We start from the raw sequence: 67,655 nt of genomic DNA, 5'->3' as shown, positions 1-67,655 counted from the left end.
TTTTCTAGTTGACGATCTTAGTCGGTACACGAAACTTTTGTTGAGTACTAATTTACATACAAACCCAAATCTTTTATAGATCTACGATAATAAAGTGGCGTTATTATGTGTATAACAAATAATAGCTTTGTTAAAAATATAACCACTTAACACATTTTTGCAAATAAAAGATGAAAAATTCCGAACCACTAACATTTATTTAAAAAAAAATGTTTCGAAACCAAACATTTTAGCACTTTAAGAAGTAACAAAATTTCTAAAGTTGTGTTTGTTGTTGATTATTACAAATGTAATAATAAATAATTTCGCCTAAAGTTAAATATAAATAATAATATTATAGGTACGAGTATACTGCATGCCTCCATGGAGGCCGAGTTTTTTTTGTGAATATATCGATTATTTTTTATTTTCTTTTATATAACCTTGCCCTGATAATACGAACACAAATAAAAATATATATAGTAATTGAGATTAATTGTTCGGAAGTTAGCATGTACACCGTTTTATTTATATAGATTAGATATCGTACATTAAAATATTACATATTAAAGTTTAAATGTTAATAAAATCATGATCCTTTTATTATATATATAAATTTGATGATGTGGATCAATAACATGATGCTGATTATGATTATGCTTATTATTAAAATAATTAATTCGTTTAATTAATGAACATGTAGGTAGATTACCTATAATTGAAGACATCAGAGACATTAATGACTAAATTGTATTAGTTGTAATATTGATGTGTTTTTATATAAACATTAAAGTTATATATATTGTTTTATTCTTTGTTTTTATTATGTTATACATACAATACAGTACTATGGCAATGTCAAATACAAATCTTTGTAATTTGCTGCTAGTTTATTAAATTTAAAATTTATTATTATCTATTAATTATAATTTACACTATCGTTAAATTGGTTATTGATTAAGCCTTTGTTTTTTATATTTTCACTCTTTAGTGATTATTATGTTTTAATATATTGTATTTGTAAATATAATTACTTTTCAAATATCTGTTTCTTTTTACCTCGAAACAAATACTCATTATTCAACAGAATATTGGTCTATCGTACTGATTAGACGGATCTGTCTGTCACTATTTATTTATATTATTTTTTTTCAATACAAATATTAGTTAAAAATATAATCTAAATTCAAATGAGGTATTGTAAATATCAATAATGAGCAAGGATATTGTTCCATAGAAACAGTAATTCTGATTTTCAACTTACAGTTACAATATTTTTTAATTTTTTTAAAAATTGTTGATGGATAATTCTCGTATATTACATATATATCTCGTATTCAGTAAATGTAATAGAAGGAAGAGGTAAGTGGTCTTTTTTCTGCAAAGTAAATTGAAAATTTTCAGAATAAACGTTATAATAATGTATCTCTAATATGTAATGAGTATTCATTTATTGCACGCCTCCAAGGAGGCTTTACTCTCACAAAATGAGAAATACGGGAAGCGCGCACTTCTAAGCCTCTATATTTTTATATTTATTCATTAATATGATACAAATGAAACACTTATAGAGAATACACATCAAACCACAAATTAAATATCATTTGAAATCTTTTTGAATACTATTATAGTAAAAGGAATCAATTTAATAAATATTATGTTGGACGTCAACATTTTGGATGTACAGCAAAATAATGCGAGAACCACTTGACGAATTAAGCTATTTATTTTTTTATTATTTTAGGAAACTATTACTTAAGAAGAATATTGAATATGACTGAAATTTTTCTCAATTTTTTTTACAATATATATTTTTATTTCCAGGTAAAAATAAATATCATGTGATGTGAATGAATTGAGCGATGATTATCTGCGAGAATGAAATCAACTACTCGAACTTACAAGGCGCTGCTAAGTATAAGCTGCGTTCCTAGTATAAAAAAATATCATGTGATGTGAATGAATTGAGTGATGATTATCTGCGAGAATGAAGAAGCTGCAAACAATAGTATTTAAAGGAGAGCGTGGAGGTGTTCCAAATATTATTATATATATATACCGATATCTTCTTATCTACACTATAACTATGTCTTAGATCTAGACATATATTGTATCATAGAGTGCATTTTTATTAAAGCTCAACTCAGGTGGTGGCTACCTGTGATAATGAGACATTTAACGCTTGGAACTTTTCCAAATTACAGTTGGGTAGCACAATAAGGCAATCAACACCTGTAAGGGGTATCGTTTACAGGTTCTTAAAACAAAGCGTCTTATCATAGCTAACCGCTCCAAACTTCACATTGTGAGTCTCTGACAAGCAAGTAAGTTCTATAAACTAGATATTCCATGTCTCTATCATGATTTCTCAAGCGAAACGTCATACGAACGTAAAATGTTCGGCTTACAGACTTAAAATACACGCTGATGAATTTTTTTAATTTCTTACTGCCATATACCGTGTACAAGTACCATTTTTTCTTTTAATTTTTTTTCTGTAACCAGATTTTAATTTCATCGCATTATCTTGATATAAATTCTATCTGAGGTAACAGATTCTCTATGGCAGTTACGTGAGTAATTAGGCAGGATTGCCACACAGGTAAGTTTATAGAGGTAGGTATTTTACGGGAGTTGGAACTATTATATTTATTGAATTTCTTTAATAAACGTACTTCACCCATAAATATGATCATCCATAGGCTAATAATACCAACTGAGGTATTTAACTGAGATAGGACACAACAGAAAACTTCCTGCTCAGAATATGGAGCAGCCCGACTGGGGTAATAATAATAATAAATACTCTTTATTGTACACCACAAAGAAACATTACAAAAAAAAGTTATACATGCAGAGAAAGATGTACGAAGGTGGTCTTATCGCTAAGAGCGATTTCTTCCACACAACCTTTGGGCATAGGACATAGCATAGAAAAAGCAAAGTGGTAGGGAAGTGTACAAACAGTTGATAAAGAATTTGCATATAGTTAACAAGCAATATGATATTACAAGAAGTTAATATACATACATATACACATACATATATACACGCACATACATACACTTACATACATACATACATACACATATATATAGGGGTAGTAGTACTTCTCGACCTTACAGAAGATCACAGCTAAATAACACTGTTTTCAAGTAATGTGATGATTGTTACAAACCGTGGAGAATTAAATGTTTTGGAATATGGCTTTTGTTTTGACTCTAAGTTCAGATGTAATAAACGTGGTAAAATACGTGTAACTTAATCGTTATCGTGACCATAAAACCAGGTGTGGGTAATTCGTGACGTGGTTTTAGGTTAAGGTTTAACACAAATAGTTTATTTTCACTATAATGTATATAATTGCCTTTTAGATTCAGGCAAAGTTTGGATGTGTCTAACCAGTGCGATAAAAACAGTTACATATATTTTCACCAGGATTAAAATCTTATTAAAATTGGTATTTTTTCTACCCAACAAACGAGAATATCTTATTATTATCATGAATATTAATTTATAAATAAATAATAAATAAATATCTATGTTGTATGGTTACGGCAGGAAAGAATACAGCCCTCTCTTTCCATGGGTGTCGTAAGAGGCGACTAATGGATAACGCAGTTCCACTATCACCTTGAAACTTAAAAAGCCAACCGATGGCGGGATAACTATCCAACTGCTGACTTTGAAATACACAAGCAGTAGCGTCTTCGGTGCGACAAAGCCAGCTCTGCGGACTCTGCGGTCACCAACCCGCCTGCCCAGGGTGACTTTGGGCAATACAATCCACATGGGTTCACATCACTTTAGCGCGAACTTGTGGAGATTTGGATTGGTTGGAGGATGATGATGAATAATAATGAATCTTTGTAACATTTACACATAGTCGTCTGCTCATAAGATAAGCCACTTATTCCTTGTGTTATAAGTAACAGCCGGCTGATATACCTATTTTTTTTATAAATATTCATAGAATACATATATAAATACAAATATTATACCCAGACTCAGTCAGGAATCGAACCTACAACTCGCGGAGCAGAAAGCAGAGCTATGCTACAAACTGCGCCAACGGGCTAGTCAAATAATTTTATGATAATAATTTTCCGTTTGTTGTTTTTGAAGAGTAATGTAATAACATACAATACTCTATTGAATAACCTATTTACAGTAGCTAAACATGACAAACATTTGTATGGGCCTTACAGATGTTTGCCGTGGTCTGGGTGTTTGTGCATTCTTTGTTGGTCTCCCCACCATGCCTCGGAGAGCACGCTAAGCCGTCGGTCCTGGTTATTATCATGTACACCTGATAGCGATCGTTACTCACATACATCCGCCAACCCGCATTGGAGCAGCGTGGTGGATTAAGCTCTGATCCTTCGCCTACATGGGGAAAGAGGCCCAGCTGTGGGATATTACAGGCTGAAGTGAATAACCTATTTAACAGATGTGTGAGAATGAAATTCTATTAAGAGTAAAATGAACACTTAAACCACAAGATATTTAACCTACGAGGCAAACCGCATTATTCGCAAATATTTTCCAATCATTTATTTTAACCACAGAAAGGTGATTATAATAACCTTGTGACGAATTCTATTATTACATTAATGTAATATTGACATCCTTATCTATCTACATGTAAATATACAAAAAATTAATATATATTATTTATTGTTTCATAATCATGAAAACAAGAGTAAATAAATATTCATACAAAAATTCACAACCTACTGGATGTGGAATGTCTTTTTTGTCTTTGAAAACTTCAAAAGTTTTCGCACTAAATTATTATCACTATATTTCTATGAATGGCTGTAATCTCTCATTCACCGAACAACCTCCTTCGTGTCTTCTCCATCCTATGTGACATTGGCGAAATCATCTGTATTATCTTGGCACTAGTGAAAGCCATTAATTCTAAATTCTTTTCTAGTCTATTTTATTTCTCCGATTACATTTCTTTATTAAATTAACAATAGAACATAATTCCGATAATCTCAGAATTAGGTAAATATAAATTACAAGACTCCGCTTCAACGGTTGGTTTAGTCTAGGTATCCATCCATAAATGCATTTCAAATTTTAAATAAAACTGAGCATATGGTACCTAGACGATGGAACCATAGGAGGCAAAATAGACGATGTTGTTGAAGATTTAAATAAAATTAAAAACGAGTTTGTGAGTGATGTGATTTTTTGATGTAATTTTTTTTTCCTAGATCATCAATCAAGTCTAAAAATTAATTTGGCAACGGAATTATTCAATAAAACTGTACCTAACAAAAAATACTTCAAAAGTACGCTTTGTCTCCGGGTGTTAATATTATATAGTGACAACAATCAAAAGCCCAATGAAACAAATGTGTATTTGCGTTTGTTTTTTCGGCTTGAAGGATCCTTCCGTGTTCGCTGAGCTCTCTCTAATTGTAATTCAATAACTGTTTGACAAAATTCTTCTAAGCAGTATATAATTTCATGCGCGGAAGCCGTTGTTACCTTGGCACCGATAATACAGATCGTATGACAGGTAAACCTAATACAACATTTTGATACTTCGGACATTAGTATTTTTTATATATAAAATCGTCAAGTCACTCACTCATCACGTAACTTTAAAAACTGCTTAACGTTATAATCACAAAATTTGTGACTGGGATGTGAAGAACGGATTTTTCGATAGGGTCGGATTAAAGGTGTCTAAGGGCTCTTACAAGTTTCTATGAAAATCCTTCATTTTTAATACTAAAAGCTTCAAATTTGGCAGGGAGATAGTTAATTGTTAGTAAACTTCCACTATGAACTAATTTTACGACAGACTGCATTCAAGAGGTAGATTCTTCCGTAAGATTTTATAAAAGTTCTTAATTATTATTTTTTTATTGATAAAAACTTGAAATTAGATACAGAAGTAGTTTATAGTTAATAGACCATCGCTAAGAATGGATTTCAAAAAAAAATATACATTTATGGGAGTGAATAGGGGTTAAAACTTTGTATGGCCTGCTAACTAAAAATGAGTAAATATTTAATTCAGCGTTTTGATACTCAAGTATGAGTGTGTAAATCAGTATCGTTGTAAATGAATAATAAACAAATAACTAATAAATAAATAAATTCTTTATTAATATTCGTATATTATTGTACAGTCAAGTAAATTATCTGTAATGAAAGCCAAGACCATAAATCACAAAAAATTTAGGTAATAAAATTGGAGGTGAGACTTATTATTGCAAAGATAGGTAAGAGGTTTTGTGTATCCAGTTCAAAAATCTGATATTTCTGTGAACCCCACTCTTGTACTTGTTAACGGGCAAAATTTAAGAATAATAAATATTCGTAAATTGATAGACATACAAATATTTAAGTATATGTATGTATATCTTGTACGAGCTTAAAAAAGTCCTATTAAAAGATCAAGCGAGAGCGTATTAGATTATGGATAGGTATTAATTAAGGCGGCATTCCACATGTTTCAACAAACTTACATTTTAAAGTAATAAAAGGCTAATTTATTGTTATTCCGAAGCGATTAAATAATTTATTTTTTATGAATTAATACAATCTTAAGAATTTTTTGAAAACTAACTTCCCCTTTTGTCGGTATTCTTGAAATTTTCACGTTCCAATAATACAGAATGTCTATGATTTTATTGTCTATATTAACGAAACGAATAGCTGTCAGTGTCGGTCAATCCTAGCAAATCTAGACAACTTTAGAACTGCTGGTCTGAAGTTAATTATCGTAAAAAGAAAAAACGCACGCCGTATAGTAATAAATATTTTACGTCATAATATATATAGCCTTAATTTTAATGAATTTTACATAGTTCTTCTTAATCGTGCGACGCATCATCGTCTCTCAACAACTGCTCTGGTCTAGTAGTGCGAGTATTCGCCTAAAACACCGACGGTTTGGATGTCTGTTCTTGTGGTCACATCATCATCATCATCATCATCGTGTTGTCCTTGTCCCTACCGTGCCCCGGAGAGCACGTTAAGCCGTTGGTCGCGATTGTTATCATAAATACCTGATGGCGACATATACGCCAACCTGCAGTGGAGTAACGTGGTGGATTAAGCTCCAATCCTTGTCCTATAAAAAGAAAGAGGCCTATGCTCAGCATTAGGATGTTATAGGCTGAATCGTTATGTTTTCTCACGCGTAAATGATGTGTAAAACAATGTAAAAATATAATAAGCTTCACATCAGCTCGTCAGCATAGAAAGCTTGGCGTTGAGGACGTAGATACAAATAAAACGGCTAGTGTTAACATTAAAACAAAGGTAAGAAACTAGCTAAGATATCCTATTTTTTTAAACACCAAAAACCAAAAAGCATATTCAATATCGAAAATAACGTAGAAGTCACGTCAGGTACCTACTGGTTAGTAGAAAGCTGCTGCACTGCGGGTTTACGGCTAGGTATATTCCCTATTGATTAGACTTAGCGTGCTCCAAAAGGTACGGGAAAAATATGTACCGAGTAAATTTTGTGTAAAGATAATTATACCTTTAATTTTATATATTTGTTTTAAATAAAAGGTTGAAAGTTAAGCTTATCACTTTCCAGATGATTTTACAAAACCTTGATGCGACCTTAACAAACGAACTTGTGTTATCACTCAATTTAACTTTACTTTCGTAAGAGGTTTATAGGACTCGGTATTGTTACTTTTCGTTATACAAATGAACCATAGCGTTTCTCTTTCTGTAAGTACTCCATCTCTGTCGGACGTCGCCTCGGCAATCGCTTGCTGCGTCTCGTCGCCGCAGAACTGATACGCGCTCGCGGTAAAATGCTTCATTCTAAACTCCATTCAAACTGTATCCGTTAATTGTATTTTTCGTTCTGTTGGTGTTTTGGAAAATGTATAAGATAATTGGGGATTATGATGCGGAAACGTCTGCGAGACCCCAGTCGAGTGGCTCCAGCTCACGCTCAGTACATTTTGCGGATGATAATCAAGTAAGAATTTTCGAAATCTAAGTAGTAAGGAATCGCTTCCGTTTTTTTAAATTATTGTTAGAAGTAATTTTAGTAACGTTTATTTTTCTAAATTTTTATCTTATGAAATAATTACTTGAAAATTATATTTCGCATGTAGAATGAATCCAGGCAAAGAATGGTTTCATTTTAAAAGGGACAGCGAATGAGTAATTTCAAAGTATTTTGATTATAAAATCGATAAGAAGAAAAAAAAGAAAGCATTTTGATAAAAATATTTCACAGTTATCGTAACGATATTAATTAAGGTTTGTGATTATTTTTAAAGTATTTGTAATAAATAATAAATTTAAAATCAATTATCATTTAGAAACAATTTGAACCAAAATTATTTATGTGAATATTTAACACGTGATTTAAGTGTTCTGAAAACATACAAAGTAGGGGAAAACCGGGCAAGATGGGGTAGTTAAGGTTTAAAGCTCCAGAAATCGTAGGGGTTCATGGTTTCATAATCATATTTATTCTTAATCAGGCTTATAGTTATCAATCTTACATATTAAATTTAAATCAGGAACACAGCACCATAGAATTGTTAATAATATAACAAAATGTAAAATATGACATATCACCCCATCATGCCCGATAGGTCGGGTAAGATGGGGTGGGCCTAATGGGCAAGATGGGGTATAGCCATTCTCTCGACTATTCAGGAGTGCAGAACTCGCAAATGAATGTTGCTTCGGCATCATTATCATCCACTCCTGCGCAGCCATAATGTAACCATTTACCACAAGAAGAATAAGCAATCCAACCTTTCTTGGAGTCGAAATATAATCCTGTAGAATGTAGGCATGGAGTGTTTTCTGTTTCAACATCACTCTTTTCAGAAGACGACTGTTTAATACGTTTCTTTGAATTATATTTCTTTGTGGCTTTAGTCTTGAAATAGGTTTTGTTTCTCTTCCTTTTTCTGTTTTCGCTCCTTTTTTCTCTGTCTGATTTCCTTGTTTGCTTTTTTAACTTTTCTGTCACATTTTTTTAAAATAAATTCTTCTAACTTAACTCTTAACAACTTCTGTTTATAGGGTAAAGAGGTTATGATAGTAGTTTTACCGTGTTTTTTCGTAACTTTTAATGTCTTTTTGGTCACTGGAAGAGGCAATAGTTGCTTTGGGCTGGCTAATGCACTAAATTAGGCCAATAAGAAAATCTAGGGGAAGGACACAAATTTAAATATGTGTTAATTTCAGTTGTACTAGTTGTCACAACTGTTGAAGTAGCAGGATCTGTAACAACAACTGCAGTGCTCATTGCTGTTTTTGTAAGAGGTGCTGCCACAGTATCTACAGTTAAAAAAACCCGATTTCTATGTCTAGTAAATAATCCATCAAGCTCATCCTCTTCTTCTTTTTGCGAAAATACTGGTACCCAAAGGTACCTTTACATTCTTTTTTAGCCTTTTTTACCTTTCATTCCAATGTAGTTTGTGGGACTAAGAAAAATTTTTCAGCCAACATATATCCCATTTCTCGCTTCAAAACAACTTCTATCGCCTTATTCAGTGCTTCCCTTGACCGTTTTCCTCTTCCTGAGTTTCTTTTATAAACATATATGACTTTTTTTAAATATAAACCATCCTAAAACAATATATAAAAAAATATAAATAATCAAAATCGTGTCAGGCAATATGGAGTATCAGATACCCCATCTTGCCCGTTGATTCGTTTCAAAATTAATATTCAAACAAAAAAAAATTGAATAATGTTTCATAACAAAACAAGTTATTACCTGTTACTGCAATGTACTGTAGATAGGGTTAACCGAGGTGCCGCTTAAAATTCACCAAATACAAGTTTCATGCACTACGAAACGTACATATAAGAAATTTTAATACGAACAAACGAAATCTACTTTTCGACGATAACTAAAACAAATGAATAGCCGCCATGTTAGTACTCGTGTGACTAAGAGCTGTCGTGGCGGCCAGTAGCGAGATGGCAGAGCGAATGAGATTGATCAATTTAAATCACCTGAAAAGCCTGATGCCCCGTCTTGCCCACCACCCCGTCTTGCCCGGTGTTCCCCTACTTAATAGATTAAAGTTTTAGTATCAAATAATTGTTATTTTAACAATATAATCTTGTTAAAAATTGAGGCTAAGCAGCTAAAACATGTTATACTGGATCTCCAATTGTCATGTCTTAAATTCAAAGTGATTGGTCAGTCATCTGTCCGTATTGCCCATCTTTAATTTTTTTACATTTATAACATTCGTGGGACAAACTTTACACACAAATTTTACAATGTAAAATGTAAATATTACATAACTGTTAAAAAACTAAAGATATAATAGATATATTGAAAGTAATATTAATTAACAGTAGCAATTTTTATCTAATTATGATCTACGTTTTGATTTCGATATACAATTTATACGTAGATTTATGTATTTACTAATTGCCTGGACAGACTTCGTTCTGTCAAAAGTTAATAGTATTTTTTTTTTTTGTATTAAAACCTTCCGTGGGCCTTAAGGAACATACAAAAAAATAAATTAGCCGAATTGGTCGAGCCATTCTCGAGTTATGCGTTTAGCAACATTCGTTTTTATTTATATCTATATAGATTATTTTGAAGAATCAGAAGTTTCCAGTGTGTAGAACTGTATTGAAATTATCGAATCATCCAACGTTCTTTATTTGAACTGGCACCGCTACTTTTCATTAACTTTTTAAATGCTAAAGTATGGTGGTATAAGCGGCTAGGTATTAAGCTAATATATAGTCGATCGTAGGTTTTCATGTTTAGTTCAAGGCGATATTAATTCTATCGATTGATGACAAGGCGATTCTTTCGACAGTAGTTTCGCGTTCGCGTAGACTCGATCAGTAGTGAGAAAGATCTGAAAGGTTAGATAAGTCCCGAGCGACACACGCGATTTTACATATTTCGGGGGATTACTTTTCAATTCGCTCTCCCTTTTATTTATTTATTTTTATTTCATTTTGTTCAAATGTTTAATCGTTACTAAAATCCTTTTTTTTCATCCACTAAAGATCAAATACATTTTTTAAGCTTGTAGTGGAAATGACACTTGATTGCAATGCAGTTTTTGAAGTAAAACTTCTTTACGCATACTTCACTTGGGGAGTAAGCAGGTAAACGTGACGAGATCGTTACGAAAGTGTGATCAGTGGAGGCGAACGGAGCAATAGAAAGAGGTGCGAGCACACATTTTCTTTCTCTCTTTCTCTCATAGCCAGCTAAGTTTCGTATATCTAAGACACAGTGCAGGCCTATATATTGCTAAATAAGTTTTACTTCAGTCGTGTGGTCTAAAGCACGTTCGGTTTTTAACCGACTTCCAAAAAAGGAGGAGGTTCTCAATTCGACTGTATTTTTTTTTTTTAATTATGTATGTTACATCAGAACTTTTGACCGGGTAGACCGATTTCGACAAATTTTGCTTTAATCGAAAGGTGGTGTGTGCCAATTGGTCCCATTTAAATTTATTTGAGATCTAACAACTACTTTTCGAGTTATATCTAATAATGCGTTTTTACTTGACGCTTTTTTCGTCGACCTACGTTGTATTATACCGCATAACTTTCTACTGGATGTACCGATTTTGATAATTCTTTTTTTGTTAGAAAGGGGATATCTCTAGTTTGGTACCGTGATAAGGAAACCAGGATCTGATAATGAGATCCCAGAGAAATCGAAGGAAACTCTTGAAAATCCGTAATAACTTTTTACTGGGTGTACCGATTTTGATAATTTTTAATTTAATCGAAAGCTGATGTTTATCATTTGGTCACATATAAATTTTATCGAGATGTGATAACTACTTTTTGAGTAATCTTTGATAACGCGTAGTTGCTTGACTATTTTTTCGTCGATCTACGTTGTATTACTTGTCGATGTAATTGAAGTCGGTTTTTTTTTTCGTTTGCGAGCAAACACTATTATTTATTTTTTCAAGTAATAATTTCTTAATTAAATTGAATTAATTGATTTTAGTTTAAATGGGAGTAATTGATTTACTAAAATTATGTTTTATGAGAAGTTATACTTCATTGGCTAGGTAACTTCACGTTGGTAACTTCTTCTTCGTTGACTAGCTAACTTCATGGTGTCGGTTTTGTGTGACAGTGGGCGTCCGCATCGTAAAAATGTACTCTTAATATTTTTTCCTAATGCGCCAAAAGATGTATAACTTCAAAAATACAATTGTCCTTTGTCCTTGTCACTGTCACGTCACCAAACTTTTCGTGACTGCGCGCACTTGCGGTGACAGTAACGAAATTTTCTTGCATTCGATAAGATGGATCTCGAGGAGACGGTTGTCTGTGCACTCGTTTTTAGAAATAGAAAAAAATGTAAGGATAAAAAGTATTGGATTCACCCACTTTGGAGTGATAGGCTGATAAGTGGAAAGTTCTGCACCATGTTTGCTAACCTACGTACATATCCAGGCAATTTTTTTCGATATTTCCGAATGAGTGTCACAAGCTTTGATGAATTATTACTTTTGTTGAAGCCTACTATTACTTACAAAAACACAAGGATGAGATTATCCATTATGACTAAACGCAAAGGAGTGGGGCGAAGTGACATTTAGTTGCTACTGCGCGCACGGTAATACAAATCAATACAAATCTATGGACATGGTGACAGTTGCGTCACCGGCATGTTGCCGTCCTCTGCGGACAAAAAGTCACCGAATTGTCACGTATCCAAATGCGCGCACCTTCAATAGGGATGATGGACGCGGTGACAGTGACGCAACAGTCACGGTGACAAAAATCACTAGTGCGCGCTATTTCTAAGCGTGTACAAAACTAAAAAACAACACATATCTTGACAAAAATAATGTAGGTATTGTGGTGGGTTGATGATAAAATTATACTTATTGTTAATTGATAATAAAGATTTTTTTTTATGCTGCTTTATTTAACACACTGGGAATCAGTGTAACATTAGATATGTTGTGAAATCGATATAAAACACTATTAAAACTCATTTAATTTTTTAAGGGCTTTTATACCTTGACTTTACAAAAAATTTAGTTTTATACAAAAAAAAAATTGAAAGAAAACGTCTTTACGAACGATTGACTTGGGGAGTAAGCTGATGAATGCGTGAAAAGAGCGTTACAAAAAGTGTGATCAGGCGAGGCGAACGGAAGTTGAGAGGGAGATATAAGTTAGTGAAGACAGCAAGAGAGTGTTACGTTTCGTAAGTTTTACTTTAGGCGTGTGGTCTAAACCACACTCGTTTTTTATGCTTGTCAATTGATTTTCAAATTTGTAACTAATTTGTAGCACTTTCGTGACTTGTAGCATCTACGTCTTTTCTATTCATTTTAATTGGCTTGTGCTAAAGACAAATGTTAAATATGACAATTCTTGTGTTTCGTAACCACTTCGTAGCATTTCCTTAGCTTGTAACGTATTTATTTAAATACGTCCTTTCTAATTACTTTTGCCTAGCATTGCTTTAAAGATAGGTCCCATAACGGACAGATAGACAATGGAGTCGAAGATGATTTAGACATCGTTTTTCTTTTAGCACTAATAAAAATGTTTTAATATCGGCTTATTTAAACAAAAATCAATTAAAAATACGACACATTTTTTATTGGCAGGAACAAGACACGGACGACAGAGACTTTGTAGATAGTGGTATATCACAAGTTAAATATGACGAGCCACCGTTTGCCGAGGTGGAGGAACTGCTGGGAACCTCACCCTCACCGCGGCCTTGCACCCTCGTTTGGCGAGATCTCGCTGTTCACGTCAAACTCAAAGACGGGAAGTTAAAGCGTTTGGTCAACAATGGTGAGTCGATTTTTGTATTTTTTGTGACGTGTACCGTCCAGAGTACCATAATCCTTGGTGGGTTTCGTATATCAGGCCTTAAATAATTTGACATAAAGTATTTAATTCATATTTAAGTCTGATCACATTTTTATATACTTATAAAATTACTGTTCTAATTGCGCCTTATTGTAGGAGGAAGCTTTCCTATACCCGAATAAAATGTTGGATACCTAATATTAGTTTCCCCTGCTTTTTTACTAAATTCTTTCTTTTTATTATTCTATCCTGGATATAAAATGTTGGTGGTTTTTATCAGAACGTTTGCGGTAAGGTATATAAGGAATATATAAGGAAATACTATTGCTTCTACTAAATTAAATAAATTTAATTATAAATACATAGTGACAATTAGCGATAAGACCGCTTTTAAACTTTTTTTAAATTACAATATTGCGATTTTATTTCATGTGATTCTGAATGTGCAATGAAGTTTTAAATAAAGAAATTATAATTTATATAAACAGGTTATAAAAAACGTACTCTTTAAAACATACTTAATTAAAATTAATAATCTAAATGATTTCCGTAACATTTTGTAAAAAACGAACTAACGATAAAACAGCAATAAATTTCCTAATATTTGTCAATGGTTGAGATTGACGGATATAAGTTTTCGAGCTTTTCGACGGCTTTTCCAGTCTCAGTAGAGAGAACTACAAAAAAGAATAGCCGGATCAAATATGTTATTATAAGTACTTCACTCTGCTTCAAGTATAATTGGGAGTCACGTCACGTCAGACGAATGGATTTGATTACTAGAGCATAGGTCGGTGACAATATATTTTTGAAATAAATTATTTTAGATAACGTATGTCAGCTTGTCATAAAAGAATAAACCTTTGATTCAAATAAAAAGGTGTAGTCCTTAAGTAAAGTGTTTAAGTTTTGTCAATTGATTGATTTCTTGATAAGTTTTAACGGCTTTCAATTGTATCAGTGGGGCAAGGTTGATTCCGCCAATGTTACGTAGGGTGAGAAATTCAATGTTTTGAATGAATTTTTTAAAATATTCGTTTTTGTATATATAATCCTTATTATATTAGTTTACAAATAATATTTAAATATAAAACTTTGTGCTGTGTGGCTACGGCACTAAAGAATTTAGCCACCCCCTCTCTTCTCGTGTCGTAGGAGGCGACTAAGGGATAACAAGGTTCCACAACCACCTTGGAACTTAAGAAGCCGACCGATGGCGGGATAACCATCCAACTGCTGGCTTTGAAATACACAGGCCGAAGACGGGCAGCAGCGTCTTCGGTGCGACAAAGCCAGTACTGCGGTCACCAACCCGCCTGCCCAGCGTGGTGACTATGGGCAAAGCACATGAGTTCACGTTATTTTTGGCGTAAACTTGTGGAGGCCTATGTCCAGCAGTGGACTGTATAGGCTGTAATGATAAAACTTTAGTCTACAAAACATTTAATAAACTGTTGTTTGGAATATATCTTTATTTACTACATTACATAATCGTACTTTTGTCAACCTGTTGCTATGATGATATCAGCGTCCGAATCCCGCTATCGACATGTGTACGAATAACTTTATTGTTTCTTACTTATATGTTAATAATTAAAGTATAAATAACTATTTAGATACATAATTATACATTATATAACGTAGTATATATTTAAACAATTGCATTACAATTAAAATAAAATACACACAACAGCCTTTATATTATTCCGAGGGAAAATTATTTCAAAATATTGAAATTTTTTACCGAAAAAGTGTAAAAAATTAACATCTTTTACAAAACCTATAACTCTCTAGTCTGTCTTCCTAACGTATTTACAGTCTCATACATAGCAAATTGTGTAAACTTTTTCTTAAACGTGAAATTTTCACTTACTTTAACCACACCGGCACACGAAAATAAAAAAGTGGTTTGTACACGAGATGCCGCTTATCTACGGACATGTACATGACAATTTTTTTTACTATTTTTTGTTATTTCATCGATTTTATGCAATTTTTTGAGTGTTTAAGGAAATATGGGACGAATACATTTCAGATTCGTACTAAGCAGATCAAATTACAGTCTTTGATCTGGGTCTACAAATTTTTTTTCATTTTTGTGATTTTTGCAATTTTCAAGGGTTTTTTACAATTTTCTCAGATTAAAAACGGCTTGTGGTCTAAGTACACTTTAGATTAGTATTCAACGGATCGAAATACACAAAAATTATGCTTGCTTCAGATCCACAATATTTTATTACGTTTTTGCAATTTACTCGATGTTGGAGGGTTTACGGCCCAAACTAACTTAAAATTCATGTGTACATACCACTTCTTTCTTTTTGTGTGCCGGTGTTTTTATTATATTTTAGAATCATCGCAAGATAAATAAGAATCGTTGATATAAGTATAGTGTTTCACTTTTATGTAACTTATCCCTAGGTGTTTCTGATTCCTATTTAAATATAATTACAATAACGCTAATTTTTCTAATAGGCAATAATTAAAACGGATAAGTAGGCGTGCAAGCGTAGCTATAAATCAAGTGCTCATAAATATTTTATTTTTTCACTGTTTAAATATTATTATTTATAATTTTTGTAGACCAAATTTTAAATTAAACATTACCAATTTTCAATTTTCGCTTTGAGTACAACCTCAGATACAAATTTCGAGTGAGTGATCCGGTTATGGTGATTTTTTATTACTTAGAATGTATATGTGGGCGCGAGATGGTAAACGTTTTTAAGAAGGCACTTTAGGCGTTTGAAAAATTATAGATTACATCTTTTATGTTTTTGAGAACAATATTGGTATTTGTTCGCAAACGAAAAAAAAAGCGACTTCGATTACAATCGACAAGTAAAATAATTAAATACGCATAATAATGGATAACTCAAATAGACCAAGTTAGGTCTCGATCAAGTTTAAGTGGGACCACAATACAAACACCAGCGCAATTATTAAAATCGGTACACCTAGTAAAAGTGGAATTGCGAACCTCCTCATTTTTTTAAGTCGGTTAAAAATACAGACGTGTTCACTATATATTTTAACTAATAAAAATAATTCCTTGACATTTTTGACTTTTTGTGAAGACTGCTTTATTACTCTTCAACGTATCTGATGGCGGGAAAGTAGACCGGCCTTCATCGGTTCACTTAGTAGCTACGGATCACCCATTAAAAATATAAAGCTTTTGCTTTTTTGGACACGTGCAAATTATTGTTTTCATTTGCGTTGAAAAACGTATTATCTATTCAAATTAACTTCAATATAATTAAAGCGGAACTTCGAGTCGAAATCTATATTCCAAAGAGGCGAAGACGATTATACTTACAGGCCCTAATCAGTATACGCTTTTTTTATTATGTCCACTGTCAAGTGAGCTATTTATTGTATATATCTAAATAAACTTTTTTTTATATACAACTAGGTCGGCAAAAAAGCGTACGGCTGATGAGATGCTTGCAACACCGACCTGGCCGACATTATCCTCAGTCCCCCCCCCCCCCCAGGAGCTTTAGTCACCTTACTCACCACAGGAACACAATACTGCTTGAAAGCACTATTGTTTAGCTGTGTATCATTTTTCTCACATTCTTCTCTTCACATTCTTTTGTAAGGTAAAACTTCCCTCTTCTAAAACATCCTCAGTACTTCCCCAGTCGGGCTGCTCCACATTTTTAGCAAGATATTTGCTATTGTGCCCTACCTCAGTTAAATTTTTAGCAATGGGTTACCAGGATTGGAGGTGTAAGCGTAACATGTACCAACTCGGTGTCCATATTCAATTCGTCACAATATTTACAAGATTAGAACATGAAATGAAAAAAATATCAGGGTGATGGGAACAATTAGAACAACTGACTGTTGCGTTAGCAGTCGAGATTTGCACGCTCGTGACAAATATTTGTATAGACCAAAAATATGTCGATCGGGTTTTTAGTGTATGGATTTCCGTATTACAATACAAGATTTTATCCTACATGTATGCAAATGTAAAGCACTTGTATCAAATTTAAATCCGACGTTAAAAACAGGTTTTATGAGATGAATTAATTAATGCTAATCTACTCGTAATCTAACATTTAAGATTTAATACAAGTCGATGACTTGACGAATCATTTCTTATTGAATCGTTAATAATTTATTATTTTTATTCGTGTGCGATGATTTTACCAAATCTTTTATGAATAAAAATGAATCACTAAAATGTAGGTACTATAGGTAGTAGGTAAGCAGGCAGATAGGTATTGTGATCTTGTCCGGATAGGTTTATATGGAAACAAATTGAAAAAATTAAAATTATAAAATTTAAAAAAAACTTTTATTTAAATGTGCTAAGGAATAAAATAAACTTTTTCTTTAAAACTTTTACTATCACATATACCTAACAAAAAAGCTTGTTGCGAGACTGAAGTGGGTACTCATATTTACTTAGTTTGAAAATTTAGAAAATTAACAATCAGATCAAGTTGCGACAAGTTTTCACAATATTTATAGATAGTTATAATTATGTCGACACTAAAAGTTACATATTAGATATTAATATAAGTCTCTTTCCCCATGTAGAAGGATCAGAACTTAATTTACTACGTTGCTCCAATGCGGCTTGGCGAATATATTTCCTACTATGGGTAATGATCGCTATCCTGTGTACATGATAACAACCGGTACCGACGGCTTATAGTGCTCTCCGAGGCACGGTCGGGAGACCCACAAGGACTGCACAAATACCCAAAACTACGGCAAACATCTCTATGGTCAATACAAATATTTGTCATGTGCGGGGTTCAAACCCGCAACCGCCATACTCATACAACACTGTAATTGTGTTTTGATTATTATTGTCGTCAGCTTATTAAGCATTATGTATGTATGTATGTATGTATGTATGTATGTATGTATGTTTTTTATTTGTATGGTATATATATATAAATTATGTGCTCATGTTTATACTAAGCCACTAACGTTACTTTATATTTCCTCCCTCTTTTCTTCTTTATCTGAATTTTACTAATACTCGATTTTGCACACCTACAAACGTCTGCTCTTGTACGTTTAAGTTTGGCTGGTAAGAGTGCTTTTAGCATTAATCCCGCCTTTTGTACAATTCTTTAATGTATTGTGCAAGAAAGTATTAATAAATAAATAAATAAATACATATATATATATATATATATATATATATATATATATATATATATATATATATATATATATATTTTTTTTTTTTTTTTTAATTAAACAGATAATTACAACAACTCTTTATATAACAACTATTTATTGCTTTAAAATGAAGAACAAGTATTTTGCAAATGTCAAAAAAACTGGTACAACACAATTCGTCTAGCTCCAAAAATTCGCAATTTTAATTAATTTTACGTATGCAATGTAAATGAATTTGCTTTTGTAGATAACAAAATAAAATTCATTATTCTTTTCTTCTTCCTTATCACACTTCGTGACTAACTCCAAGGATCTTCTTACTCTGGAATTTGATAAATGTTCTAAAAGTTATGTATATTACAAATTGACGACACGTTAGTGTAACGGTCACAGCACTGGCTGATGCGCTGGCGGTCGCAGTTCGATCTCCACTCACGACAGACATTTGTAATGGCCATATAGATATTTTTCGTGGTCTGGGCATATGTGCTTGTGTATTTTGTGTTTCCGGACCCCCGACAAAGGAGAAAATCCTACTGGGGGCTGTTGAGTATGAAGCGTTTATTTATTTATTTAATATTAAATTTTGTTTGCAGTCAGCGGTATCGCGAAACCTGGTACACTAGTCGCCCTCATGGGTCCAAGGTAAGAAAATAATATTTTATAGGAAATTAGTTTTATAGTAATTTAATAATGAATTAAAAAGTTAAAATTGAGAAATCGGATTTTTTTTATTCATAAAAAAGATTGACATTTATTAATGAAAAGTTGTAAAACTGGAATGAACATAATGAAAAAAAAAACATAATGATGAGTGATTAAAAATTAATACGTTATTTCCTTATAGTATATAAGGAAAAATAATCAACAAGAAAAACTGTACACTTTGCGTATCATTGTCTGTTTCTATACAGATAGATGCTGTGTGGTTACGGCATCAAAGAATATAGCCATCCCCTCTCTTCCCGTGGGGGTCGTAAGAGGTGACTAAGGGATAACACAGTTCCACTACTACCTTGGAACTTAAAAATCCTACCGATGCTGGGATAACCATCCAACTGCTGGCTTTAAAATACACAGGCCGAAGACGGGCAGCAGCGTCTTTGGTGCGACAAAGCCAGCCCTGCGGTCACCAACCCGCATGCCCAGCGTGGTGACTATGGATAAAACACATGAGTTTGAGCACACACGCCATTTTTGGCGTGAACTTGTAGAGGCCTATGTCCAGCAGTGGACTGCGAAAGGTTGCTGTGATGAGGATGATGTGTGATGATACAGATAGACTCGTCATTAGTAGGGACCATCCATAAATTATGTCACACGAAAATTTCAATTTTTTGACACCTCCTCCATCCTAGTCATTACATTCACGATCCCCTTACCCATTGACGTCCCATATTTTACAACCTTACAACTAGAAATGATTGTAGAATTATTATTTTATTTATATCTAAATTACTGTTTAATAAAATCAACATCAACAAAGAGACCACTGCTAATCAAGCTAAAATAAATAACTGTGAAGGAACTTAAAATGTTAAAAGCCTATAGCATATTATAATGTTTAAAGCTATGGAATATATTTGCATATAAAACGTATAATTATGTCTCGCTAGATGGATTCTTAAGACATTATTTGCATTCGATCAAAATTTAAAAAATAAGGCTTCATTCAGTCTTATGTCAAAATCAAATATTACATCTTCTTTTTAATAAAACTATTTATGTAATTGACGATTTTGAAGATACAGTATGAAAATAATTAGTAAATTTTCCATAGTATTGTCAAGAAAAATCTTAATTCGAAACTAGGTGAAAGTGTCCACTTCTTCTCCACATCTTTAATTGAATCAATATATTTCGTTTGAGAAGGTTACATGGAAGTAAACCTTAAATAAAGGCCGTTATTTTTAAAGATACAAATAAATAAAATATATTCTATTGCATATCGAAAATCGTATTTTTATAACAGTGACTATAGCTGTACCTCGCGATTTTAACTGCGTTAATTTTAGGTAAAAATAAATCAATTCAAACAAACAAACAAACTCTTCAGTTTTATAAATTATAATATTAGTATAGATGTACATTTTTATAACCATTACAAACAATAAAATAGAAAAACGAGGAATTAACAAAATAAATAATAATCTGTTAATTTGGTAAGCATTATTATGTTAACTTGTAACATTACAATTTAAAAACATAAACGTTTATTTCATACTTTTTATACTTTTAATCGGTTTTTAATTAACATAATTATATTAACTAACGTTTGACCGAATCATTATGAATGGAATAAGTTTCACAATATTTGGTAACATATATTGTACAACTAAATTTAACATGTTTCTTAATAGATTTCAACACACGATGGTATGTTGAATAATAATACATTGCTGTGAATAAAACAATGATATTTACTTATATAAATATAATGAAGCAATAAGATGATTCTTGTTTTAGGCGAGTTTTTTTTTTAACAGGATAAGATAAGGAAAAAGGTTTGTATGGAATTCTTTCGAACTACTAGAAAAGGAATATTTTACTATCTCATCTCTTAATAGAAACGAGTACCTAATTAAATATCTCCTTTAATTTTTAATGCTTTTAAAAATTACGTTCGTTTTTGAAAGCTAGTAGGAGATTTTTTGATGGTTTTAAATCTAAAAGTATTCAAATTTATATTTCATTTTAGCTTGTTTGTTTATTCTGTTTTATATGAAGGCTCGATATAATTTTACAAACACAGCCATGTATAACAGCTATATTTGTATATAAAAAACATAAATTATTTTTTCAAGTCGTTTAACTTCCGCCCGCGGTTATCACCGCGTTGATTAGGTACACAATTTTGACCGTTCCTTTTTCTAATACCAAATTATAAGCTTATAGCCTAAGTCACTTAGTAGATACGTAGATTTTATTGTCGCGAGAATATTCAAAATCAATTCAGTAGTTTTTTGAGTTTATTATTCATCGGTAAGTGTTATATACATGCTAGTCGATGGTTAAATATTGTCTACAGTTTATAGTTTGTGGTATGACATTAATCTAGAGACTTCGGTAGAATCACAGAGAGAGCACCCACTGACTGTCGGATTAAGCTTGTACCTAATGTAAGTTTAATTAGACTAATAAATCTCGTGAAGACACTAAGGATGTTTAATTAATAAACACATAACATGGCGCTGCGAAATTAAAAACAAAAACAGGTTCGTGAAATAAAATAATAATTGTATACTGGTTCTATTGAGTTATACGACGTACAAGATAAGTACAAAATGGCGGAGTCTGCACAAAGAGAAATAATAAAATCAAGTGGAATAAAGGGATTAAAAACCTCTACAGGCTTAAAAAACCTGTCCATGGAAGAATATAAAAAATTTCTGCAGCGATTTGAAATATATAGATTAGCGTCAGGTGCTAATAGTGAATCCAGTCAGGTCCAGACGGCATTATTATTACAATGCATGGGTGAGGAAGCTCAAGACATACATGCTACTTTTGACTTTGCTAAACATGAGGCCTACAATCATGAAAAAGTGATAAGTAAATTCAACGAGTATTTTATCCCGAGAAAAAACGAAAGTGTTAATTCACATTTGTTTTTTACAAGAAACCAGAAAGAAGTTGAAACTTTTGATAGTTTTTATACTGACATAAAAAAGTTAAGCACAGAATGTGAATTTGGAAATCTTTTGGATAGAATGTTAAAAGACAGAATAGTAACAGGAATTTTAGATAAAAGATTAAAAGATAGACTACTAAGAGAAAGTGACCTGACATTGAGTAAAGCGATCCAGATATGTAAAGCAGCAGAACTAGCAGAGGAACAAATCAAGAAAATTTCAAACGAACCAGGGACGAGTGCAGTACAGAGTGTAAGAAAGAAGAATGGAAAAGGAACAGTGTCGGAAAGGGAAACAAGAAACCCAACAGATAAGAGAAGACATACCAGAATAGACCGAGATTCAAGACACAGACCAGAACAGAGAAATACAGAAGATAGATATCCAGAGAAGAATAAGAAACAAGAAGGACAGCGAGCTGAGACGAAGTTTAACTGTTCGAGATGTGGATTTCATCACAGTGAAAGAAGATGCCCAGCATATGGAAAGAAGTGTATGAAATGCGGGAAGATGAACCACTTTGCGCGAAAATGCAGAGCAAGAGACACTGTAAAAGCTATTCAAGAAAGCGAGTCCAACGATAGTCATATGTATATAATTGTTATTAGTAATGTTAATTTAGAAAGAAACTGGTATGAGTATATATACTTCACCGAATTGAAAAGAAATTTACAATTCAAGATGCTTTAGATTCAGGTGCTCAATGCAATGTAATATCCGCAAATGATTGTTACAGGTTAGGTATAAGTAAATTTTAAAAATCTAATTGTAAATTGACTAGTTATAGTAATGAGAAAATAGAAACTTTGGGAAAGATTAAATTATCAGTAAAAATAAATGACCAGATTCAGAAAATAGAATTCCAGGTTTGTAAAGGTAATTATATACCTATTTTAGGTTTGCCTACTTTAATAAAATTTTAATTAATTCAGACAAATAATGAGAATATTAGCAATGTTCAGACAGAAAACTTAGAACTATTAGAGAAATATAAAGATGTTTTCAAGGGGATAGGTGAAATAAAAGATTATAAATATGATATTCAGTTAAAAGAAGGTTGGCAAGGAAAAATTGAAAGAAATAGGCATATACCGTTTAAATTGAAAGATAAATTAAAGGAAGAATTAGTGTTAGAAACAGCAAAAGATGAGGAATTAATGGCAGTAAATAATGTAAAAGGGAAGGATGTTATATACATGCTAGTCGATGGTTAAATATTGTCTACAGTTTATAGTGACATTAATCTAGAAACTTCGGTAGAATCACAGAGAGAGCACCCACTGACTGTCGGATTAAACTTGTACCTAATGTAAGTTTAATTAAACTAATAAATCTCGTGAAGACACTAAGGATGTTTGATTAATAAACACATAGCAGTAAGTATTATCAAATTAAGTCGTATGCAATAAGAATGAAGTTTTTGTTTGTGTTTGCAACGTATAAAAACGTTTTATAAACGTTAAATCGAAATTACGATAATGAGGTCAAAAAGTTGATGATGGGATACGTTTACTTTAGTTGCAGTGGCTCTTTAAGTTTGCTGTGTGATTATTAATTTATCAATGACGCTCGTCGCCTCGTAAAATTATTATTTTTAAACTAACAGTTACATTTTCAATTCTCGAGGAGTTATCTATTTTAAAAATTTTTTAGCAGTGCTAAAAAAAAATTAAATGAGATAACTCCACGCCTTATTGCCTCCACTGGTGACAAGAGGGCTGGTGCATTTTTTGCTCAGAGAATCGGCATAGCGATTCAACGGGGAAATGCTGCCAGCATTCTTGGCACAATTCCACGCGGACGTGATTTATACCAAAACTACCTGTAAATATTTAGTTCTTAAGTTGTGAATTGTAAATATGTATAATGTTTAATAAACTATTGTTATTTATTCTCTAGATATTTCATCCAATTTATATCTGTGTAAATAGTTTACACTGAAACTAAAACTGTATATTTTTATTTTCGCCGATCTATCATCTCTCTTTATCTAAACCGCGTTAAAATCGTAACTGTTAAATGGGTTTGTATGAAAATTGCCATAATTTGACTTCAAATTTTTAGCTAGAGGAAGATAATCAAAATATGTAATCACAAATTAAGTTACGTGTACAGTATGTTAATTTAAAAAATGTGTAGCTAAATGCGTAGCAAATCAATTCAGTTTGTTTGTTCGTCATAATATGAAGTATATCTAATCGAAACGGCGAATTTTATCTATTAAAGAGTGTGTTTTTATTTTTAATATTTGAGAGTACAAGTGTACATACGTATATATATTTTCTTAAATATTCAATGAGGGATTGTTAAAACATTGAAGATGACACCCTCGCGGAAACATCCTAAAATTATCTTCGCTTACATGCTAAATTATAAATATGATCCAACATTTTTGCTTCTGACGTTGGTGACTTAATATTACATTAACTATACATATATCAAGCAGATTAATATCGTTCATCATTATCATTACAGCCTATATAGTCCACTGCTGGACACAGGCCTCCACAAGTTCGTGCCAAAAATGGCGTAAACTCATGTGTTTTGCCCATAGTCACCACGCTGGGCAGGCGGGTTGGTGACCGCAGTACTGGCTTTGTCGCACCGAAGACGCTGCTGCCCGTCTTTGGCCTGTGTATTTCAAAGCCAGCAGTTGGATGGTTATCCCGCCATCGGTCGGTTTCTTAAGTTCCAAGGTGGTTGTGGAACCTTGTTATCCCTTTGTCGCCTCTTACGACACCCACGGGAAGAGAGAGGGTGGCTAAATTCTTTTGTGCCGTAGCCACACAGCACGTGGCACGATTAATATCGTTACCAGTTATGAATCTCTGTCTATCCGATTCGGCCCGCACACATTCCACGAGTATGTGATTAAACATCTTCAATTTGGTCGCACTCTGAACACTTTACAGACTGCGCTTTCCCTAAAAGGTTTGCAAAGCTATTCAAGGGAATGTGGCCGGATCGAAGTCGAAAAGCTGTGACTGTGAATTTTTTTTTTTTTTTTGCATTTTACGCCAGAAAACCATGCCGTAGGCGAAAGTGAAGGTTGAACGGTTTTATAAAAAAAAATATAAAATGCTCGTTCCAAATATTATTACATTTTATCTTAATCAATATTGTAAGTTCACTGAAATATGGAAGCTCATCAAAAGATATACCTAGTACACAAGCCCTTTTTTGCAAGCAAGTCCACATCTTTATTTCCAATTAGCCTTGTGTGAGTGTGAACCCACTGTGTTTTTTGTTTTTGTTTTTACTACACATAATATTTATTAATTTTATTATATCATACGTAAAACATGCTCTCCCAATTACTGTTGTACATATTAAAGGTGCTGTAAGGCACTTTTTGAATCTGTTAAGATTAAGTAATGACCCGGTACCATAGAATCTATGTATGCAATCGCTTCAGTAAATACGTATACACAGGTTAAATTTGTTTACAGCGGAGCTGGCAAAACTACATTAATGTCTGCATTAGCTCATCGAAGTCCAGGTGAGTGAAATTTTAATTTAATTTTTGTTATTTTCTTTTCAGTTTATCTAAATAAATATCTTATAAAGCTCGTAAAATAGTCATGGTAAGACTAATTTAAAACAACGAAGTAGGATGTGTTTGTACTAAAGTGCTTAAAAAATGTAATCTATAATTTATAATATATATAAAAGCGAAAGGTCACTCACTCATCACGAAATCTCCGAAACTAGTTATAGTTAGGTGTTAACCTACAAACTTGAAATTTGGTAGGTAAGCTCTTTATAAGACGTAGGCATCCGCTAAGAACGGATTTTACGAAACTCGACCCCTAAGGGGGTAAAACGGGGGTCGGAAGTTTGTATGAAAGTCCTATGTTTGTGAAATACGAGACTTGAAATTTAAAATGTATGCTCTATAGATGGTGAGGAGGCGTCCAAATAATGTATCTTTAGAAATCAACTCCCATTTCGGTTTAAACGGGGGATGGTACATTGACTTACTCATCACGAAAGCTCCGAAACTATAACAGCTAAAAACTTGAAATTTGGCAGGCGGGTTCTTTATTCCGGGCGTAGACTTTCGTTAAGAACGGATTTTACGAAACTCGACCCTTAAGGGGATAGAACGGGTGTTGGAAGTTTGTATCAAAGTACTATGTTTTTTAAGTAAGAAACTTGAAATTTAAAATGTATGCTCTATAGATGGTGAGGTGTCCAAATAATGCATCGTAATCTATATATATATATATATATATATAAAGAGAATGGTCACTGACCACTCATCACAAGAACTCAAAAACCGCTGGATAGTCCCCATCCATCCAGGATTAAAAAATATGAAATTTGGCAGAGAGGTAGGTTAGTAGACGTCCGCTAAGAACGGATTTTGCGATATTCCATCGCTAAGGAGGTTTAATTGGGTTTGATAGTTTGTATGAAACATATACAGCAGGGTTACGGTTTAAAGGAAAATAATCGCGTTTGCAACCCTATGTCTTCAAAAAACATTTATATTGATCATACAGTAGTACAAAAAGTTTTTATACAATATCTAACCTTTACGTTACTAAAATATTTTTTTATTTACCCCTATAGTCACGGAGTCAGTTACGGAGGAGCGTGCGTAACGCTATTCCGTGGCATATATTTACGTAGAACCATATTAAAAACTAAATCGTTGCAGTATATTTTAAACATATTTACACTACAATACTATATTTATACTACATTATTTTATACCACAATTCTGACTAATTCAACGAACCATTTTGTTCGACGCGACGCGCGCTTCACGCGGACGTAGTCGCGGGCAACAGTTAGTGTATTATAAAACAAAGTCCCCAAAAGTGTAGGTAATCGATTCCCTCAAAATTTACTGAACGGATTTTTATGCGGTTTCACCAATGGAGAGAGGGCTTCAAGAGGAAGGTTTATGGAACAGCTAAGCCGATTTTGATGAGAGTTTCACTGGAAGTTTGCTGGTAAAACTTTGTGACACACTGATGTCGACGCGGGCGTAGCAGCGGGCACAGCTAGTTTAAGAATAATTCTAAGACATAGCAATAATTACATAAAAAAATATAAATTACCCCACTTAATCAAAGACATAATATTTAGTAATATCAGTATACATGTAGGTGATCATTTATTTTAACAGTTTTTTTGTGAATAATTAACTGTCAACTAATTTGTTTTAAGTGCTCTAGCAACTTTTTAAGAATATTTAAACATTTTTTTTTCGAATTACGTGTTGTTTCGTTTCTAAAGTCATTTTAAAAGTTTTAGTTTACAGTGTATTACGTTAAAATAATAGCTTTTTTTATAATTTTAAAATAAAATATATATTTTTTAAATTATTAAAAAAAAAAAAACAAAATTAAAACCCAAAATAAGTATAAATATATGTGGTAAAGTGCTAAAAATAGCATTATTTATTATTGCTTGAAGGTGCTTTTAGATGTTTATTTTGTATCAAATATTATATTTTGGTGTGGAAATAAAAATGGACAATAATTTATAAAAAATAAATTATCGATCTACACATAGTTCAACATATTCAGTTACAACTAAATCAAATAAATGTTCACATTAAGTCACAAGACGGAGGCCACGTGCCAAACTCGTTTGCAAAAACTGAGACTAACAACAAATTTGTAATAGTATAAAAATGCAAACGGATCTCGACACAGGGGCGCTTAAAACCACTATGTGCACAGCCTTTATACTTAAATCTCATATATAAAATTCTCCTGTCGCGGTGTTTGTAGTTAAACTCCTCCGAAACGGCTTGACCGATTCTCATGAACTTTTGTGTGCATATCGGGTAGGTCTGAGAATATATAAGTTATAGGGGGGGGGGGGGGGGGTTAAGGGGGTTAATAACATATATGGCAAAACAACGTTTGCGGGATCAGCTAGTTTATAAGTAATATGTATTATTGGAGAAAAATAACTACAGCTAAGCTACGTAGATAGTATAAATTTTATATATTAATGAAAATCACATTATCTCGATATTTTATAAAATCGTGTTATATTGTTGCCGTTTGTATGAAATCTTAGTTAAAGACTTGGGAAGTTGCGAGTAATTCCCACAACAAGTATCTACGATAACTTATTGGGGAGACTCAGTGTAACTTATATAAAAAAAAAAAATATATAAAAAAATAAAATAAATAATCGCTAGGACATTTACTTATCACGAAATTTCGAAAGCCGCTGGAGGTATAAAGATGAAATTTGGCAGTGAGGTAGTTTACACGGATTTTTGGATAGGGCCGAGTAAAGTTGTCTAAGGGTTTTTACAAGTTTGAACTCCTTCTTTTTTATGTTACAAGCTTGTAGGAAGACAGCTAATAAACGTTTACTAAGAATTAATTTTGCAACAGGGCCGTATTGAGAAGGTATAAGAGCTCTTGAAAGATTTTATAAAAATTCCTAACTTTTTGTGCTACAAACTTGAAGTTATAGACAGAGATAGTTGATATTCAGTAGACGTTCCTTATAAACAGATTTTGTGACAGGACCTTATTAAGGTGGTCTTAGGGCTTTTTTTATGAAAGTCTTTCATTTTTTGTGCTACAAGCTTGAAATTCGGCAGAGAGATGGATAACAGTTAGTAGACATTCTCTAAAAACTAACTTCAAGACAAAGGCCACATTAAAGATGTCTAAGGGCTGTCGAAAGATTTTATAAAAGTCCTTATTTTTTATGCGACAAACATGAAATTGTGTTAAATAGAGGTTAGAAGTTTGTGTTTGTCATACAATCCGTCCTTCTGTTATTTTTTCTTTTAATTTAAAGCATGAAACCTAATTTTTGCACTAGTGATTAAATACGAATAAATAATCAAATGTGATTTTTTTAGTCCTGATGTAATTTTTAATCCTCAACATATTTTAAACTTTCTCATGCTATATAAAAGTAAAAATTTGAGAAGCACAAAATTTTATTTTTAGGGATTTCATTGTATATAACATTAATAAGTATTTCAGTGTTTACGGAGATTCTGTTTAAAATGCATATTACTTCTTATTACTGAAATTATTTAAATATGGCTTGAGAAACCTATGGGAAGACTGTTTTTCGAAGGACTATTCCATGAAGCGTGACTGAGAGCGAGCTTTACGAGCTGTCTGGTAGTTCTAACGCACGAAAACCATAAATATGATACGCCGACTGGTATAGCTACATTTTTTTTCTATACATAGACTTATAAATAACACACATATAAATATACAAATATATATATATATATATATTACATCCAGACTCGGGGTAGGTATCGAACTCACAATCCCCGAAACAGAAAGCACACTACAAAATGCGCCAACGGGCTGGTCAATTATGACTACTAACCTATGTAAAATGTTATCAATTTCTGCGCGAACTAAGCTGCGGACAACTACTACTAATAATATTAATATCCACAAAAATTTAAATATGTTATTTTAAAAACTTTATTGGCACGTGCCAAAGTAATGTAACTACTTAATTATAAAGAATACAAGTTTTTTTAATAGTACCTATAAATTTTATTCAAAGATATCAAAAATTTGGTATGCATTAACAATCGAACCGAAAAATATTTATTTATGCAAAAATAATTCCGTAGACTAAATGATATTTACCTACATTTATTCAATATTTTTGACCTTTTTAAAAAAAACTTGTCTGTGTGGTTACAGTAATAAAGAATATAGCCACCCCCTCTCTTCCCGTGGGTGTCGTAAGCTGCGACTAAGGGATAATACAGTTTCACTACCACTTTGGAACTTAAAAAAACGACCGATGGCGGGCGAAGACAGATAGCAGTCAGTTATGGGCAAAATACATGAGTTCATGCCTTCGCCAAAAATTAATTATTAATTCCTTACATCCAACTATTTATATAATATTCATAGATAATATTTTTCGACCTTTTAAATAGAATTAACAGTAAAATGTTACTATTTTTAGTGAATTTATGTCTAATAGCTTCAAAATTTTACAACCCAACGGGTTAAGTACCTAACTAATCTTAAAATGTTTAAATATATTTAAAAAAATATACCTACTATTTGTATATAATAATTGTGTTTATCTTGACTTATAGCGACTTTTTTTATGATTAAAAATTGACTTTTTAGTAAAGTAATATATTCTAGTCATTCTACTTTTATTACATTCGATGATTGCTTGTCGTGATCACAGCAAGACCAATAAATGAGGATTGATCACACTAAACATTTGTATGACATGTACAAATATTTTTATGGAGATCTAAGCTGCGATCGCTATTGCAAAAGTCAATTGCTGATGGTTTTGCTAAGTCTTCGTCAATTTTGATATAAATACTTCGGCAATTTTCGTACAAACGGAAGCATCATATTATTTCTTATTTATTTATTTTTATTATACCCATTTTGCGTACAAAATCGTATAATGTGTTATATTTTTGTGGCAAGCCTAAAATTAAGGTGTTTAATATTGTAATCTTGAGTAAAGTGTGGAACAAGTAATTTTTAAATGTCAGTTACTATAGCAGCAGTGGTTGGTGTGTCATGCATGACTAGTTAGAAGTCGAACAAAAATATTTTCATTATTACATAACGACAAAAAATATTCGTTATTATTTAATACGAATATATAAATATTTTTATATACATCCAACTTAACTTGTATATATTCGTGTATGTATATGCTTACTTTTCATCCCGTAATTTCCAGTTTGGTTTAATCATCTGGTGTTTGTTTGCGCTCAAACTAATTTAGGTTTTGATTAAACGTTAGTTAGAGTTTAAGCTGAGTATATAAATAATATTGCCTGGCCTTAAAATTATTGTTACTTATATAAGCTGTAACTATCAAACGAAGCTATGCAATAAGAAGACTAAATACTATGCAATAGAAAGAAAAAAGTAGCTTCAAATTAACAAGATTTATTTTAAAATTTTAATTTTATTAAGTTTGCATTGTTTTAACATTAAAACATTTTATCTTTTTGTTGCTGTAGACGAGACAGTTGTGGACGGCGAGATAATGATGAACGGGCTACCTGTTGACGAGTTCATGCACAAGGAGAGCGGATACATGCATCAAGACGAGCTCTTCGTTGAAAACCTCACAGTCATAGAGCATCTTACAATCATGGTAAAAAATTGTAACTAATATTAGATAATAGTTTTTGCACGCAAAAGGAAAAGCGACTTTAAAAACTCAAATATACTCGTCAGATCTCGCCCAAACGAAAAATTGGGACCACACGACAAGCACCAGCTGTCGATTAGAAAAATCATCAAAATCGGTAATGGGTATAAAGTTATGACGAAACAAACATGTGAAAAAAAAACTTACAGTCGAATTGAGAGCATCCTCGTTTTTGAAGTCATTTAAAAAGTAAAGATAATCATCATTATCATCATCATTTCAGCCTATTGCAGTCCACTGCTGGAAATAGGCCTCCACAAGTTCGCGCCAAAAATGCGCGAACTCATGTGTTTTGCCCATAGTCACCACGCTGGGCAGGCGGGTTGGTGACCGCAGGACTGACTTTGTCGCACCTAAGACGCTGCTGCCCGTCTTCGGCCTGTGTGTTTCAAAGCCAGCGGTTAGATGGTTATCCCGCCATCAGTCGGCTTCTTAAACTCCAAGGTGGTAGTGGAACCTTGTTATCCCTTAGTCGCCTCTTACGACACCCACGGAAAGAGAGGGGGTGGCTATATTCTTTGGTGCCGTAGCCACACAGCACCCGTAGCCACACAGCACGCAAAGATAGGTGTTATCGTAAATATTTTATTGCGGTAGGGCGCACCGAGAAATATCTTGCGCACCTCTCAAATCTCTTGCTCCTCGACTCAGGAAGAACCTCAACCTTGACGAAGATCATAGTCAAATAATTCTGCTGTCAAGTAGTATTCTATTTCTGTAGTGAGTTAGTTAGCCAGAACGCCTGGAAAGTCAGGGGTCGACAATGCGCTTGTGATGCTCCTTGTGTTGCAAGCATCCATACGCTTACCAATTGGGTGGACCGTAAGCTCGATGGCCAGTTTGTGGTATATAAAAAAATTTAGCCGAAATCATAATATTTTTAAATTATTTTAAAGATATCTCTTTAAGCAAAAAGACTGAAGACTGAACATACTGCTTCACTATTTTATTGTGTATTATGTACACGTTTCCTTACACCGACTACGATAAAAATACCTAGCTAATATTTACATAACCAGAGGAACTTGCTCAATTTTATCAAATAAAATTTACCATAACCTATCTAACGCCAATTAAAAACAAGTCTTAATGAGGTGTGTATTAGTTGTATTACTTGTGTAAGACATTTATTGATGAGTTAAAATGTATGGCTCTGTATAGTTATTTTAATGGTTTATTCAAAGCTATTGTTAATATTTACGTCACTTATTTAATATTATATACATTTTAACTAGCTAAAGGAATTCTAGGATATAAATATAATTCTGTAATTCTGTAACATAACGAGAACGGCGCATAAATAAAATTATCGGTCAAGTACTTGTACTACCGTGCTACTCGCATAAGGTTTCAGTTTCATAGGCTTGTTTAATGTTAGTATTATTTCTATATTACGTCTAGATTTCCCACGCGTATTCACTTGCGCTAATGTTAGTTACACTTATCGCATTTTTTTAATTGGTTGTCATAAAACATGATGTATAATTATGATTTTAAAGTGCAATAAAGAATATATATATAGTGCTAAATGTCTGTATCTTGGTTTAGAAACGAATCGCTTAAGAACTCGTAACCTTTGCCTTAGTCCCTTTTGCCTTGAGTTCTTCCGTCCATAGTTGGCCTAAACAAATGGGGTCTACACATGAACGAACCAAAGATATTTTTCATTTTTTTCCATTGACCGAACTATTCGTGTTCGTCTTGACACCTACATGCTCGTATTTTTTATTACCACTACTAAATATAGTTGATACAATGTTAGCAGATAAAATTATCCTTTTTAATATATTTTTTTTTTTTTTTTTTGTAAGACGAATGAATCAGGAGATAGAACAAAAGTTCTACGCATATTCCTTTTTTTCCTTAATAAACATAAACCGAATGTATTAACTAAAAACGTAAAAAAATTATAGAAATACATACACGTGTCAGAATTTCGTGTTAGTTCTGTAAAATTTCTCAAATACATCTACTTCATTGACGAGCACGAGGTGGATTTAAATATAGTACTTAATAAAGTAGTTGTTTACAAAGAAAACATTGGACTGAGGCTTACGACATACACCCTGTGAGTCATCTCGACAGGTAGGTGATGTTATAAAAAATCTTACCTGAGCTTTTATCGCAATTAAAAGCTAGCCAAGCATTCATATGTATCAATATGGCTAGAACTTCTAACTAATATTCACGACTTCGTCTGAATTAGTTAATTTATTCATAATATATTTTATGTGCGGCTTGCAGCAAAAAAAAGTACGTTGTTTAAAATTTTAATGTTTATAAAATCGTTGTTTCTTAAAACTTAATAATTTTATATACATATATAACCCGTTAGACGTTGTCCTGTTTTCTGAACTTGTGAAAATTTAAATAATAAATAGTATATGTGTGACAACTCCGAAACTAGACTGAAGTTTACTCCTCAAGAACGATACCGTGACATTTAAAAATTAAAATGCTTTATTAAATTAATACAATACTAATATTTTTTAATTAAAAAAAAAAAAAAAAAAACAACCAAATTCAAAATATAAATTGAAGCTTGCTTTTTATCGATAAAATAAATTCTAAAACCGCTGTGAAGCGTCACGACCAGCGCTATTTCACATGTCCTATATTCTTTTCATATTTCGTGCTCATTATATCGGAGTAAAGTCAAAAAGAAATTAAATTCAAAATTATTATAATTAAATTCAAAATTAATGATAAAATTTTTAAGTGGATTTCTTTTACTTTCATTAATTGTCCAATACCATTTTGTTTCGAAAATTTGGAATTAAAAAAATTAAAATATTAAAATACTTTTAAAGTAGCATCCATTCATTCCTTTATTTTTAACGATGTAAGTCTCTGCTCGTAGTGGTAGTAGGGTTGACGTTTTTTAATTAAAGTTATATACTTTTTTTGTAATGTTATATTTTCTTTATTTTTGTTTGATTTAAATGTTTTTAAAAAAAATTCTCACAAATGTAAGTCTATTTCACTCTACTAAGATCATATGACAAAAAAACTACTTAAGTTTTTTATTTTATATCGTATATTCAGTTACCACTACATTTTTTCCGGCTTCAACTGTTAAGGATATGCTCACACGTCAATCAATCACTCGGTCAGTATTAGTAAGAAGATACATTACACTTAATATTCTAAACATTACATATAAATTAAAACTGCTTTAGATTATTAGTGATTTGACACAGTAATTTATATTTTCGGTGTAAAAAACCTCTTGTAGGCTACTTTTCAAAAGTTTTACTTTTGCCATGTGTGAATTACACACACACACACACGCACACTTTCCTTTCTCGTAGAGTCAGCGGCTAATAATAAACATTTCAATGTTTATATTGTGGTTTTCAGAAAATGTCAATAATGTTTGTAAGTTACATAGGCGATTCTCTTTTTTATATACTGTTACAACAACGTTGTCTTTACTTCCTGTTTAAGTTATATTTATTAAATAATAAATAAACTTTTATTATAAAATATATAAAAATTGCAATAAATATGTGATTATATAAGAATTATAATAAAGCTCAGGTAAGAATTATGATATGTGATATGCATAAGAATTATTCAAATTTATTTTATAGCGAAACAATTTTTTTTTTAGATTTCAATATCATTGTAATAAAGTAACCAATGATTTAAATAATAACGCAATGTATCATACACAAAAAATCACGGGCGTAGCCAGGGGATGATTTTGGGGGTTAAAACCCCCCAAAGACCCCCTCCCCCGAAAAGTTACGATATTAAGAAATTAAAATAAAGACAGGCGTGCGTCATATCTCATTCATTACTATTCCTACACTAAAATTAAATATGTGGTTTGGATTTCCTATCACCCCACCCGCCGCGCGCTTTGCCACCGTCGCTCGATTAACCGATCGCATTCGGTAAGCTTCGTATGTTTTCGTGCCGATTCCTATTCCACGCGCACTTGTCGCGTTCATAGACAAAATTTTGAATTTGAATTACCAACGATCAACGATTACCGAGACTAGTAAAACGGATTGCATTTTACTGTGAACGTAAAGTTATTTTGAAACAAGTGACAAGAAGAGTATTAAAAGTCATTTTGTAATTTTTGTGATTTGAACTACGTAAGTATTTTTATCTACACTAATGTTGTAATATTCTACTTATGTTTCCAATACTTGACTTATAATTACTACTGCTATAGCGCAGACAACAAAACACTCAATTTAAGCAATTTCACATGATGGTATAATATCCACATCGATATCGTAAAATTTCATTATAACATCACGCGCATGCGCGCAGCTGCGCTCTCATTGGTTAGATTTTAATGGCGGCAAAATCACTGTGACAATACACGTACGCGTGAATTTAATTTAATAAATTAAAAGTTAAAAATGGATAGCGACGATGATATTTGTACGCCTCCGGATATTCTAGAATTGGCAACAAAATTAACTCACAATCTTTTGCCAGAAAAATCTAGAAAATTATATGAAAAAGAATATAATAACTTATTCCGACTCCGTCTACGAGCTCTACTGCTTGCCCCGCGACTGCTACAGCTGCTGGATCAATAATTAACATTAACTTTCAAAATTGTACCATCCAAAATTTGAACAATTATTATAAATAAACTATTGTCAGCTTTTACTCTTGTTGTTTGATTAATTGCATTAGTGAAGATAAAGTAGTGTATGCAACTGCATATAACACGGGTATTAAAACACTCGCTGCGCTCGTTTCATAAACTCACACTCGTGTTTTAATACCCTTCATTATATGAAAGTTGCATAAACTACTATTAGAATCTCCACTACATAATACGTTTAAAGGACTTTATAACTAAATTTTTAAAATACTAACCTAACCTTATCTCTTAGTATAGTATTTTTATTATTATTTTAGGTTATAAGAAAATGGAGAAAAACAAAAGAAAAGGCGATAAGCTTAAAGGTATGGAGTATTGGAAAAAGTGGTGCAGTCAAGTGGCTACCCGTAAAGAAGAGTTTTGGGAACCAACAACTAGTCTGCAAGCTGACAGTAAAATTGTGATGATAAGCGAGCCTTCGACTTCATCTGCAGTGTCCAGTGTCGAAACCGAGTCGATGGTATCGCCGGCGCCCTGTTTCATGTCTTACACTACCGAGCCTACACTTAGCTAGGAACCGACTAGCAGCAGCACCAGCTCACCGTTATCTTGACGTTCTGCTAAATTGGATGTTGGTTTCTACGCGACTAAAGACAATATCGAGGATGAATATCTAAAGGCTCAAATTTTAAAACAGCCTTGGATTCCACCTAAAGATTACAAGTTTCCCGTTTCTACAAAATGAAATTTGCGCTTTCAAATGAAATGGATGGAAAGATTCCCCTGGTTGGCATATTCTGAATATAAAACTGGAGCATACTGTAGCATTTGCATCGTAATGATACGTTCGTTTGATGAAGGTAAAGGGGGCTATCAGCGGGTCTGCCAGCTTGTAACCGATCCTTTTTTCAAGTGGAAAAATTCACTAGAAATATTTGAAACTCATGCAAAATCAGGATATCATAAACGAAATTCGGAACTCGCAGATAACTTCCTAAAAGTAATGTCTTCTTAGGCGGTTTTAGTTGATGAGCAGTAGTCTTCTGAAAGAAAGACCCAGCAACAAGAAAACCGAAAGGAACTATCGTAAAAGGAATCATTTTTTGCGGCAAACAAGGTATACCTTTAAGAGGTAAAACTGATTCGGGACGGATCCACATTACACCTGAGCCTGAACAACCACTTCAGAATGAGGGCAATTTTCGAGCACTATTGCGGTACGCAGCTGGATCTGAGGATAAAGATCTTTCTGAGCATTTGATCACTTCTCAGAAGAATGCTCTTTACACGAGCCCACAAATCCAGAATAAAATAATTGACATTTGTGGTGAAATCATTCAACATAAGATTATCAATGAAATAAAGGAAGCTAATTTTTTTGCTATTCTCGCTGACGAGACGACTGATATTGCGCCTATGAAGAAAGTCTTGTTGATTTAAAAGATGCTAAACAACATAAAGTTAAGGAAATGTTCTTAGAGTATATTCCAACTGTTGACATGACATGATCCATAGCAAATCTCATAATTACAGCTCTGAAAAACATGGACTTGAATGTTCTCATGTGGTTGGTCAAGGTTACGATGGGGCTGCAACTATGAGTGGGTATTTGCACGGTGCCCAAGTATATATTCGTCAAGACTGTCCTCTTGCTCTTTATGTACATTGTAGTGCACACTCTTGCTGACTCGTGTTCATAAGCAGATGTAAAAAATTGCGTTGGGATCATACAGTCTGTTGGTTCCTACTTTAGACATTCGGCTTAATGCACTGCCGTTCTGAAAGAAACAATTAAGAATTTCTTACCGGCTGATCATCAAAAAATTTTGCTTGCAATGTGCGAAACACGATGGGCTCATAAGCATGAAGCCGTTATAAGATTTAAAGAAATTTATCCAGCAATTGTGCATGCTCTCAAAGAACTCCAATCTAGCCACAATAAAGAAACATCGCAACAAGCCGTCCAAATACTTAACACACTTCGATCTTCGAATTTTGTTATGTGCCTAGTGATTCTACAAAAAGTCATGAGCTATACATTGTCGCTTTCAAAGCAACTGAAGGCCATTAACACAGATATAACAGCATTCAGCCACGTGGATAATGTTATTAATGCTTTGCAACTTTTGAGGCATAAAGTTGACGAAGAGTACCTCCATTTCTATGAAGAAGCAAAGGTGTTGCTCGAAGAAAATTGTGGTATACTGCTTATGCCACGTATTGTCGGAAGGCAGTTGAATCGATCTAATATTCCTGCGTCGGATATATCCACGTATTATAAAATAAATTTATTCATCCCATTTCTCGACCATTCCCAGCAACCAGACCACAATTCAGCAATTGATTGAGAGGTTTACAAAACACAGTAAAGTAATATCGGCACTATCTGGTGTGTTACCATCAAATTTTGCGGCCAGTTGTGAAATTGAAGAGGCATTTAGTATGTATTCGGCAGTATTGTCCGAAAAGAGTATATCTGTCGTACAAGCAGAACTTGAAGTGTGGAAAGCAGCTAAGAATTTCACCTCCTCTATTTCAAAATTAGCTCTGGAATGTTTAGATAACTGCGACCAAAAACTATATCCAAATATTTACACATTGTTGCAAATATTGGCTACCATACCTGTTTCCACTGCTACCCCAGAAAGGACTTTTTCAAGCCTAAGAAGACTTAAAAACTACTTGCGGAACACAACGAGTGAAAACAACAAACTGAGGTAGGGCACAGCAGGAATTCCAGCCCGACTGGGGTAGTACCTAGACCTTACAGAAGATCACAGCAAAATAATACTGTTTTCAAGCAGTATTGTGTTCCTGTTGCTGAGTAAGGTGATCAGAGCTCCTGGGGGGTTTGGGGATTGGGTCGGCAACGCGCTTGCGATGCTTCTGGTATTGCAGGTGTCTATAAGCTACGGTAATCGCTTACCAACAGGTGAGCTGTACGCTTGTTTGCCGACCTAGTGAAAAAAAAAAAAAAAAACTGTCTGAAAACGGCTTGGCTCTCATGAACATTCAATATGAGATAGAAATTGATGCGAATGAAGTAGTGGATATATTTAAAAATAAAAACAGAAGATTAATTCTGTAATGCGTAGGTATATAACAGAACGTAATTTTCTATATTTAGTCTATACTGTCCCACTGCTCAAAAAAGGACTCCCCAAAATCTCAATTTTCTTACGAATATAAGGTTTATTTTATGTACTTTTAGTCGTTTCATTTTCTTGAACCCCCCCCCCCCCCCCCATACTAAAAACTGGCTACGCCCGTGCAACGAATTATCATTACACTACAAAAAATATCGATTATTTTAATTTCCTACTCTTCTTTAATTTATTATTAAAACAGATTAAAAAGAAAGAGGTGAAATAAGAGATGATTATACATACCAACTATTGTTAATAACTTTGTTTGGGACCAATTGAAATTTATTAGCAATGAGTAAACAAAATTAGTCTCTGTCGACCCATGTACTTAAACGAAACATTTATACCTCCTTTTAAGTAGGACCGTAATAAGAAAAATATTTTTTTTTATCATGTATCGATATTGCCGGTTACAACTTTATTTTATTTGATGATTGAATTTGTTTTGTAAAATTGATCTGTATATAAAGACTACTTTATAAAGACTACATGATTGTAGTCATTGTCAGGAAAAAGAAACAGCTACTTTCCACTTGTATGTGCCTATTTATATGTATTTTAAGAAAAATTGCGCTAGATAAAAAAGTAAAGAACGTTTTAATATCATCGGCTAGTTACAATTATTATATTTATTATGATGTTATTACATGATTCACACACTCTTGCTATCTACTAAGTACATTCGTGGTTTCACGCTTGTATAATGTTACGGCACTAAAAGCCAGTGACCTGAATATAAAGCCGAGCTTAGACTTAATTATTGAAGCACTTTTTCAGTGTGACACTACTATACTAATTTTAAATATTTAATTGAATTACAATCGCCTCGTAAAATGCAATTATCTGTTTCTAACTCAAGATTCTTGTTGGTGCTGCAATTATGCATAAAATTGTAAAAAATATAAATAAGTACGTAAATATTAGATTTAAAAAAATTATATTATTATATTCTTTATTGCACTTAAAAAAAGAAACAAGTAAAAATCATATTTACAAAGAAAGTTGGCAAGGGCGAACTTATAGAGATAAGTTCGCCCTTGCCAACTTTCTTTGTAAATATGATTTTTACTCTCTCTCTCTCTCTCTTTTATTCTCTTCCAGAGAGAAGAGATCTCTACCAGTCTAAATATTATATTATAAAATTGTTGTTATCGCGGGGCACAGCAATGCAAGAGTGATTAATAATAATGATTATAAATCTTTAAACTTATTCAGAACTAGCTGCTGCCCGCGATGTTGTCTGCGTGAACGCTATACAGCATCAAAAATACCTACGATTATTATACCTTTTATAATAACATTCATTTACCCGTTTGTTCTTTACATTTCATATCTATAGAAAAATCTCATAGATGGCGCTGCTTTAAAATTGTCTTGTCTTAGTTACTTATATTGCGTGATTTTTATAATGTGAAGCTAGCTTATATAGCATGGTTATTAACATAATAACAACAACATTCAAATATGCGTCGTTAGATTACACGTTGTTACAGAATGCGTTGAGGAAATAAAGGTTCACTTCTCGTTCCCGGTAGGTGATAGGGTGATAATATGTAGCCTATATGTTGACCCGACTTCTTAATAATATTTGTGCCAAATTTAAAGCAAATCCATGTAGTACTTTTTGAGTTTGTCCCGGACATACATACAGACAAACAGTCAAAAATTATAAAAACTATATTTTTGGCTTCGGTATCGATTGTAGATCACACCCCAAGTATTCTTTTAAAAAAATATTCAATGTACAGTTTTGATTTTCCTACCATTTTATTATATGTATAGATTAATAATATAAAATACATGTATACTTGACTACATACACGCTTACATGAACATGTACATACATACATAAAATAGATACATACATATTATAAATAAATATTTATATAGTATAAATAAATATTGTATAAATATTTATATCTCATTGAGAGTATATCCATTATGAGAGGTTCTTGAATTCGGAGAAAAGATGATTTTTTAGCTTGTCCTTAAAAGCGTAAATTGAAGTGCTTTCTCGGATCACTTTTCGTTAACGATTCCAAAGAGTTGCAACACGTATAGTGAAGGAATTGAGTAAGAAGCTGGTGCTATGTCTGGGGACTTCAAGCATCGATGTGATGCAAGACCTCCTAGAACGTGTTGGGGTAGAAAGAAGATATTTACTATATTATGAAATTGGACAGGAAAAAATATCAGAAGCGACAACCAACTATGAATCAACACGGAACCACTACTTAATTTTATTACCTCAAATGTATGTTTTTTAGCTTTTTTTAATTTTATCAAATTTGTAGGCCCGTCTCCGCATGGATCGTCGAACCTCGGCTTTAGCACGAAAAAGAAGAGTTAACCAGTTATTGAGGCAATTGTCGTTGTATGGTGCGAGAAATACCAGGCTCGGGGGCCTTGACGGCTTGAAGACGCTCTCAGGAGGCGAAAGGAAACGACTTGCCTTTGCGACTGAGGTTTGTTTTTTTAATGTATTTTTATGAACACTTTTATAATGGAACGTTTGTAATAATAACGTATTTGTTGCTCTAGTTTTTTTTTTTCTTTATATTTATCATATAGCTATGATTATTTTTAAGTTATGGTAAAAGACAAAACATTCAATTACAAATTATGTATTTTATTTATGTTTAAAAAAACACCTTTAATATTTATAAGTATCCAATAGCGTATCAGAAATTATAGCAACTCTGTTGATATGGTAATTAATGTGAATACACTTGATTTTACGGGACTTACCGCGATAAATAATAATTATTCTGTAACTCCGAAAACTCTGAAACTTATATTTCGGCTTCGTTGCAGGGGCTATGGTCGCGGTTGATTCACGGCCTAAATAATGTTCATCTACTTACATAACTAAGTAGACTATTAAATATTAACACCAAATAATTTTATAAGTACATTTTACAGTATTGCAGATAGACGAGTTTCTGAAAAGATGAAGTACATAAGCTTAAATTATTGTCTCTTTCTTCTTTTTAAAAGACATTCGACAATAATGTGAAATTAATTTACAGATTTCCTATAGTCGCATAATATTTTATCAGATAAAACATCGCAGCACTAATACTAGCAACTTTAGAAATGTTTGGATGCGTATTTTTATTAGAAGCTGTTTTTCTTCAAATTAATTAATATAAATTTTAAATTAAATGCCAATGACTATTTCATTCGAGTTGCTCTCAATTTATGTGAATAATAATAAATTATTTTAATTGAAATAAATTCTTCCATTATTAAAATAAATGAGGTAGGGCATAGTAGAGCAGCCCGACTGGGGTAGTACCTCGTCCTTACAGAAGATCACAGTTATATAATACCGTTTTCAAGCAGTACTGTGTTCCTGTTAGTGAGTAAGGTGACCAGAGCTCCAGGGGGGAATTGGGGATAAGGTCGGCAACGCGTTTGCGATGCTTGTGGTGTTGCAGGCGTCTATAAGCCACGGTAATCGCTTACCATCAGGTGAGCCGTACGCTTGTTTGCCGACTTAGTAACATTTAAAAAAATCTTATTATATATATAAATGACGCTTCACGTTGTTTGTCCGCGATGGACTCCTAAACTACTTAACTGGTTTTAATCAAATTTGCACACCGTGTGCAGTTTGATTCAAGTTGAAAGATAGGCTATATTTTATTTTGATTTATGTAATTTTTATATTTAAGAAAAAAAAAAAAAGATAAGGCGATACGTAGTTCGCCAGGTAAGCTAGTTGATGTATATGGATTGACAATTTGTCTAAAATCGGAGCGTATCTGTGTATCTACCACAAGGTTCAATATTTGAGCCCATTATTTTTACACTTTACAATACAATCAAATTAATAATAAAAACGAATACTATTATACACTATTGATTTTGAAGAAATGCAAATCTATTCAGAAGTTAAATTGTCATCTTTATCAATATTTATGATGATTAGATTATCGTTATTTTGTTTTATAACTTGAGAAAACAAAATACAAAACAATAATTGTTATTTATATTATTACTTGGATAAATTCAAATCAAGTCACGCAAGTATAATTATATGTACATAAATCCAACTCGCCTTATGGTATCTAAAACACCTTCCAACTGTCGTGATACACAAGAAGTTACAACTTATTACGTAATGTAATTACATTTTCATTTATGTTGTTTTGGGTAATGTCCACAAGTATTACATATTTGGCAACATGCCTAGGTACATTTTACCACTACAAACTGTTCGACCAATTTATATCAATTTTTATTAATTTTAATTATTTATGTAAATGAAATATAAATGACTGTATAGTATGTATATACAAAAGATTCAACTAATGAGATTAATAATTTATGTAGGAATAAATGTATATATATTAACAGAATACAAAAATACCTTAAATAACAGATAAAGAAGATTTTATAATGTACTGGTGTGGAATGCGGAATGCAATATTTAATCGTGGGTGTTATTGTTATTAATTTAAAATGTTTTTCAAGTTCCCTTAATGAAAGCATTTTTAAGATCGGTCCAGTATTATTGATTTTACTAATAATAATAAAAAATCTATCTCTTTTTAATGTTACAACAAACCAAGTAAATAACAATGTAATTTCGACGCTCTGGATAAAAAATGACCCAGCCCTCTTATGTTAATGGCGTTTACGAAGCTACTTAGATAAAATCTCGAAACTTCGACGAGAGACCAAATATATTTAAAAATATTTGGTTTAGTCGCTTTTTATATCCCGGTCCGGACAAACCAGTCCCGACAAGATATGTGTGCGGATGCAGGAACATTTAAAATTAATGGTGTACTTTTGCTGCACTGCCAGTTCAGATCCGATACTTTTTACTTATTGATCGATCGATTAGTAATAATATTCGGGTTACGTCAGAAACGGGTTATGAGTTCAAACTAGCTAACCCGGCAAACTACATACTGCTAACTATTTTCCTTAATCGTTTTTTATTTAGTTTCGTAAAAAAATATTTCGTTTGGTGCAATCGTTCGGAAGTTACGTGCGAATATACATTTTCGGTAATTCGTTTTTATTTATATATAAATGAATTGTTCTAACATATGGCTAAGTTGTTATTTTAATAAATTAGATATACACAATACATACATGGCCTCTTGCTATTTTATAGTGAAATTGTTAGGATTGCAATCATTTGACAGTAGGAGTCTGGCATAACCAGTAGTCTGGCATAACCAGTAATTCAGCAATTGGTTATGCCAGCATCCTACTGGCTCAAAATCACACGTGTGAGCATCCATCCGCTTAGTTGGGACGAGATGGGGTCGCGCTAGCATGCGCCACCTCGCACCTGTCTCAACTGATGAGTCTGTAATGTCATCATCATCATTTCAGCCTATTTCAGTCCACTGCTGGACATATGCCTCCACAAGTTCACGCCGAAAATGGCATGAACTCATGTGTATTGCCCATAGTCACCACGCTGGGCAGGCGGGTTGGTGACCGCAGGGCTGGCTTTGTCGTACCGAAGACCGTCTTCGGCCTGTGTATTTCAAAGCCAGCACTTGGGGGAAGAGAGAGGATGGCTATATTCTTTAATGCCGTAGCCACACAGCTTAAATGTAATGTAATGAGTGCTAGATGAAAAACAATAACGGCTAAAGTTCGGTACTTATATTAAAAAAAAGGAGTGGTTTATATAAATAATACTGTTTTCAAGCAGTATTGTGTTCCTGTTGGTGAGTAAGGTAACCAGAGCTCGTGGGGGGGATTGGGGATTGCATCGGCAACGCGCTTGCGATGCTTCTGGTGTTGCAGGCGTCTATAAGCTACGGTAATCTCTTACCATCAGGTGAGCCGTACGCTTGTTTGTCGACCTAGTGATATAAAAAAAAAAAAAAAAGTTCACAAACCATTAAATTACGAATACGATGTATTCAACCGAATGTTAACATATACCTACTGTTCTTATGTGGTGACATGATTACGACACATGGTCATATTTCTTATCAACAATCTTTAAAAGTTTTTATACCTTTGAGTCTATTAATTCAGAACTTTATATTTTTTATGCTATTGCGTGTTCTTGAATGGTGCGTTACATAATAAATGTTTTTAAATTGTTGAAGTACACATTCAGTTTTTTTTTGTTTTTAAATTGTTTTGTCAATTCAAGGTTAGTTAGTCTCTCTATCCTTAAAATAATTTGTATGTTTCCCATATTTCGTACATTCGATGTATTCAATTCTAATTTCAATGCTCAAATTTCAAATCAAGCAAATTACTTACAACTCCTGTTTGACTATAATAATTTGAACTGTACTATATATTTTGAACATCAACTGAGCAACTAATAACATTTTTATGTTGAATAAAAAAAACATAAACTTTATAAAATGTATAAAAACCTAAATAATGAATTTATCCTTAACTTTATCATCAAAGATGAATATTTATATCTCAAATTTGGATTTTTTTTGTGACAAACCCGTTGTTGGCCTTCTTTTTTGATTTGATTGTTATACTAAAGACTTACAATACATTAAAAATATATAAAAAAATCAAATTAAAAATGAACAGTCGCATTATCGACGTCATTGGTCAATATTTGAATAATTATTCTTAGACTATTTATAGCACACCAGAATCCTCGTAAAAATTCCGTGGCAACGCTATTTTAAGTTCAAGGCTAAATATATATCAATAAATACGAATGATATAAAAATTTCCACCAAACTCACCAATATTTTAAGTTGTTACGTGGGTGGAGCGAGCGATCTGCCATATCTACAATTGTGTTAAAAAAAACCGACTTCAACTACATCGACAAATAATACAACTTAGGTAGACGAAAAAATAATCAAGTCAATACGTGTTATCAAAGATTACTCATTAAGTCGACATCATATCTAAATCAAATTTAAATGGGACTACAAAAAAGCACCAACTTTCTATTAAGATAAGAATCATCAAAATCGGTATACCCATTAAAAAGTTATGAGGTTATAATACAACGTATGTCGACGAAAAAATTGTTAAGTAAATACGTATTATTAGATAAAACTCGATAAATACTTGTCAGATCTCAATTGAATTTAAATGGGAGCACATGACACACACTACCTTTCGATAAAAATAAAAATCATAGAATTGGGAACCTCCTCCTTTTTTGGAAGTCGGTTAAAAAGTCATTCTTGAGTTTCCAGTAAACCACTCGTTGCAGTGTTTCAAACGTTCATTTGAATAATATTATTCAATTGGTTTTATTTACGATAAGTCTAATAAATTACCTGTTTTCAAGATGTTTATTATAAATTATTAAAGTAATAAAGTATGTTGACAATATGTACGTACTTTTAACCTTGGCATTTATTTTGAAATATGACAGACATGGACTTGTGACACCAAATTGATGATCACCGTTAATAAAAAATATATCGTTAGTTATATCACTAAAAGTCACTGGGTGAAAATGTATTTTCCTAGCAGCAAGAAACGCTTTATACTGAAGATATGAATTTATTGAAAGTTTATTCTAATTTGAGTTTTTTAAAATCTTCAGAGTTAACTAAAATAATAGAAATCTTGGCTGTTGAATGTGACTCTATACTCATTGATATAATGGATGATTTTTGTATACCTGATGAACAACTTTACATATATACTGGATTAAGACGCGAAAAAATAATGGAGTTACGAGATATATATTGCATTGTGGTTACGGCAGTAAAGAATATTGCCACCCCCTCTTCCCGTGAGTGTCGTAAGAGGCGAATAACGGATAACACAGTTTCACTACCACCTTGGAACTTAAAAAGCCGACCGATGGCGGGATAACCATCCAATTACTGGCTTTGAAATACACAGTCCGGAGAGAGGCAGCGGCGTCTTTGTTCCGACAAAGCCCGCCCTGCGGTCACCAACCCGCCTGCCCAGCGTGGTGACTATGGGCAAAACACATGAGTTCGTGCCATTTTTGGCGTGAACTTGTTGAGGCCTCTGTCCAGCAGTGGACTGCGATAGGCTGCAGTGTGTTTGCAGTTTGAGACTTATTAACAAATCTGAGAAATACAGATTCTCGTACGGTCACTCAACCTCTTATCGTATCTTCATTTAAGCTATTAACTGGTAGCTCAAACAGATTGATTTCAGCGACTATACAATCGGAGAATGAACAGTTGGTTTCAAAATATTGTGATCAAGTTATACAATCATTTGAGAAGGAAATTTTATCTCGGTATTTTTTGGTTTTCGATCTTTGTCTCGAGATGACCTCATTCAAAATAATTCATTACTAATTCTGAAATTTTGTTTGCTGATCGCAGTTTTAAGCTTTTCTTGAATTGTGATGGAACTTATGCTCGCCTTTAAAAGAGCTTGTATAACGCATATCAAAGAAAGTCCTACTCTGGGCAGAAGGAAGTATCGTTATGTAAGCCATTACTTTTACATTTACTATTGGTAGAACAAATGGATACATAGTAAATAAATTATGCCTATCGTGCCAACATGAATGACGCTATAATGAAAGACATTATATCGATACTCCTGACGGTATTTGTAATCTACTGGAACCTGGTGGTGTTTTTGTTGTTGTCGAGGATTCTGTGATGTTCAGGCGCACTTGGAAGAAGAATCTTATCAAATGTTGACGCCAGCACTAAAAGGCATATGAAATAGTTTAACAACTACTGAATCTAAGGCGTCAAGATATGTCACAAAAATTTGTTGGGCAGTCAAAGCACTACACGGAACGCTGTAACAAAAATATCATCTACTTGACCAAAAATTCGACAGTAAAATGTTATCCAGTTTCGGTAGTTTTTATAGAATTACATCATTTACAAGGGGGTGCAAAGTTTTTGCCTCACGCATTAATATTTTATTTGTATTTTTTAGAAATATTGGTATAAAATATTTCGGAAAATAAAATTAGGAGAAAGAAAAAAAAATAACGAGAACTCGATCTCGTTTCTACAAACAACTTTAGGAGTACTAAATAAAAGCAGCTCTTTTCCACCCATCCATATTTAAATAACTAGTATAAAAAAATGAGGAAGGGCAAGAGATAAGTGGCACCGCACCTGCTACACTATTACAATAGATGACGACCTTGCGTCGATGAACCCTCCTCGTTAGATCAGCAATTTAAGGTGTGCTAGCACTTGTATTATAAAGACATTAACTATAGTTATAGGTGTCCGAACGAAGTCCAATAGGTGCAAAAGATACAACAGCCGAAGATGAGATATTAAAATCGAGACAGCAGTCCAACATTCCAATGCAAGGCCTTAAGCTAAAGAGTTTTCTATTACTTCGACCTACCAACCATCAGGCGGTGTGTCAGGAAACTGTGTTGTGGACGTGGACTTGCCCATAAGTTATTGTTTTATCAAAATTGTACGCATTCTTTTCTATCATCCTATTCTTTTCTTTCGTATTTATAGTCGCATATTTAAAATTAAATATTTATATTCTTATACAAATATACTATTTTACGTGGTTGACGGACCGCTTTATAACATTAATTTATATTTTTTTGATACATAAACGCGTACAAATTCAAAGCCAAATCTTTAGGTCAGTTACCAAAGCAATAATACAACCAGATCACGAAACAAGAGATTTAAAGGTGTCACAGTCTAATGCTAAAATATGTCGGACATAGTGTAACATAGCAAGTATCCTAATCTAATAATACTAAAATGCCATCGGAAGGATCCCTAATCTAACCTAAGGGGGCGTCCTCATTAGAACGGGCCATGACACATAAACGATCCATGCTCAAACACTATGAAAGCAATTCATAGTGAGGGTCCCACACTGGTGTAACGTATCACTTCAAACATCGTAATGCCCTTTGCAACGCATAGCAAAATTCGGTTTTGGTCTAGACATTGTAACGTGGATCAAAAATAGCCCAGCAGAACCACAAGGCGCATACGTTAGGCTATACAGAGTGAGGTACACGAAGTGTTTAAGCTCGGTGTTGTAAACAATAGTCTCCAACTTGATATCATAATACGAGGGACAATTTACGTATCACGAGACCAAGATCGAAACGTAGAGCGTCGCGCCTCACAATCGCTCCCAACACGATTTCAACACGACATCAACAAGTGGTTCAATAATCTACGGCGACCGAAATTAGCCAATATGATTTATATCCTAATGTCGAATCATCAAGAAAACGCTGGTAGGTATATTCAGGGCGGAGCTCGCACTATTGACTCATAACTATTTACCGAATAATATTTTGGACACTCGTTAGAGACTTACAAATGTTATACAAAATAGTCGAAAACATATTAATCTACTCAGTAGTTAAAATAAACAAATTAATCTATTTCTTCTACACGAACAGATGAAAATTGTTAATTTGACAAAAAAGCATTTGCCATCGTAGTCGAAATAAAAATCACCAGATTACTAAGATGATCGAAGAACGTTTGATGAACATACAATAATTAAACTTTTAACACATTAAAGTATTTTTTATTTCAAGACCTGCTTTATCTTCCACGACGCCATCTTTTCGAGTCCGCAAGCATTTTCTTGCCATCTTTTTTTTTAATAAAAATTTTTTATACCGCCTCATTAAAAAAAATTTGCTGATGGTAAATTAATGATTTTAATACACTTACGTTAGATTAGTAGTTATTCTTAAATATATTTTTTTATGTATTTAAAATAATGTAAAACCTTATAGAAATCTTAATAAAATTAAGAGATAAATTATACGAACGTTATAATGTACATATGTAATAAATTATGTGTTTAAACTCTTTTATGACCGTAAAAACATCCCTGTTTATATATTACTATAGAAAACTTCTTTATTTTGATTTCAGCTCCTAACCGATCCAGGTTTGCTGTTTTGTGATGAGCCTACAACGGGGTTAGATTCTTCATCTGCACAGAAGTTAATGTCCTTGCTTCGTGCCAGCGCCGTTCAAGGGAAGACCGTTATATGTACTATACATCAACCTTCATCCGAACTAATGGCATTGTTTGATAAACTCGTGCTACTCGCTGAAGGAAGAGTGGCATTTGCTGGAAATGCGTCGGGAGCACTCTATTTCTTTGAGAGGTATAAAAAACCTTTAAATCATCATCATTTCATTCTTATTCATTAAGAAATATTTTGACTACATTAATATACGTTAATAGATAAAAAGTTAATCAATACTTTCATTTGAATAATATTTGCGTCTTGATATCACATTTGATGTCTATCGGAAAATGTAGATAGGTATTATTTATCCTAAGAGTTTAAGAGTATGAGGAACTTTAGAAAGTAATACCAACGGAGATATTTTTACAAATATTTTAATTCGAAACGGTTGTTATTTACCTATTTTATTTGCATAAAAACAAAACACGCAGCGGTAGAAAGATTAAATAACAAAACAATTTTACTTGAAGACCCTGTTATTCCTAAAAGCAGAGAAAAATCTAGATAACCATATACCTAGTAGTTAGCTGTGTTAAGTTCCTTTTAAACAACAAAGACTTTGTGTGTAAAAAGGTAATATAATTAAATAAACAATATTTTTTCAAAAATAATGTTGCTGTTATATTTGCATTCTCATAAGATTAGCTTAAATCGTAAACGGGTTGATTCGATGGCGCTAGACATATGAGCGATCATTCGAAACTGTCTAATGATCTAAATGTAGCTAATCACTGGCCTTAATAAGACTTCCCCATTCTCGGGAACACTGGCGACGTTCAAGGACTAATATTTCGGTTCAACACGATCCGATATATTTATTTATGAAAGAAAGTGTCATGCAGTTTTTTTATACTTTTTGTTATAAATAAGCATTTTCAAGCACTAGTATATTATATAAAAATAACACATAAAGTTTCTTAAAATAGGTTTCTTATCATGTATTCGTCAGATCTTGATCAAATTTAAATGGGACTACAAGGCAAGCATTAGCTTTCGATTAAAATAAAAATCTTCAAAATCGGTACACCCAGTGAAAATGTATGCGGTGTGATACTAGAAAAACGACTTGTCAGATCTCAATGAAATAAATGAGATCACACGATACGCACCAACCATCTTCAGATTAAAAAAAAAATCATCGAAATCGGTCTACCCTCTCAAAAGATCTGAGGTAACATACAAAAATAATACAATCAAATTGAGCCTCTCTTCGAACCAATTTGATTTTCCATCTCTATCGTATTTTTTTAATGCTACATCACTTTGCTGAATATGGCAAATACAGAATCTGCGATGCACTGCTATCTCGTTAAGGTTGATGGGAATTCGTTTCTTATGCTAAAAGGCATAAATCTTGACTACCTTTGACTATCTGGACTATAGGCTAGTTGTAAGGTTCAAACGGTTTACGGATCTCATCTTAGGCCAATTATATTTTATCTTTTTCTTAACGATGTTAATAATAATTATAATTAAAAGTAAATTTCGGTTTTGTGACGACGATCTCAAAGTGTAAGTGAAAGAACAGCACTGTGCTCATTTCCTCACAGTCTATAAATAAATGTACAACTAACACAAAATAAAGGTGTTCGTACATATATATCAGCCTGTTACATTTGTGTTATTCATTTTATGATGTTTTCTCTTGGAACACAAAGGTGAGTATTTTAGTTATGATTTAGGGACACTTACATTGTATAAAAGTCTGTATTTGCTTAACATCCAAATTTGTTCTTACCAAAATTGTTATAAGTAATCAAGTCCAAAACTGTGTGAAGACGTGACTTCTTACGGTCTAGTTTAGTCGGTAGAATTTACACATTTGTATTTTATTGTATTAATATTGTTATTTCTTACAGCCTAGGTTACCATTGCCCTATCACGTACAACCCGACTGATTACTTCATTAAAATTTTGGCCTTAACTCCTGGTTCTGAACGAGCATCCAGGCAAGCGATTAAAAGTATATGCGACAGGTTCGCAGTTAGTGATGCCGCTAAAGAATTGGATATGGAAATACAGTTGGAATTTCATATAATGGATAGTGAGGATGAGGTATTATTGCATATCCATACACGTGAACGCACCTGCGTGCGCACACACCAACACACACACACACATACACATTACGCACACACACATACACATTACGCACACACAAAGACTAGCCCGTGTCGCCAACGATTACTAGTAATAATATAATTTTACTAATTTTGATAGTATAATAAGAAAATATTTTTGTAGTAATATTAAAAATTACAGAAATATTATTAAGAGGTTTAATTGTATTTTAAGGAAACGAAAAGATTGAAGTGCTACGACTTTAAGTCTCCTCACCTTCATACGAAAATGATTTGGCTCGTCTATAGATATTTAATAATAATATTACGGGATCCTAAAGTGCAGCTTCTACGAATATTACAAAAGTTGGTAAGTAAAAGAAAAACGTAAAAGTAAAAATAACACTCGTATGATACAAGTAATTTTATGGTCAGGTTTTTAATTGGTCTATAGAATAAACATACAGTTTGAGTCAGCACGTTTGTTGGGTAGGAAAATCTAGGAATAGTTAAATCACAATGGGAAAAATCACGTAGGCTTTTCAATCACTTTAATTATATCAATTAATGTCGTAGATTTTACTTGTTCTTTTATTGGCGTAACAACATAATTATTGTGATTATAACAAACTTCTCGGGAAAACCTGTATTAATTCAACTTTGCGCGTGCTTAATATCTTTGATATATACGTACCTATTTGTTTATTATAATTAAAAGCTTGATGTTAATTTAACTAACATGATGCATGGACTGTTTTCTACCAAAAGCTTTTTTTTTATATCACTAGATCGGCAAACAAGCGTACGGCTCACCTGATGGTAAGCGATTACCGTAGCTTATAGACACCTGCAACACTAGAAGCATCGCAAGCGCGTTGCCGACCCAATCCCCAATCCCCCCAGGAGTTGTATTGTATTGTATTGAGTATGTTCTTTTGTGCTCTTGGTTTGAAAATGTTCGAAGGCTTAAATTTAGATGTCTTGACTGATACGAAATGAAGCTAAAAATCTTTCACAGGCCATAGCTTTTGCAGCAGGAGTTTGTTTCCTCGGAACAGCTCGCTTTACACAGAGCGGTATCCAAGACGTCCAGGGAGCTTTGTTCATAATAATCGCAGAAAACACCTTCATACCGATGTACTCAGTACTGCACATGTTCCCTGAAGAGTTCCCCATGTTGCACAGAGAGCTGAAAGCAGGGTTGTATACAACGCCAGTTTATTACTTGTCGAGAATGCTGGCTTTGGTAAGTAAATATATGTGATTTTTTTTTTTTTTTTGTCGTTTTTTTTATCTTCTACCTGAAAAAAAATGTCAAAGTAGATATGCTAACAGAATAATATAGTGATTGACAAAATTGTTTGGTGTTGTCGCCAAAATGTTAGTGAATTCTTCAACAAAGGGAAAGTGAAGACCCGTTACGTTCCGCCTAAGTTAGGAATGGTAAAACGGAAGAGTTTCAAATGAATGCAGGAAGGATTCAGCCACCATGGAAACTAGAGTGTTGCGTGACGAGAATGCTGGCTCTGGTGGCAAATTAAAGGAATCACAGCCAGCATTCTCGCCAGTGCAATGCCCTAAATTTTTTCGCACTTTGCATATTGTACGCATCCAGGACGACAGGGTATTGTATTGGCTATAAATATAATTTTTAGTGTTTCAAATTCAATTCTCAAACAAATAACTTTTATTATAATAACTACCAGTCTTTGCCCAAAGAAAGAAGTGTTTGTGTATGTATAACAACAATGTTGGGACATTTTATTTGGATATAAAAAAATTTTAATCCTAAAATTAATTCAGTCAACATATTATAATAAACAGAATATTCCCATTCCATATTACTTCTATTGAAATTTTAAGTAACCCTCACCAATTCCAATACATGTTATAGCTTATAACTATAATGTCGTAGTTTCCTGGGTTGATTCTGGAGCCAACATTGTTCACTCTGGTTGTGTACTGGATAGCGGGTCTGCGAGGAACGTTACATGCCTTTGGATTCACCGTCTTTTTATCTATTCTCGTCCTCAATGTGGCTATTGCTTGTGGTAAGTAACACCATTGCTTATTTATTGCGTCTTTATGGATTTAAAGAACTTTATTTTGGGTGCTAATTAAACAGACTTCTTTTAAATAGCATTATTTGCCTCGAAACAAATAGTTCGAACGTATTTATTTATATAGGGAATGAATTAACAAAAAGGAATGGCATTAGTAAACAGTCTAGTTTATTTAGTTGTTTACTAGGACTACATATTATCAATTTCAAGTATGGTGTGGTTTGTAATTTCGTTTTTCTCCTTTGATTGTAGGTAGTTTGATAAAATCATATGCAAGTTTATGAGTAATTGTTGTAATTGCATTGCTTTTTTTTCATGTTTTTATATTTATTCATTTACGTTTCTATGTCAATTCATACATTATATTTCAAGTATATATTGTATTTACTTAATATACAAACGCTGTTGCACATTTTTATTTCATTTGGCAGTATATTGTATCTTTAAATCCCGACATATAAAATGTTTCTTTTACCGTACATTATTATGACGTCGCGTTGGCGCAACGGTCACAGCATTAATTTGTGGCTGTTGCGCTGGCGGTTGCGGGTTCGATCCCCGCACATGACAAATATTTGTAATGGCCATACAGATGTTTGACGTGGTTTGGGTGTTTCTGCAGTCCTTGTGGGTCTCTCCCCACAGTGCCTCGGAGAGCACGTTAAGCCGTCGGTCCCGGTTGTTATCATTTACACCTGATAGCGATCATTACTCATAGTAGGGAATATATTCGCCAACCGCATTGGAGCAGAGTGGTGGATCAAGCTCTGATCCTTCTTCTACATATAGAAAGAGGCTTATGCCCAGCAGGGGGATGTTTAAGGCTGAAGCGATATTCTTCTTGGCTTAACAAGAGTCAGTTTGTGTATATTTCTTAAGTTATGTTTTATTCGTGTTTGGTAAGACATGCAGACATCTCGCCTGCATATGAATGTCCCCAGATAACATTTTTTATTTATTTATACGCATGTGTTTGCAGCATACATTTGCTCAAGGTTACGAGTAAATATGCTGTTTTGCATAGTATAGAAATAGATGTTTGTTTGGAATATTTGAACAGCACTTTAATAGCTTTTTTTAGCATTTTTCTAGACCTCTATTAAATAGATAAGTTTAGATTTTCAATTCGTATTCGTATTTAAGGTTGCATACATGAACACATTCTGTATAGTGTCCCAATGAGCTGTGTTAGCTTAATGTTTGTTATTCACGATTTCCATGTGGGATCGCCATGTCAATTATACCAAATATTTGCCAAATTTTATATACTTACGTTAGTTAAAGTGAAGATTAAGATTAACAAAAGAAAATTAAAGTAATTGTTCTATATTTGTAACGAATGCAACTATGAGACGTCACATTCTATAGGTACATATTTTATGTGTAATCAAGCTGTGTCACTTCAGCTTCATTGGTCAATTTTGGGCACTAGATAGAATATATTTTTAAACTTTGTCACTAGTATTGTTTGACCGTTAAAAAGGAAAGTCCTAATCAAAAAACTGTGAACCACTTATAATATAGCAGAATAATTTTATCATACATATTATGTCGTAGCTTAGGTTATAAAATGACATACTATACTATACCATCAAATGTAAAAGTAATCTAATTATTGTCTAAAATTCACTTAATATCGTTTTACAACCTTTCATGGTCAAAACGGTAGATTTACTCGTAACATGTTTATTGTTGTTCCAAATAAGTTACCGATGTTCCACCACTATGGCAAACGCCATAGTTACGGGTTCACTCGTGACCGCCTTTTACATATAGTATTTTTCTATTTCCAGGATCATTTTTCTCATGCGCGTTTGGATCGATGCCGGTGGCGATGGCGTATCTCGTGCCTTTCGATTACTCACTCATGATCACTTCTGGACTATTTATTAAGCTGAGGTAAGCTAAATTACAACTTTCCCTTTAATAGAAAAGAGTCCTTTTTTAGGAGTGAAAGAATGCAAGCATCACATATAGTAATATTTGAGTTACCTGTTGATGGCGCTGCGGCTCTTTTGGAATTTGACCGAATGTATTTGTACACGAATAAAAGCCTTACCGGATCTATACCAAAACATACTACAAGATTTAAGGAACCCTAATAAATTAGCTCCGCGCTGTCATTTTAACGATCATGACCAATTATGAAAATGACCGTTTTTTTATTATGTTAACGGTTAATCTATTCTTAGGAAATAAATTACGGAATAAAAAGTTATACTTATCTTTTATGACAATCTATATATTCTATAATCTGTGTTTTTATAACAAAATAGTATATCTTGCAGACTACTGATATATCGATATATTTTTTTTGGTATAAAAACATACCGAGGCGAGATGAGAGTATAGAGCACCTACATCGGTGTATCATCAGTATGACGGTTGCGGTTAGAATTCAGATTATTTCGGAATCTAGAATTGTAGATCACTATTATATGTGTAAGCTAATTTAATACAAAATAGGATGAAGAACCGAATTAGTTTGTAAACTTCTCATTAAGTACTAGGTATATTAAAAAGCATAAGAGGCTTTTCTGTTTCTTTTTCTGCTCTCTATATCGGATAAGTGTGGGACCTTAATCCATCAGTTATTAAATTATCATTGGTCGCTCACTACCACCTGCCATTGATAATATCCGTGACTGATGTCTAGCGTGCTCTCCGAGGGATGGGACGATGTAAGAACCCATTAGAACATAAGTCCAGAGTCCACAAATATTTAGATAAAAATACATTTATTACTTTTATTCCAGCACAATACCGAAATACATATCCTGGATACGATATTTGTCGTGGCCAATGTACTCCAACGAGGCCATGAGCATATTACAGTGGGACGGAATTCAGAATATCAGTAAGTAGAACTTGAGAGCAATATAAACCCTCACCGAAATTACAAAAATTTAGATTAAGAAAATAATCATATAGATAGATTAAATGTGTGAACGTAACAAACGTAACATAAAAATCATTTTAATATTATGGGCCTCATGGGAGATAATGTGTTTCATCCTATTTACAAAATGCAAATAAGTAATCAAATATTTAAATTCAGTAACCATTGAAATAAATGGTTGAATTTTAATTGTTTTAGCCAATGCACGACAATATAAAATAATATTTTAAACTGCAAATTACTGCTATTCAAAGTTAAATTTATAGGATAATTTAAGAATAAAACTGTTTTTTATATTTTCCAGCATGTGCAGAAGTGAGTCAGAGCCCTTGCCTCAGTACCGGTGAAGAAGTGCTAATAGAGTATGACTTTAAGCTTGCCAACTTCTGGGGAGACATAATTGCTCTCATCATCTTATACCTATGCTTCCACATCCTCGCCCTCGCCGCACTGAAGTACCGTACCAGACGGAAATAGTTCAATTGAATAAAAATATATAATTAAATTGTTTTGACTAAAAATGAATACCTATATTGTTTCTGTTGTTTATTTTTTTTTCATATCTCAATTTATTATGTAATAAATCTATTTGAAAATTGATATTATTTTAATATGTATATACCTAAATATTCTAAAAAAAAATGTTACAAGAAGTAACCAATGAGTCTATCTAATTTTGCTCCTATTGTTAATCTAATACTTATATAAAATTCTCGTATCGCGGTGTTTGTAGCTAAACTCCTGCGAAACGGCTTGAGCGATTCTCATGAAATTTTGTGTGCATTTTGGGTAGGTCTGAGAATCGAACAACATCTATTTTTCACCCCCCTAAATGTTAAGGGTTGTCCACCCATATTTTTTTAATTTCTAGATAAATGAAATTCGAAATTCTAGATATTGAAATTTTCATTTCAATTTCATTTTCATTTTTTTTTAGTCAGCTAGTTACGAAATAAAAAGTGAAGTAGTGTTTTTCTATTACGAGTACAAAATGACTGCCTGTTGCGCAATTAGCCGTGGCTCTGCTTTCTGCTCCAGGGATTGTACGGTCGATTCCCCGCTCCGACATTGGATGTGTAATATTTAATTCACAAAAAATATACCTTGTTTAATCGCCTGTTATCTAAAACAAATGCATTAAATTGCCTACCTCTAAGGAAGAGAAGATAAACATCTACTCGTATATATAAATCACTCTCTGCCTACGATTCTCTAATCTGTTTACCATTTTACTTATAAGGTATTTTAACAGAAACACCTGTCTACTATGGAGAGTAGAGGTTATATTGGAGAAAGACCGTTCATAGGAATCCGTTGTTATCATTCAATAAGAAACCAGTTAGTTATATACAAGTTTCGTGAAATCTGCATTATGCGTCTTGCATACATTATTAATCTTAAGAATTCGGTTATATTCGTTTGTAAATTTAGTTAAAGAATTATTGTATAGAACATTTAGGATAAAAAAAAATCATCACTCATCATCATCATCATCGTCGTCACTTCAGCCTATCGCAGTCCACTGCTGGACATGGCCTCCACAAGTTCGCCCCAAAAATGGCGTGAACTCATGTGTTTTGCCCATACTTATCACGTTGGGCAGGCGGGTTGGTGACCGCAGGGCTGACTTGGTCGCAACGAAGACGCTGCTGCCCATCTTCGGCCTGTGTATTTCAAAGCCAGCAGTTGGATGCTTATTCCGCCATCGGTCGGCTTTTTAAGTTCCAAGGTGGCAGTGGATCTGCTTTATCCCTTAGTCGCCGCACAAACGGGAAGAGAAGGGGTGGTTATATTCTGTACTGCTGTAACCAAACGCTGACTTTGCGTTGGCGCAACGGTTAAGAGGCCTATGCCTAGTAGTGGGATATTACAAGCTGAAGCGTATATCGAAAGTGTACCTACGATTCAGCCTGTAAAATCCCACTGCTGTTCATAGGCCTCTTTCTCCACGCCGGAGAAGGTTCAGAGCTTAATCCACCACGCTGCTCCACTGCGTGTTTGCGGTTATATTCCCTACAATAAGTAGTTGATTGCTATCAGGTGTCTATGATAACAACCTGGGCCGACCGCTAAACATGTTTTCCGAGACACAGAAAACCTAGTAAGCATAAATGTGCTACGAGTAATAATATTAAAATATATTCTAATAAAACTCAATTGTAATAAAAACTAATAATAAAGTGTATCAATTTACTAATAAAATTATAGTTTTGAAAAATGCACTAAAGCAAAATTGGTTACTTTTATTTCAGGTGATAAATATGACACGATAATTAGGAAAAAAATCACCCGATAGAAGTCTTTCTCAGTCTTTAGAAATAAAAATTTATGTAAAAATTATAACCATTTAAACTTGATCTTTCAGTAATTACATTTTTTTGAAAAATACGTCAAAACTATATACGGGTTATCAAAAATTACTCAAACAGTATTTATCAGATCTCGATCAAATTTAAATGGAATCACAAGATAAACATCAGCTTTCGGTTAAAGCAAGAATCATCAAAATCGCTATATCCAGTAAAAAGTTATGCGGTATAATACAACTTGAGTCGGAAAAAAACAGTCTAGCTTAAGTTGACTTGACAACAACAACTTTTACTAAGTGTGAAATAGTCAAGTTTAAAAACTTTAACAAAGTGTAGGTAGGGTGGGGACGCCATATGAACGCAGTTGCAGTTGGTATAATCTTTACCCTAAGGGACGAGACCTTCTGAGAGCAACCGGTCAAAAGGTTTCATTCTTCGTCTAACTTTTTAATGTAACGGAGGTCAGCGCCATCTAGTGACGAGTGCGTTTCTTAACAACGCCAATCTTAAATTAATAATATATGATTTGTTAGAATACGCATTATTAGAACTCGAAAAGTATTAGATAGATCTCAATTAAATTCAAATGACACGCCCCATCTTTAGATTAAAAAAAATATCGAAATCGATCCACCCAGTAAAAGTTCTGAGGTAAGATCTATAAAAAAAAAATACAGTCGAAGTCGGGTAAAAAGCAATTATTACTTATATAATTGGGTCAATCAACTATTCTTTGTACAAACATTGTCCCTACACTTAATATATATGTATGATCCACAAAACCAACCATTTACCAAATTTCATATCATAAACAATTTTTCGAATACACACCATTGATATTAAACGGCATTTCATTAACATGATTCAATTATTTTTAATTATTTTAACGGTAACATATATCTCGTTCCCATATAAATAAATAATTGCTGTCCTCATAACTACTTCAGTTATTCATTGACGCATTGATTTAAAAATATTGTATGAAAACGCATTAATTTTCATTTTTCATCACAATCTATAATACTTTCCAAACCCAGTCACATGTTTTCCAGTTTTTTAATATTTAATTTTACTATTAAAAAATAACAAACCGTGTCCCCAAATTGTTTTCCAAATTTCTGTCCACTGTTACGGCCTTCGAAAGTTCTAAAATAAAAACAAAAATGGCCATAGTAATAATCCTAAACATATCAATGAACATCAGAAGATGATTAGTAAATATTCTAATAAAGTGGACAGAAAATATAAAAGAAATTCGCCTTGTTTTTTACTTACTGTTTATTAAAATCCTTACAAAATGTACAAAAAAATTGTTGATCGACCCAATCATACATTCTATAACGTATTTGTATTCGTTAGTGACATCTAACAGAATTAAACGTAAACACATCGAGTTAGACATTCACATTGAAAAAGTTCAACTATAGTTACACAGATGGCGCTTCTATCACCAACATTTTTTTTTTACCTGTCAGTGAAGTTTGTAAGGCAGCGCAAGCGTAGTTCAAATTCATCCGCCATATTCGTCGTGTCAGACGAGGTGCAGTGTACGGCTGTGACATGTTTTATCGTAATTTACATATAATTTATGACATCGAGTCCTTTTTGGTGCTTTATTTATATAGAGAACTTTGAAAATATGCTATCTGATGGAGTCCTGAATGCATACTCGTGTCGCTTGTTAAAAAATAAACGCGCAACGAACTGTGTATTCGTGTGTTTATGATAACAGCATTAACAGTAACCGTCGGTCGTGTATTGTTTTTATTCGTAACTGGTATAAAAGTTGAGTGATATTATGCAAGATAACATAACCGTGACCTTCGTATTCGTGACCGTGCTTAAGGTGATTTTTGAGGTTAAAATGCAGCTTGGATTTTGAGCGACTGCGCCGAGCTATCAGGTTAGTGAGATGTCTATTAATTTAATCTGTGCCCTCCTGATAGCGTTTATCAATGCTCTACTTATTTTGTTCCTAAAACATTCGAAAATCGTATTGACCAGCGATATCGTAAATTCATATTAGGCTTGTTGTGTCTTGTTAATATTGTCCAATAAAACAATAGATATTTTAGAATTAGTGTTTTTATTAAATAATAAGTGGTATATAATTTAATTAGCAATTGTTTACATTTAAAATAAGTAATGTATTAAAAAGTTCAGAGGTAATGCAAGTTCCGTTGACGGTTCAACGGTTGGCGCTAAGCGGGCTTTCGAACGGCTGAAGGTGCGCGCGGCGGACGGGAATGCAACCTCTCCATGGGATGTAAAAAGGGACTAAACTAAAACAAGCTCTCCGTCGATGCGTCTGCTTATCCAAATACTTTTTATACAAGTTCTAACTCGCTACCAGCCTTTCCTAGAGGTTACCGTTACAGATAGACATAATCATTTTTGAATTACGATCTTGTACGTTTTACGTTGTTCGTAAATATGAACCGTTGGTTCCAATGAATAGTTATTATTCGTATTTAATGATGATTTTAAATTATTTTTACTGCGCCTTAGGTATTATCGCCTTAAAGAATTGCAGTTTTCACCGCCCACGTGCGAAGGCTTACGTCATGTAGCGGTAACACTTGTACATACTAATTAAACTAACGTAAATCTTATATATTCCGTTTCACTGTTAGTCGCCTTCATTCAGTAAATATCTTAATATATATAAATCTCGTGTCACAATGTTTGTCCGCGATGAACTCTTAAACTACTTAACCGATTTTAATCAAATTTGCACACCGTGTGCAGTTTGATCCAACTTGAAAGATAGGGTATATTTTGTTTTGATATATGTAATTATTATATTTAAGAAAAAAAAAATAAGGCGATACGAAGTTTGCCAGGTCAGCTAGTTGTAATATAAATAAATATACGTTAGTATCACAAACCTCGACTTTTCCTATAGGTATAATTTGTTTAATGCTAATTTAATATAATGATAATCCAGCCTGTAATATCCCACTACTGGGCATAGGCCTCTTTCCCCATGTAGGAGAAGGATCAGAGCTTAATCCACCACGCTGCTCCAATGCGGGTTGGCGGATACCCAACTATACTATGAGTAAAGATTGCTATCAGGCGTATATGATAACAACCGGGACCGTAGGCTTAACGTGCTCTCCGAGGCACGGTGGGGAGACCCACAAGGACTGCATAAACATCCAGACCACGGCAAACACCTGTATGGCCAATACAAATGTTTGTCATGTGCGGGGATCGATCCCGCAACCGCCAGCGCAACAGGTACAATCCATGGCTGTAACCGTTGCGCCAACGCGGCGTCATTGTTTACTTAGGGTTATTTAATTCTATATAACTTCCATAGAATTAAAATGTTAGTACATAAACCGGTAGACGAGTTATACAGATACCGTGTAATTTATTTCCTTGAAAAACTACCACTGACTCGTTAATAAAGATCTACTAAAATTACGAGCAAGAATAATTAATCTTATTTTTTTACGCTATGGTGTCTAATATTTATTATACTGTTTAAATTAAGGCCGGTGTCGGTTGTATAAAGGTACGTTATAAAAAATTGGTTGTCTGTAAAGTTAGTTAACGGACGATAGTTTAACGTGACAACGTCATAACAAAACATCTCCTGGGACCTATAGGCCAATCGAGTAGAAGAGAGATAGATGCGGTGCAAGCGTACAATGAGCGTAACGGGACAAGGAGTCATCGTTTTTCGTGCATGCACACGGCGTTCATCGATTTATTAGACGTTGTCACGTCAAAAATTAAGTGGCAAGCATAAATCAAGGAGTCTCATCGCTCGCAAGTTAATCATATTAGGTTTCGCTAGTTGTGTGACGTTTCATTTCTACTGTTTACCTCCTGTGAGCTTTAGCATTATGTTCTGTTCCTACTCTTCTCCCTAATTTTCTATCTCCTTCCTGCAGATTATGGTGTTTTCGAAGATATTCCGATTTCGACTCAATTTCGGAAAAGAAATTATTTTTACCGCAAACTGTTTAATAGTTAATGCAGTTTTATGCTAGGTAAAACTTGACAAATTGGTATTCGCCTATCCTTTAAATGTTCGCATTTTTAATACTAGTAATAATAAAAATCACCCCTCAGTAAATTAGCTATCTAACTCATTTTTTTTAAACAAAAAGTTGGTACACGGAATAACCTTTTAAATAAATAAATTCAGACTTAAAATTAGTACAGATTAATAAAAAAAATCTTACTATATAGATAGCCTTATATTGTGTTGGTACATCTTTAATTGTCACACAATCATATCCAAATTTAATTAGATTGAATATAAAGGCATTAAAAAATGGCTAATCCTGCGACATCACCCGCGCTTGACTATGCGCGCATAATTAAGATTCTACTGGTTTTTGATAGAAAATGCTAATTGTATCGATAATCGAGACTTGAATTTGTTAGTTTTTTGTAACATAAACTAACTTATCAGTGACTCAGACATGCAATGAACCATACAATAATATTTGTGACGTAATTTAGTCATGTACAGACGGAACGCAGTAAGTATAGATAAAAATGTGGATGAAGACGGATACAAAGCATTCCAAAGAGTAATGTAGTTTGCACACTAAGGGCGGATACACATTATAATGCCGTTCACGGTTCGGTCTCGGTCGGATTTCAGTCTGGATAAGTATCGATCCACACCATAATATTAATTTTATTTTTCTCGACAACTGAGTGGTACGGTAGCTGTCATAGGCCTGATACTAACTTGTAATAAAGCTTGTATAAGTCACAGATGTTTGTCGTGGTCTGAGCTTTGTATTAGTCTTTTGTTTTGTTGTTTTTGTTTACGTTTTTTGTTTGTCATGAACCCTAATACAACAAATCATCCTGTCTGGGGCCATTGATTGTGAAACGTTTGTTTTACTTAGTATATTTTATTGTTATTACACATAGAAAATCGTTGTCGGATGTAATTGTAGTATAAACATAAAGTATATATTTATTGCTATATTTGCGATTGTAATATTATGTCGTTGAGTATTCCAATAACAAGGATATTATTAGTACATATTATAAATCTTATTCATAACCTAAAATATAATGGAATTTAATCGGAAATCGACTCGTATCGGAATCGTACTTGATTAGTTATTGATACGATAATCTTTAAGCGAACTGTGATCGATAGTGGATTTCATTAATAATTCAGTTGCGCAACACCAGTATATCATCTTACATTATAGTTGAATGAGATTGGAATAAAAAGTCACGATTTACGATAATAATTTAAGGTTTTATTGTTAATTGTCGTTAGATACTTTTTATATTGAAACCACACCAATAACGGATCGTAACCGGTATAACAGTGTGGATCAACCTTACGATTTCGCACGTTACCTCAAACATCCTGAAAAATGTTAAGATTGCGTTTCTATATTTGTGCACAGAGTACCGAAACCAGTAATACGAATGCTAACTTGATATTCGCATGTAAATATCGGTCCTTGTAACAGTTCTTCGGTTCATTTGCCGAGAAGCTAATTTGTGTAAGTTTTTATATTTTATAACTATACTAGCTGACTCGGCAAACGTTGTCTTGCCGCTAAACGCTATTTAAAAATAAGGGTTGGTGGTAGAAGGGTGAAAATTTAGGGTTTTATGTATTTTTCAACGCCAAATCATAATAAAATAAAAAATAAATAATTTATCTAAAAATAAAAAAATAAATGTTTTTGAGGTGGACTACCCTTAACACGGGCGATGAAAAATAGATGTTGTTCGATTCTCAGACCTACCCAATATGCACACAAAATTTCATGAGAATCGGTCAAGCCGTTTCGGAGGAGTTTAACTACAAACACCGCGACATGAGAATTTTATATATTAGATTAGGTATATTCTCTTGATGAATTTTATTTGGCTTGTTTTGTAATGTTATTTATGGATACGGTTTTAGACTATTATTTTAATTTTGCTCAGCAATCTTAAATCTCGTTTATAACAGTGTCGATAGAAAATCGGTTCAATTTTACAAATATCAAATATAATTTAAAAAAAAAATGAGTTATCATTTTAATTTTTATATAGGTATAGTTATATGTTACTTAGTTATTTTATTTTGAATCAAGAAAGTGATATTTCTAATCTTGAGTTTTAATTTTTTTGGATCAAAATTGTTTAGGTTTATAACATACACACAATCGAGCATCTCGAACATGTACATGCAAAAGAACTTAAGAAGACAATGAAATTTCGAAAGCGCGCCGCGTGAATCATTGCACATATGGGATACAAATGGAAAAAAAAATGTAATCACGTTGCGATATCATCACTTACTTAAAATGCATCGTGTGTACGTAAATCATTAAAATGCATGGGAAATGATTTTTGTATTTGTACAAGTTGTGTTTTTAAATAATGATTTAGGCTTTTAAAAACTCGTACCATTTATTAGAAGTAATTTTTTTCAGTATTTTTACTTCTCAAATATCACGTGTATATGATACAACGTATGTATATAATACAACATATATAATATTAAAACTAATAATATATACATATATCGTTAGACGCCGCATTGGCGCAACGATCACAGTCATGGATTGTGCCGGTTGCGCTGGCGGTTGCGGGTTCGAACCCCGCACATGAGAAACAGTTGTATTGGCCATACAGGTGTTTGTGCAGTCATTGTGGGTCTCCCCACCGTGCCTCGGAGAGCACGTTAAGCCGTCGGTCCCGGTTGTTATCATGTACACCTGATAGCGATCGTTACTCAGTAGGGAATATATCCGCCAACCCGCATTGGAGCAGCGTGGTGGATTAAGCTCTGATCCTTCTCTTACATGGGGAAGGAGGCCTATGCCCAGTAGTGGGATATTACAGGCTGAAGTTTATATAGTATTAATTTATTTAAATATATTTCATAATTAATTAAATAATGCAAGAGGCTAACTGGCTTAAGCGAGCTTTCTAGAAAGTGATAGCAATACAAATACTATCAGATTTTGCGGCATAGAAACATGCGTTTTCCATCGGTATTATCGAAGGAATATAAAAGCCAATTTAGATTGCGAGTTGGGTGGCGGATGTCTGTTTGCTCGTTGATATGCCAAGTCGTGGTAAAAGAATCGACATACTTGGATTAAGAAATTCATTAAAGTTTTACTAAGAAATGGTGTAAATAATAATATCGTGTCTTATTGTCACTTTCAGTAATTATCATGATTCAAGATTATGGATTTGTTTTTTTTATTTGAAAAAAAAAAAAAGAAAGATACTGATTTTTAATACAATAGTTTGTTTGAAAGCTTAATATCGTACATAAAACAGGCAAAGTTTCTATAGTATACCTCCTTTGTCTTATTAAAATAGTGTAATTCTATTTTCATAATCAATATTCCAAGTTATTAAACTTAATGTCAAAATTATTTCCAACTTTAACGATAAAATCTTTTACGGGAAAGCGTATATCTACAAAACAAAATGTTACCAGGCAATTTCCTATTAAGATCTAGATAAATATTGACTCGACAATCTATTAAAGTCGTCGGGTATTAATCACGGTATCTTGTCCGGCATGATTGACAAAGGTCGCTGCAACGATATCTAGTCTCTGGCCTACCGAGGTGAACTGCCTTTGCCTTGTTAGGACTTTGAAAACATAAACCTTAATAAAGGTGCAGCTAAGCAGATGTTGCGAAATAACTGGACTGACTTTGTAATAAATTAAACACGACATAAACTGATTTCTAGAATTTCGCAATTATCGATTCTAGCGAGACCGACTTCGGACTTGATCTAACTTTTTATTTGAAATTGTTATTATTTGAAATTGTTGTGTTATTAATAAATTTCAATAATCAAACGTCAATTCGATATTACCTGTAATTGTATTTCTTATGTTATTATTTATTATTGCAGTCTGGTATTGTGTAAATGTTTCTTTTATTAGTTATAGGCTTAAAAAGGCAACTTAACATATCCACAAGCGTCATTT

General features: G+C 33.1%; 1 protein-coding gene across 1 annotated transcript; it reads left to right on the top strand.

Annotated features, from left to right (window-relative positions):
• Positions 1–7,687: 7,687 nt before the first annotated feature.
• On the top strand, positions 7,688–57,996 carry LOC123653694 (protein scarlet-like). Its single transcript, XM_045589686.1, has 14 exons — positions 7,688–7,951; positions 13,581–13,773; positions 19,539–19,587; positions 26,024–26,073; positions 31,549–31,685; positions 41,756–41,926; positions 50,273–50,511; positions 52,236–52,431; positions 52,672–52,806; positions 53,455–53,682; positions 54,352–54,487; positions 56,293–56,398; positions 57,256–57,356; positions 57,703–57,996. Exons 1-14 carry the CDS (start codon positions 7,853–7,855, stop codon positions 57,873–57,875), a joined length of 2,013 nt encoding a protein of 670 aa, XP_045445642.1. The 5' UTR covers positions 7,688–7,852; the 3' UTR covers positions 57,876–57,996.
• Positions 57,997–67,655: the final 9,659 nt, after the last annotated feature.

The sequence above is a fragment of the Melitaea cinxia genome, chromosome 5, assembly GCF_905220565.1.
Source record: "Melitaea cinxia chromosome 5, ilMelCinx1.1, whole genome shotgun sequence".
In the NCBI taxonomy this organism is placed as follows: domain Eukaryota; kingdom Metazoa; phylum Arthropoda; class Insecta; order Lepidoptera; family Nymphalidae; genus Melitaea; species Melitaea cinxia.
This window is presented reverse-complemented; position numbering and strand designations above follow the sequence as displayed.

Bases quoted from the DNA above. Each gene is read 5' to 3' on its own strand.
- LOC123653694 (XM_045589686.1), top strand. From the start codon at position 7,853: ATGTATAAGATAATTGGGGATTATGATGCGGAAACGTCTGCGAGACCC. The intron at 31,686-41,755 runs GTAAAAAATTGT...TCAAATTTGTAG, and splicing joins TAGAGCATCTTACAATCATG to GCCCGTCTCCGCATGGATCG. The intron at 54,488-56,292 runs GTAAGTAACACC...TTCTATTTCCAG, and splicing joins CAATGTGGCTATTGCTTGTG to GATCATTTTTCTCATGCGCG.